The sequence below is a fragment of the Anabas testudineus genome, chromosome 3 (assembly GCF_900324465.2).
Source record: "Anabas testudineus chromosome 3, fAnaTes1.2, whole genome shotgun sequence".
Lineage (NCBI taxonomy): Eukaryota > Metazoa > Chordata > Actinopteri > Anabantiformes > Anabantidae > Anabas > Anabas testudineus.
The window spans coordinates 14,000,470-14,057,003 of record NC_046612.1 but is presented as its reverse complement, the minus strand read 5'-3'; the positions used below and the strand labels follow the sequence as shown (position 1 = coordinate 14,057,003).

Genomic DNA, 56,534 nt, shown 5'->3' with positions numbered 1-56,534 from the left:
GTATTATCAACCTAAGTTAAACAGTTTTTGAAGCAGAAACCCCAGAAACACTGACATACATTTCTGCCTGTCTACTTGACACCTCTGTTTGGATGACAGAAAGGCATCTTCAGCTCCATCTATCCAAGACAGAAGTTCTCGTCTTCCCAGCCAGACCTTCCTAACAACACAGCATGAGAATGAATTTGGGGTCTTCAGTGACTGTCACCACCGTCTGCTCAAAATTTGAGGGATATTATTGCTGATCACATCATCTTCATCAAAATTCCAACCTACTTTTCTGAAGATGATTCCCAAAACAGACAAAATTATGACTGTCTGTATGGAAGCTCATGGAGGACAAAAGTAAATCTATTTCTTCTTTTCAACATTAATTTATTTTTGTTGTATGTTTTCTTAAGATTGTAACTATTTTTGCTTAAGACAAAACAGAAATTTGGACAAATGTATTCATTCGTTTTGTTTTAGAAAGCAAGGAATGAATTGCTGCTGTTGAATGGCAGCTGTTTAAAGAACCCATAGACTTTGTTTAGTGAAATGCTAATATCATGTTTACCAGACAACCTTTATTGCTCTTTGTTCATTTAGTTGTGAATGACACTCATTGGTAGAAGTATAACAAACCCTAGTGATGATAATATTAATACTAATAAAAAAACACAGCTCATTAACATCAATTTTAACATTTAGCGTCTGTGTAATTCAACTTATTACTTCACACAAATCATGCAACTAAACAAAAAGTCAAACATTTTTAAATGTTTTTTTATTTGGCAAACCAACCGTCCTAATTGTGAGAATAATTTACTCTGAACATAAACTGTCGATCAGCAAATACAGTATATTATGATTCTTCTTCTGGAGAACCTTAACAAAATGTCCCAGCAATCCATTTAGTTATTATTGATCATTTTAATCTGTGCCTTAGCTTTTCTTAAAACAGACTTTGCCTGTTTCCGTGTATCAACATAAAACAGGAAAGGAAAAATCTGGAAAAGGCAGAATAGAGCACATTCAATGTGAGAGAGAGAGAAAAACAACAGAATCCTGCTGAGGATCATAATATCGTTGTTTTAACCATTTTCCAGAGGTTAATGCACAAACGAGCAACTATGAATAAGGCCAATGTTAATTAAAGGTTGACTATGATTAATTATGAAATGCAAATTGTAACTGAACTTATGATGGCAAGGTGCTTATAGGTTTGGGTCATTTTATGTCAAGAAATGAAAATGTCAACGTATTAATGAAGAGACCTTCATTTTTCTATATACTTTAGGCCCCGTCCTAAAGGTAGTTCATGTCTTATTATAATTTGAATTTAAACACCATCAAGCTGGCTGCATGTACTTCACATTAAGCTAAAACTAAAGCTGTCCTGCAACAAATGTTCCCTTCATGAATGTGTAATCAATTGCCAAATATTTATCTTTCTATAATCTGAAAAAAGGAAATACTTGTTGTAAGTAACTGCAAACAGATTGTTTTCTATAGACATGAGACATGAGACATTTCTATAGACATGAGAACATGTTGCTAATCTACGCCTTTCTTGCCTAAACTATAAAGTGTCCATAGCATCTATACGACTCTATGGTGAATGTAGACACACACCAAGTATAGACGTGCACACTCCCTGAGTGGTCCATTCAAAGTTTGTGCTCGAAACGACGTATTGTCGAGTCTCAGGGACCCAATCCTTTTGCCGGAGTGGTCATCACACCAAAAGTGTTTTCAGCATGACGGTGTACACGTTTCGGGGAATTCAATCAAGGACTTGTTTTTAAAGACACAAAAGGAGCATAATATGTGAATTTGAAAGTTCTCAAATTAAAGCTGAAACATGAATTGAGCAGCAGAATAAATGTGAGATGGTAATATCTGACTACTACTACAATATCCTCTTACATACTGCATTCTTGAATATACTAAATTATGATTATGAGTGAAGAGCAAAAGTCTTATTCTCTTTAAATACATTTTATTTGTGCATTACAGTTAGAATATGTGCCAACACGGAGGTGGTGTTAATCAGCCAAAAACACCACAGCTCTACTTTTAATGCTGATTATTTATGCTCATAATTTAATGCTTTGTGGTTCAGGAAAAAAACAAACAAAACAAAAACACAAAAAATAAATGTATATATAAACACAGTATTTCACATCAACAAGTGTTCATGAGCAGCCATGCACCCTTATTACACAAATTTCTTTTTAGCTTCTGCTTCATTTAAGACCAATTTAATGTCATGTGTATGTCTCATAGAAGTAATTACATGATGCTAGGATTGCCACCAAATTGATAGTATAATCACAATACTACTGCGTCTGAAAAATGATAATTTAATGTAAAAAAAAAAAGTAAAAATAAAGTTACATTTTAAGTAATTTAAAGTTAAATAAGTTAATTCAAAAAGGGAAACTCTCATATCTTCTAGAATAATTACGGGTTAAGTGAAATATTTACCCACTGTGCTGTGCTTGATCTATGGGATATCATGAAGAGAAGATGAAAAACATCCAACCCAATAATACACTTACTGGGGTAAGTATCCTGAGCAGGTATATAAATGTACTTTTCATTACTTGGTTTGACATTTCTGATAAAATAAAGTGTATTACATGTACATGTAATAACATGATGGAGCAATGTGGATAAAAACAACAACTGGGTTCTCATTTTCACATGAGTTTTATTAAAGGCCAGTGATTATTTTAACCATAACAGAAAGTAAAACCACCACAAGCTGTACTGGGAAAAAAACTGCACATCAGTGTATAATAAACTGGTGCTTTGGGTCTTGGCATTACATTTCACACTGTAGGCTGCTTTTACGTTGCCTTTGTGGCAGTAACTGTATTTAAATGCACTTGAACACTATACATTTCTTCAGCTGCACATAAAGAGCTTGTCAAAGTAATTCATTTTAGTCACTTAACCCATTATCTTTGCCTTAGTCATGAAAATGCCATAAAATTCACCATTTGGTTTAATGGTGTTTGGTGTTAGAAGCACTGCATAAATGTTTGCCTCTCTATTCATTAGACAATCCAATAATAGCATAATAATACAATAATAACATAATTTATACATGGAAAGTAACATAGAGTCAATATGATGCTGACTTGTGACAATGTAGATAAAACAATAACTTAAAATGAAGAAAAGCATTAGTTTATAATGGGAAAAAGACATATGGTGATTATGAAGGTTTTGGTCTGATTTTTTTAAATTCTACAAAAATAAATCAAAACAGAATTAAAGGGGAAATCTGCTTCTGTACATTTTCCTCTCCAAGAGCATCATCGACCACATGTCTCTGCAGAATGAAATTAAAGATATTTAACCAAGTTAAGAGCCGAATCCTGATGAGTGTGAACAATTTATTGTTTGGTCAGTGAGGTTGTGTCAATATTTTCTTCAGTCTCACTGGTGGTTCTGGTTTGTTGTTATCCATAAAGTTAATATCCAATCAAATGATTTCTAAACTCTGTGAGGGAATCACAAAGTTTCGAAATAATTTGATCCAAATAGTCTAGTCCACAGGTACATTTTTGAGGATAAATCTTGCAACGACATGCAACAACCAACAAGTTTGCTGAGGTAATAAATGACATCAGTGGATAAACAGGCACACATATGGGCAGTTAGTAGCAAACAAAAAAAACAACAACAATAAAAAAAAACATGAACAGTGAAGCAGAAGACAGTTATTTGAGATGCCATCCTACAAAAGGAGCACAAATCTGTCACTGTACTGCAGCCTTATGCTTTCAAGTTCGTTGTAAACAGATTCTTCAAATCGGGAACATTTATCTCCATTCCTCAGTCTGTGCTGCTCAATGCATTTCTGTACACTCCTGAAAAAGGACGAAGCTGTTGAGTGGAGACATAGCTGGCTGCAGGGACTGATCCTCAGTTCAAAGGATGTAAGCTCTTCACACAGTGCACAAGTGTAGCTGAATCAAGAATTACTGCCAAAAAGTATTGAACATCTAGTGATTTTTGTCCGTTTACATAAAGTCACTTGTACGGTGCATATGGACGTATTTTACCCTGACGCCGAAGTGTCCAAGGTTTGGGATCAAATATCCTGGTCCATCACAGGTGTACGTCAGATGCGTCCCTGAGCCTGCTGAGCTCGCCTCTCCTCGAGACAGCGACAAACCCACATCGACACCACCTCTGCATTTCCATCATTATACTGTGTGATGAAGGAATGATCCTAAAAAAAGGAGAGGAGAACACAAGAGTTCAATCATTTTTTTACTTCTGTCTGTTTGGGTTTTATATACCATAAATTAACATCTTTAGAAAAATGTTTTGTTTGAAAAATGTGAACTTGCAATACAGATGTATGACAAATACATAAGAAACATTTTATAGCTTGTTGAAGTGAAGGTTTGTTGTTGTTAATTTATCATTTTTTATTTTGTTATTTTGTATATGCAGAGAATGTGGCCTTAAATGCATCGAGTAAATACACTTTAAAGACAAAACCTAGGCATTAACATCTTCCCTTATGAATCTTTGCAAATGTGCTGAAAAAATGTTTTTTTACTTCAGTATTCTTTTACACAAAAATGTCATATTTCAATAATTTACAATCAATATCTGCTGCCTCCAATGTCTGTACAAGCACAGAAAATGAGCTTTCCCATGAAAACAATCTTCTGACAGCTATCAAAGTTACATTTTTATACCTGTTGTGCAATATTATTTTTATTATCAGACAGATTGGAGCCACAGATGTTATTACACCATTATGTGAAACTTATTGTTTAGTTCTATTTGAACAATTATTCTAAACGACGATTCATGAAATAATAGTAAAACACAAATAAACAGGAACATCAATCCTCTTAAATATTAATGTCCAACAGATTTAGTTTTAAATGCTAAATGTTTAAGTAAGGGCGTGTTCCAAATATCTTTGGACTTTAATGGTCAACATGAGTTATAACCAGCTGTAAAACGAGCTTTGTCATAAAATGTAGCAGTGGCAGTAATAAATCCATATCTGTCCATTAAAAAATGACAGAAGAAATACGTATAAGGAATAAGGTTTAACTTTCCAATTTTCTTCAACAATGACATTCAAAGAAATCTAGAAAACAACAACAAACATGACAAGTCTGTTGACTGGCAGCTCATCAAGTTTGTTAACCGCTGGCACTGTTCACTCGATACTGCTGCAGGACTGAAACAGAGATGTCACAAGTGATCTCTCAATGACAACCGTCCCAATCACCAGCCTCATCTGGGAGACTCACCAGACCAGAGCCAGGGGTCAGAGAGGGTACAGAAGGATCAGAGGTGAGAGGGGAAGAGGTTGTAAATGAGACAAGTCAACTGAGGCCATGAATTTTATTTGCGGTGTCTAGGTATCCAATTAGATAAACAACGCTGTGGCCTGCCTGCTTAAATGAACTTGTCAACACTGATTTCAATGATAGCTGTCCTTAACAACAAGAGACTGTCACTGTTGTACACTGTTAATAGGAGTTCAGGTCTAAGTAAGAAGATCAGTCTCAACAAGGGATTTGTGGATAAAGACTTGCTTGGCTATTTAAGGTCACAATTGGAACTCGACCAATAAATCATCCAGGCTTATGCAGTGTGTAACCCACTATCAGGTCAACCACAGATGTATGAATGTGGTTTTATATTTCAGCAGATAAGTAACAAAAACCTGCAGTGAGAAATGTCAGAAAATATGTGAAGTAATTTAGAAAGTGTCAGAGAACACTTCCCATTAAAGTTTTAGCCATGCTAGCAGCATGTCTCTATAGAAAACAATACGAGTTAGTCAGTCCACCACTTTGGTCCACACTAAAATATTTCTACAACTACTGGATGGATTGCTATAATTTTTGTTTCAGACATTCATGATCCTCAGAGGATGAAGCCTACTGACTTTGGTGACCTCCTGGTATTCAACTGTAGGGCTGATGTGGTTAACATCTGTAGTTCTGGGTGAAACATCTCTGCAGCTCAACAGGGTTACAGAGTATATCCACATTCGTGGCCCCTCTGGATGAATCATAAAAACTTTGTTGTTCTTTCTCTCTTTCTAAATGATGATAATGACATAATGATAATAAATACTTTATTGATCCTCTTAGGGAAATTGTTATTAGACAGCTGCAGTAGATGACGGCTCTACTGTAGGGTGTCGATGTTCGGTCTTGTCCAAGGACACCTCGACATGTCGTCCCCACTTGCACTGCTATGCCTATTTTAATATGATGCAGCATCTCCGTCCATCTGTAACCAACTTTTCACTGCACTTTCATAACCAGGTGTCAGGGATAAGCCCATCTTCTAACATATGATCATAAAACAGTTTTTTTTTCTGTTGACCTAAACATCCTCAAACTACTTTTACACATTTTATTCACTGTAGAGCTGTAAATTAAAATCAAACAAGCAAATTAAACCAATATGAAAATCACATCCCACTCTAACAGCTACTTTCCTAGTTCGACTCAGATTTGATGCTTAAAGTGACTCCAAGGTGAGAAGCGTTGTTGTTGGCTTTTTCTTCTCGGCTGTGCGTTGCAACGCTGAAAACCCCCAAGCAACACTCAAACTGGTCCAGACAATGTAAGATTAGCTACAAAGTAGGACATTCTGGCATGATGGTCCACTTTTTCCCTCCTGAGATCCTTCTCATCTATTTGTGGTTACACAGGAAATATGTTAAACAATAAAAACACACTGAGGGTCAATGTACACTGTTTCTATGGTATTGTGAATCCATAATAACACGTTTGCTTACTACTTCATTACCTTCTACTGTGAGCATTCAATCACCACGTTAAGTCTGGTGTTTTATATTTTAAAGGAAAATGGTAACACTTTCTAGTTTGCACTAATCCTGCACAAATTGTAGAGATTTTGAAGGACTGGGGGGAGCCCCATCAATCCTGTTGTCCTTCTAATGGGCAGCTGGGGTTAACACAGTCTGAGGTTAATTACTCTCATATCAGTGCGAACGTGTATGTGTGTGTGTCGGTATGAGACGGGCCGAGTGGACGCTCCTGGGTGCCCCTATGTACTGAATACCCATCTCATCCATCATTCTTCCTTGCCTCAGCAGAGAGGGAGTGATACAGAAATAAATAAGGAAGTCCTGAGTGATGTTTTTAAAAATCCAGTTCTCCACCTCTGCTCCAGAAATTAACCCTGACAGCCCAAAGACATCTGCTGGAATTTGACCTGGATGAAGCTACATGGTTTATCATCACACAAGCCAAAGACACAGTGCAAACACAATATTAACTCAGGCCTTTCTCTAAAATGTAGTGTTCCATCGGCAACCTGGAATGACAGTTAACACTAACTGGCCCATCATGGGCCACATGAAATTAAAACACCTTTGAGCCCATTTCAAACTTTCTATTTGCACAATCATCACCACATCATCATTTTTGACAGACATTGAATACATTCTTGAACATACATCCTCTGTCTCTCTCTCTCTCTCTCTCTCTGTCTCACACACACACAAACATTTAATAATTAAATTTCCTAAACCTTAAATTAGGTATGAAACCTGTAAGGGAAAAGTTATTAATACAGAGTGAATAACAACTCTGTAGTTAGGTCATTGAAGGTGTTCTGACTTTCTGCTGTAGCAGCAGGCGGACAGAGGAAGGACTCATTTACAAGTTACATTAATCACCGTCTGGCCACATCAAAATGGGATAATCACCTGCAACTGCTCTGCTCAAATAAAAATGGCCTAAATCCAGGGGGAATTCTACCTAACTCTGTAATTGTTTGAAGCTTTTGAAGGGTCTGTTTAATCTAAGATTAATTTATGCGATTTTAAATAACTCTACGTATGATTAATACCCTCAGAAGAAATTAAAAGGAGTTTGAGGCAATTAAAACAAGAGAATGGTCATCACCTCATTATTAAAGTGTTAGAGGAAACATAGCGTGTGTGAGACAGAGAGAAGGGTGAAGAGGTAGATAGAATAACTAGGTCTTTACAGATTTACATGCTAATCACTAGCTCCCTCTGGAAACTGGCAGGCATTGGTTTGTGTGTGTATGAATGAAAAGTGTGAGTGTGCTGCGCTAGGTAGCTTAGGAGTGTTATCGTGCTGTTTCCCCTCTAAACGTAATGATCAAATCATCTAGCGCTACTTTGCAAACCATCTAGTGCTAATGTAACATTTAAACCCACTCCAGCTGATTGTGCAGCCAAGGATTTTCTTGACACTGTCTGAGAATGTGCACAATTATTCACGTAGAGCCAGCTTTTTTTTAACTCCACGCGACCAAAATGTCTAACAAGCTAGTTCGGACAGACCATAAAGTGGCCTTGAGAGCACCATCATGGTCACAGCCTAGTGGGATTACCTAACCAACAAAATAGCAAAAAGTCTTCTGTAGCAGTTTAAGGCTTCACTCTCATTGGTGAGGAGCTAGCATGTGTTCACAATCAAATGCAAGTGGCAGATAAAACTGAAGAGAGATTATAGCTTTTTGCTGAACTAACAAATCCTACTGTCTGGTCAAGAAAAGAATCGCAGACAGGAGCGGGAAAACATGCAGAATTTTCTTAGGAGAGGCTCATGTCAGGCAGACCAACAGAGGTAGTTAGCCATGACCATGATTATAGCATAATTATGCAATAATGTGATCGGTCATGTTAAGTGGAAGAAAAATGAAATGTATGAGAAAAGTAGTATGACATTAATAACTATCTTAGCGTTACCCATGTTTTCTGTGTAAAGTAACACTGTGAGAAAACAATCCCTTGCTGTCTAACATCACTGTCAAAATGAACAGATGAACAGATTTTTTAACTTCACAGAAAACCTATATAATTTATTGTCCTATATCTAAACAAAAAAAAAAAAAAGTTAGACATGGATTTAAGAATAAGTTGGTAAAACTATTTATTAGTGACATTTTCTAAATTATTTCAAACATATATTTTTTAAATTTTTCACTTAACTTTAACACCCAAGACTGAAAGATGGTGGTGCAGACAAAAACGTTTTAGGAAGACATACCTGTAATTTTAGAGACAGAAAGACCCCAAAGAGGTGCAATGATAAATAAACAAGCTTGTGAAAAGCTTTTTTGCACATGTACTGATGTAAACATTAGGAACAGCTAAATAGAAGTCATGCAAAACATCACCCACATAAAGCTCATGTAAAGACAAATGTTCTTGACATTGATGTCTTTACATGAGCTTTATGAAAACAAGCTCCATCACAGCTGAAGAATTCAAGCTCATAAACAGGAAATGAGGCTAAATGATTGGCTCGACCTGCTACTTTTATTCCAGTTCAGTGAGTCAGGGACATCAGGATTTCTTTACTTAATTTGGCTGCTGAGCAAATAACTAACTGAACAAATAAATCAGAACATTTCTATGAAAAAGACAGAAATTCTCTGCAGTAAGTAGGCATGATCATAATAGTCTGAATGTCTAATAACAACAAAAACCAACAAAACAAACAAAACAGACAGTATGAGTCAGAGGTTATCATGCTGCCCTGGTTGTTGGTCTATATATGAAGCAATTGATTTAAACTAAGTATTATTAATAGTAATAGTAGTAGTAAAGTTTGTTTCAAAAATCATCAGTTTTCAATACTGGTGCTATATGTCGTTAAAACTTGACGCTTCTATGTCTGTGTTTATCTAAGCCAAGACCAGACTCAGGAACAGTCAGAGACTGGAGGGGTTCTTTTGTGAAAAAGCGCGGGGCTCATCTGGTGTCTCCAGGGTTGAAAGGGGGCGATGAAATTTGTGTGTGTGTGAGCACGTCTATGAATAGAAAAGCAGAATAAGGGGGCAGCATTGACAAGGGTGCTAAAAGGCTGTGTGAAGGCTGTTGGCTGGGGAATGAGGGATGATGAAGAAGATGGGGGGTAGGGAGATGTCAGTCAAATGACAAAGAATATAAGGGTATGGGGATCATCACTCTTGTTTTGTGTTCTCTCTAAAAGACAAAAATTAACGTACATAAAACAAGCACACATCAACACAAAATAATGCTACACCTTTTGCATTTGGTTCTACAATAAATAATATAATTTGCCAAATGTAATGAGACATAAACACTAGATTTTCTGTCTTTTTTTTGTCCTTCTCCTTAATACATTTAAAATTCTAAAAATAAAACAACAGGTGCTGCACATAGGTAAGGTCCCGTATTTAAGGAGAAGTGTGAGGAGACAGGCTGTTTCAAACCAAAAGCAAGAAACCTCAGACAGGACAGGTCATCACCAAATACCTGCGGCTAATGTCCTGGGAGCAGGCCAGTGGAAAGTCTCCTCAACTGACTCCATTAGTTTATGATGACAGGATAGGGTGTCGTCAATGAAAGATGCATTAGTATAAGGAGAGAAAAACACACTCACTTTCCTCTCTGATGGCTCATCATGTGTCTTTACAAACAAAAGAACGTAGAAGAAATGGGAAGAAAGGTGACAGAAATCTTACTGATACAAGTGTTGAGTGTGACACAGCCAGACAAAGCTTCTTGATTCATTAGTGACCAGCAAAACGACAAACACACTATGAGTCATGGTGTAAGCCATCTGGGCTCAGATCAACTCAACATTTCCACTGGTGCTGAGGTTTTATGGTAAAGTATCAAATCACAAGCCACTGATTTACTTGTTACACACTGTTCATTGTTATAAACTCACAACACAACAATGTAAAGTTCATAAAGATAAAAAGTAAATACTGAAAAAAAGGTGAAGTGCTCAGTCAAGCTTCTTCTGCTCTCATTAACTTCATTTCTGCTGTCACTATTTCATGTTTTATTCATATGTATTATAATACCAACAAATTTAAAGTGAACAGAACAAAATATTATTGGAATGCAGTATTCCAGTTGTTTCAGACAAGCTTCAGGGACCGAACCCATCAAGAGCAGGGATGCAATCAAATAGCAACCCTTTAAAGAACGTCTAATAGGATAAAATCCCAGTGACAATAATGACGTCAATAAAAGCTATACCAGTGATTAGAGAAACCACATGCCGAAACCTGATGAGCAAACCAGAGCTACTAGGTGAGCTTGTATGGTCATAAAACAACATTATTTGCTCAGTGTCTACACCATTGTGTGATTGTCCACATTACCTTCCAGGAGAAAGTAGTTGCATAGATAACAACTAAGAGCAAATGGCTGCACTTCTGTACAGCAGGGGGAGAGGAGAAAAGGGAAGCTGTGGCTAGGTGCATTAACATACAGATAGAATAGGTAAAGAGTTTTAATGTACTCAGGAGGCTGGGGGAATGGGGAGGTAAAGTGAGAGGTGGGGAGAAAGAAGGGAATGAAAAAGACAATCAGCAGTGGTGCCACAAAGGCAGGCATCCATGACCTTATATCTCAGTTCACCATGGGCAGAGGAAGAAATGAAAGGCCTACAGGAGGACGAAAATATAGGTAAAGGAAACAAGGGAGGGATGGAGGGAACTATGAAATTTTGAACAAGAGCACAGAGGCATTACAATGAATATGAAAAAAGTGGGGCAGAGGAAAATGAGGAGGCAAATTCAAATGCCACAAGGGACGGTGATGTTAAAGTAACATGGTGTTTCACTGCAAATAATAATTATCAACAATAAATATAAAAAATCCATATATGTAGAAGACATTTTCTTAAAGAAAGCAACAAATATGCTTTCTAGTTATCAAAGATAGACTGTACAGATGCTGCACATAACGCAACAACTGCAGTCACTTTCTAAGCGATTCTGTTTCGTTTAATACTGGTTACATCCACTTATTGGTGCATTACCATCAGCTGTGCCCACACAGTGTAAGTGTGTATGTACGTCTAGCAAAATACAAATAAAACTGAAGCCCACAGATGGAAACGTTGCTCCTTAACAATACATTACAACATCCTTTACGCCTGGTGCTTCTGACTGAAAGCTCACGTTCTCTAGGTCTTTTTATTCATCTGTCTATTGATAATCTCTAATGCCTAACTATGGGAAACATACTGTGTAGGAATACTTACAGTGTAGACATCACTGATAAGAAGTACTGGATTTTTTTTTTTACTAATTGTGTTTAAAGAGCTTCCAGATCAAGTGTTTTCATCTATTGAGGGACATACTGCCTATTCACTGGCAAGTATTGCTATCTGATATTGGTTATACCCCTTATTCTTTAGGTACATTAAAGCCGAGACATGGAGGACACACAAGTCATTCTCATCAAGTACAGTGCATCCAGAAAGTATTTACAGCACCTAACTTTATGTTACAGCCTTGTTTCAAAATTAATGAAATTATTTTTTTGCATTAAAATTTTTGTCAAAGTGATTTTTTATTTTTGCATTTATTTATGTACATGTGTAAATAAGTATAAGATGAACGGTTTTCCTAAGAAGTAAAAACCATATCCTCTCCCCTGGAGCACTTCTACAAACAGACTTAGACACACACACACACACACACACACACACACACACACACACACACACACACACACACAAACAGTTATTAATTATTGGAGTTAAAGGTGACGCTCAACACAAATGATGTAAGTTGTGTTCAGAGGTGAACAAGTCATACAAGCTGCAGCATACAGCAAACAACAAGCTGAACTTCCTCCAAAGAAGACGTACATGGTACGTGGTACATCTCCCCTTAAAGAAAACCACTTTGTTCTGGGGGCAAGAATTCCCATGGAGCGTCTAGACAACATTTCCCTCTAACCCTCCTTTCTGGTGTGAGACTGTGAACATACAAACTGTTAGCAGCTCTGCATTTACACCCTCCAGCCCTTCACCCCCCTCTCTCTGTGGACCTCACTGTCACTGTCCTTGGTCCTAACACAGCAACCAGAGCGTGTTGCAACTCTTAAAAGGCAGTTTGTACAAACTTGTGTGCTAATGTCAGAACAGCAAAAACCATGAAGTCCACATGGGGAGAGATTCCAGTACTAACAGGAATTACTGGAAATGACTGGTGTCTACTCCATTATTCATAAAACCCAACTACAGCAGAGTCAGATATTTACTGATTTTGGCCAATTACGATGTCTTATCTTTGTTAGACCTATAATTGACAGCATACACAATCTTTTCTTTAATAAATATTGTAACTGTACTTTAAAGATTCAACTATTAAATTACTTAAATAATGTTTTCAGGGTCTCTTTCACGCGCCTTATTGTGACTTTACAGGTATTTCTAAAATACAAGCCTCCTCTCTTCACGCAGTAAATAACTTCCTTGCAGACGACATGCTGTGTATCGGTGATGTTACTTTTTGTCTAATTGTGTGCATGTGCGCAGGCGGTATTTGGACAAAGCTCCTTTTTACAAAAAGCAAGTAGCATCACCGCACTATGTCCTGTTCTTATTTCCCTCCAGTACCTCTCACACAGCGAGCCTGAAGATGGCTAAGCCCAACCCAGAGTGACGACTTTGAGCTGGGGAGCGAAGCGGACAAACAGCTCCATGAACGACGAGTGGAAATATTCACCACACTCTAGTGCATGATGTGAACCATAATTCTTGTAAATGTAATCAGAACATCTTAGACCATTCGGCAGGTCACGGCTGATCAAGCTCAAAACCAGCCCGTTCTGATCTCTAGACGTTCAATTGGTGCATCTCTATCTAATGTTCTAGTATATAGTAAAATGTTCTCTAGAGGAAACAGGTGCATGGACTGTTGAACCATCCAAATTCTTCCTTGACTCACCCAGTGAACTGATATAGTGAGTTATATTTTTGAATGCCATAAAGTAGTCATGGTGTATCCAATTATAATTTTCAGTTGGGACTTCAGGTCATTTTCATAACCACATACATTTAAGATTTTGAGAATTAATTATGTTTTGTATAGTTCATTCTAAATGGTATTAGGGACACTTTTTTGGTGATGCAGGCATATGCGATCCTTTTGTGCTTTGCTCAAATTTCATTAGGCTATATAACTTAGTTTTGTAAACCAGAATTAATTCACTCTTGTACAGCTGCTAGGCCTTATTCATTCAGGTTAGATCCAATGCACTGAATTGAATGAATAATTACTGAAGAAGGTCTTAATCCTATCTCAAGGTTTTTCCCTGAACTCTCTGTGACGTCTTTCATTGGTAGCAAAGAGTTCATTACTGTTGTTTCTACAGAGCAATGCCAACTTCAAGGGTCCTTGACCCAAAACATCTCAATCTTCCAAAAGGTACAGATATAATGAAATTATGCTTAATTGAAATTTTATTGTAATGCATTAATATGATCACACTTAGTCATTTAAAACATATATTTTGTGGTCCTTGGAGATGTTTAATGGAACGCTGGGTTAACTTACCATGAGCTTATTAGGGGCAGGTCTCTCTTTGGGTTGCCGCCTCATACTGACAATGAAATAAAAAAAATACAAATAGTTAATATTCACTATTCAAAATGTGGTTGCAAGAACACAAATGCTGGTTCTAATTTTCATTTCAACAGCATAATTTTCATTTATAAACAAATATTCAAGAGGAGCAACAGGAACTTAAAGACAAGGTTTCAAGAAACCCAATAAACACAGCAGATTTATTTATTTATTTATTTTTCTAATTTTAATTAGTGATATTATATCTTAATATTTCCTAGAGCACAAAAAATGAAGCAGTTCATACATCAATTCAATGTAAATGTGTGTGTCTCTCTCCAGTGACAGTTTGAATGAAGTGGTAATAAGCAGATAGTGTCTGAAAGCCACTGATCATAAAATCAGGTCTTTCAGGTCTAGCATGTTTGACATCGTCCTCAATATTAACATTTTATTATTGTTGATTAGTCAAACATTTCTGTCTTCTTCTGCTTCAGGCCTATTGGACATTTCTAAAAACTAATACAACTGTCTTACATAGAAAAGTCTGAGGGGTTTACAAAGTACTGTTGTTAAAGTACATCTATATCACGGATTTTGAGTTGAATTAGTGCAAGGAGCTCACTGCAGTTAGTCATGAATGAGCTATAACCCTCTAAGAACAGCCTGGGAGAAGACAGTGCTAGCTCTGCACCAAAGCAGGGCAGGACATCGCTCCTCAGCCCGTCCTGAGAGAGAGGTGCCCTGTTTGAGTAAATAAAGCCGACATGGGGGATAAACAACAGCTATTAGAGGCAGCTAATGAGTGCTAAACACACACACACCGCCTGCGTGTGGTTTGGGTTTATATTTGTGCAACTGTAAAGGTTATAAGAGGCTAATGAATCAGAGACAAATGGAGGTTAAACATCTTTGTCCTGTGGCATCAGATAAATCAATCATTCCTTGTAAAAAACAGAGCAGCTTTTTATTCTACACTGGCTGTACTGAATATTATAGCTAAAACCATTAGAACCACAAAGCAAGAACACACACAAGCAAATGCAAATGCACTTTAATCCCATTGTATACCTTTAATGCTTTGAATCATCTACAATAATTTGGCGCAGTTTGCGCCCTTTGTAATTGTTCACTGTGACTGTGTGGGGCTCTGTTGGTTGACCTTGCCAAACATATTAAGCTAGTGCAAACAAGAATCAAATGCACTACACATTGAACAACCACTGAAAACAGACAAGACCATCTAATTAATTAAAATTATTTTAGCGTCTAAGTGCATTAAATAGAAACAGCAACTGACTCACCACTGGGTGATAAAGTGAACAAACTTCTCACTGAACTGGCTGACGGGAAGAACTGGAGGATCCTGTGAAAAAGAGCAAAACAATTTAGAATAAATAAATTTAACATTTTAAGCGATGATAAATTGCTGCCCTGACTTAAATTACTGAGTATAACAAAAGTGGAATGTATCCACAGGGTTTTATTTAAACTAGGATAGTTTAGATTATCTTAAAATTATTAAACCAGTTCACAATAAGAAACCTATATAACTATAACTATATTTAGGATAGCACAAAAATAATATCTAAATACAACAATCAATCTGATATCCTTGAGCTGTTTACAGTTAAACACCTTTGGACTATGTGAGATGAAAGTTGAGGTGAGGAATGAGGTAAAATCTTTTCTCATTTCTCAATAGAGATGTCCTGGCTCTCAGCATAGTAAGTCTGCAATAACAACAGATCTGGCTGCAACACTTTTTTAAGGACTGTATATAGACTGGAAAACGTGGCCTGTAAAGAGAAACCCACTTATAGTACAAGAGCCAAACCCTGTTTTCCAGGACTGAACTGGTGCTGATCTGCTCTCTGATCATATAGTCAGTTTTACTGCAACTTCCTCAGGTTGTCCTTTTGCCAGCTCCATATTCACATATAACCGATGGCTAAAGCCATTCACAGTCCACAGCTCCTTTATGTGTGTCACAGAGCAAGAAGTGAACACCTCAGGAAAGTGTTGTTCATTTTTGTATGGTTCAGTGGTTGCTACGGAAACAGCAATAACTATAGGTAAAGACACTGCAGTAGCCACAAGTCAAATCAACAGTGTTCACTAGTAAAGCTGGTTATACTGTATGTCCCTGTACCAGCTCTAAAACCAAATGGACTCTGAGCAGAGGTGCAAATAAAACCAACAAATCCAACCCCATACTAGAAGATTGGCATTTGACCTTAAAGCTATACACTATTACCTGTAGTGTCATGGCTGAAAGAACATGAAAACTTGAAAGAACAATTACTACAGTTACAGTAACTAAAAGGAACACAATTAGCACATACAATATACTATTAATAATTCCTATTCATACATATAAATGGCACTGAAGTCTCTTAGTCTGTTAGGGCCAGATATCCTGGTTCTGCTCAGAGAATCTTGTGTCTCGTCAGGTGTTAAAACTAGAAGACAATGTCCAAGATTCTCTTCATAATTAACAAGAGACTAAAATTGATGCAAAATAGGATGGATAAAGTTGGATAAATGTAATGAAAATTTGTGGATCTATCAACTCACCAACAGACTAAATCTGAAAATAGCTGCCAAATGAACAATAATAAGAAAAGTGTGTGTGTGTGTGTGTGTGTGTGTGTGTGTGTGTGTGTAAGGCTTGCTACAAGTTGTCAATGGAGGGTCTATGAACCATGTCATGTAGAACAGCTGTGTCAGACTGACCCTCTGTTAATGCCCGACACCTAATTACTCTATTCATTTCCCTACTCCCATACTAGTTATTTCCCTACCTTTCACTGTCAGCAGGAAATCTCTTAAAATGTACACTTATTTCACATCCACTGTCCTTGGAGAAAAAATGTTGAAGAGTGCAAAGTATTAGCAGTATTATGTTAACAATTGTATTCCCCTTCTGTACTTCTATGCCAGCAAATTTTAGCAGAGAGTAAAGTATAGGATAGCATGTGTAAATGAACAGGATTAGCATTTTACTATTTGTAGTGTCTGAAAGTTTCTAGTTCTCAAAGAAGTAAAAAAACAAACAACAACAGTAAAACAACACAAAGAAAAGAATATGGTTCTAAGAAAGCATATTTTTGTCTTTTATATATGTTTATGTATTTTTTTTATGCTGTGTGTAAAATTAAAATATCACTTGCTGAAACTAGCTGCATTCTGACACACCAATAAGTGCACAAAACAGAGACGTTTACCGCAGATGCAAGACAAACTATCTGAAAATATGAAAAGTAAGTTGACCAACAGGTAAATTAACAAAAACAGCTACTCAACTTTGCAAAAATTATAATGCCTGGGTCCACAACATTGCATTTATTTAAATGCAGGGACCTAAATCTCTTTACATCTGAAGCCCTGCTGTGACATTAAAACACCTCTGGGCAGTGTTCGCCATTCCTTAACGCTCTGATCGACAGTCTCCTGCAAAGCATGATGCATGAACCCATTTAAATTAACAAAGGAATGGGTTTCTTCTAATCTTGCTGCACTTCACGCTGCTGCTGCCGGTCGGATGAGCAATATGTCATAGCGAATACACACACACACACACACACACACACACACACACACACACACACACACACACACAAACAAATGCCCTTGAGCACTGCACACCCCAAGACGTTTAGAGGGAAAGTACCAAATAATTTGCAACCACTGTACTATGGTGCGCATGCACGCACACACAAACACGATCAATCGGACCCACAGTTTGTGCAAAGTGTTGACTACACAAATTATTTATGTGTTGTGTAGGCTAAATCTGATACAACAAATGTCCCTCTGCACTTTCCCCACATATTTGCATGCACATGCACCTTTCTGCAAACACAAATACCCACATTTATGCATGTATTCATGTCTCCAGCTAAGAGGAACACCGCTGCAGCTTTGATGTGGCAGCAGGCGATAGCACAAAAGACAAGCAGGCTGATGAAAGTGGCTAGTCTGAGTGAATTATTCCTCTGGTTGTCAAAGTGTTCCACTATGAGACAGAACACACACTATGAGGGTACAAGGGTACAAGTAAATATACATGTCATTGCCGTGAAGCAATTATTAGGCAAAATTAGATCAGTAATTACAGGCTTGAAAATAAAGTAGGAGTTCTTTATTAGTGGAGCCACTTGCTATTCAACAAACAGAAGAGAGAGGCACATTAATGAGGGGGGACAGATTGTTGTTCAAGACCAGGGCTGAAAAGACTGAGTATGTTACTCTGCCATACAATGACACCAACTAACATTAAAAACATGCATATGATAATTTTGTTGCAGTGTAAATGTACTTACATATGTTAAAATGGATGACGAGCATTGGCACCACTGTCTTTGGTATCAACAACTTTACTTTTGAACTGTTTTTGTGAAATATAATTATTTCAGAATCTTTGACCGACTACTGTTCCTCTAAGTTGCTCATTTGTATTTGAGATTCACTCGGGGGAAATCTGTCGACCTTTTTAGTTGTTGAAATTCATGTTCATCTCTGCATTTATTTTGGTCTTTCTCAGCCAAGCCTCAATGTGTGTTTGTGTGTGACAGAAAAACAAACAAACAAACAAATAAATAAATAAATAAATACTGTCACACTCCACCACCCCAGCCCCCGACCTCCACCACATATACCTCTAGCTACAGTAATATTAATGACCCACTCACAGGAGCTTATTACTCATTCAGCCATTGAAGCAACTTTCAAACCCCCAGTGGATAAATCACACACAATATCACACACACACACAAACACACACACACGCACACATATCATATAAGTGTTTGGTTCACATGTACAGTACATGCTAATGGACAACACTTACTAAATGTCAGTGACTGAGCTGTAATTTATCAATTTATCCTGCCATGGTGGTGAGGTAAAATACCTCAGCATTAAATTACAACTACGTTGGACCAGTTTTGACATTTTATGTGGGTATTTTTTTTAAAAAGAAAACATAAATACATAAGCTCAAATGGCTTCATAATGCCCCATGCAGTTCTACAAGTTGTAAAAGGTCCTGAACTAGTGAGAAACTAGGAAGAGTGGGATCACTTGTCTTGGTTTTCTACTGAATATATAACTTCCTCACTCAGGTGCAGTACTAAACCTTTTCATTTTCTATGATCATCTTTCTAAAGAGTGCTCATCTTCATGTCTATTCCTCCAAAACACTGCATTAGCTGGGACAGCAAGGCGGTGCTGGCTCGCTAGAGACAAAAGACAGTGTTCTCTCGCCTCAAGGGGAGACGGCAAAGGGCACAGGAAAAATAGTTTGAGTGATGTCTACGTCTAGGTGACTAATGAACAGTTCAGGCTGGGTCAATCCATTACAACCAAAAGCATTTAATTATTAATTACGGCCAATCTATAGGCAGTTAAGGACAAGTGGCATTGTATGTTTAATGTGTGATGGGAGCGTTGGGAGGCTGGTTTAGGCTGGCTGTTATAGAATTTTTACTATTAGCGTTTGTCAGCAAAGAACTCGGGCAAAAGAAGGAAAAAAAAAAAAAGGGTGAAGGGAAAGGTTGTGATTGTTGCTTTTGAAGAAAATTAAAGCAGAGAGTCACAATAAAATAGGTTGTCCATAGATCAAGAATTAAAAAGCTTCCTAGGGTAAGGCTCAGATTGTGTAGCATGGCCTTTGCACATGAATCCTATGAGTGTGTTAAAGACAGAAGATGTGGGTACTTAAGAATAATTTTACCTAAATTCATCATAAGCTGTAATACGCAGCTGCTCTGTGTTTGTGTGAGTGTTTATTTCCTTTTTATACAGACATCCAGAGCAGATCAGATCAGAATAGTCCCGGTTAAACAAATGTTGTCTGCTTTGGGATTGGCTCTGTAATATGCAGATTTTAGAGCTGTGTTCTGAGTGTGCGTCACTCATGACAGGTCCAACCTCTACAGTAATGTGAGTATGCATATGTGTATTGCCTGAGGCAGTTGCATAGGGTGAAGGGTTGAGTGAATGGGGAGCAAAGCCGCCTGAGTGGTTTGCTTCATTAGGAAACAAAATATAAGCTTTCCGGGCCATTAGGACTGACTTTAGATGCAAAAGCACATAAGACGACGACTCACCTCATCAACGATGCATTGCAGTAACTGGAGAGGCTGGAATTGAAGACACACAGGGAGAAAACATGTGAGCCTACATGGAATTCTGTGGCAATAGGGACAATAAATAGCATTATAAAAAAAGTATCTACTTGAATTAATCAAATGCAGCAAGCTAAGGCAAAGCTATCCTTCAGCTGCTGCATGTTTTTATTATCCCATAATGGCACATAATGTAATACCAGCAGTTTAAGCATGATCTCATATTTCACTGCAAAATGCAATTTGAGGGTTGTTTTTTTTTTAAATGAAAGAGCCAACCAAGAGTAACAGAGTATAGTGTGGGAGACCTCTATTTTCTTTCCCCCTATTCTAATGCAATAAAACTTACCATTAAAGATCCTTGGTTTTTCTGAATCTGTAGGGCAAGACAGAGAAGAAGAGACGAGGCGATATGTAATTAGCGTGTCATAATCAACACGATGCACTTGGACACATTATGATCACTAGAAGAAAATTATTGCTTTCCTGTTGGCAATTTGTGAGTATGCGTTAACACCATTTACATAATGAAAACACACAAATGTTAATGGCCTTGCTCTCATTTGTGTAGAATGGGGGTAAAAGATTCACTAATGCTAATTTTCAGAGTAGTACTTTCTTCCTGCCCTCCAGGTTATATGCAAAGATGTAGAATTACTGCCACAAACAGTATGAGTAAGGATTGTAATGAGCATGCTCAATGTGTCTATTGTACAGGTGCAACACTCAAAAAGACTGGGACTTTGTAATCTGCATAAACACATGATGACAACAGGGTTAGAGCTATCACGTTTTGGATGGGAAAAATAAAATGTATCTTTGATAAAGATTCCTGTGGGTGTAAAAAATACCTGCTCGACTGTGGACCAGGCGAAGCAAAACACAAAGTACGAAATGTCATGTAAGACATTCAACACTTAAAACTGAGTTAAAAACAATGTGCTTCTCATAAAGTAAAAAGTCAAAACAAATGAATGGACTGAAGACAGAATATTATCAATCAGAAGATGTAGAAACTGCTTCTAACATAATGTCTGCAGATGTATGACGCTGTACTGAAACTACAGAAAGCTTTTAGTTTTCATATTTAAAATCCCACTGCTCAAATTTATGAGGACAATCTGCTTTAATATCTAAAAACACAATTTTATACCTTCTGACAGACTGATATAAGGTGAAAACCCATTCTCAGCTAAATGTCTTAAAATGTTTGGTAAATAAATTCTCCATTTCTCTTTTGACAGTGCATTAGAGCACTTATTGATTCATTCAATTAAATACAGGTTTTCACACTCTGTAAGTACCAAGAGACTCCTAAACTGCCTCTACATCCACTTTTGCCTGATTCAGACACATTAAAGGCAACTATAGAAAACTAATTTGTTCAGAAATAATTACGAGGACAAAATTGCATGCTGCTCCAGAGGTTGAAATTGGATAGCGGGAGACTAACTTATTCAAGCATAATTGAGCACTTATTCTTCTATTAGGTAGCTTGACCACATATTAAAAAGGAGGTTTACTAATCCTGCTCTCTTTGGTGTGTGTACAACTGTGTGCAATAACTGTGCGTGTTAGTGCATCACAAAAGTGTAAAAACATCAACTTCTTGCTCCTCTGAGCTGGAGAACCCTGTTACAACCCATTGTCTGATAATATCAGAGTGTGCTCTGTGTGAAAATAATTCAGAAAATCCATTTTTAGATATCAAATAATTTCTCTTTCTCTTTTTTTCAAGCACAACTCAATAAACACTTCTGAAAGATCAGATGACTTTTTCTCCTCCTTAAAGATTTTAAAGACTTCTTCAAGTGTAAGGAATATTAAAAAAAAAAAAACAAAAAACAAAACAAAAACCTTTTTGATTGAAACCGTCTATTTTAACAAAGGCTAATGTTTTGTTTTTGGGCAAAGGTAGTCCCATGTAACAGACCCTATTTTTTATGTTTTTCTTTTTTCTTGATGTTTCATCTTCAGTCAAAAGCTCCAACAAAGACTCACTAAGTAGTAAATTCAGATTTGCTCTACCAAATATTAGCTTAAAAACACAAAGTCTAATATGATGAAATTATATTTTAACCAATTTTGTTAAAGGATGTGATCAAAAAAAGTGTGAAAAGAAACTTTACAACATAGATAAAATACACAGTACTGCTGAACAATTCCATTTCATTTGAAATGAAAAAAATGTAATAACAAAGGGAAAGCATGTAAGCCGTTTGATGGATGCAGTGATGTGTAATGGAAGCTCCTGAAACCTACTCACAAAAAACTGACATTTCATCCAGAAATTCATTCAAATTTGAGGAAATATGACAATATGGAGAGAAACAAAAACAGCCATAGAGCAAACAAAAAGACAACAAATCAATCAGAAGAAATAGTGCTGGCGGCTGTATACACATCACATCAGGTCTGGTGTCTTCAAAGACTTTCAGAGCGAGCCGTGAAAAAACTCCATTAACTCCTGACAAAGAATGCAAATGAATCCCGACATGTGGTGAAGTGGAATTAAAGAGACCATTTCTAATCATGACAAACATGAGGTGATGACTCCACTGTGTGTGCGCATGCACTTGTGTGTGCGTACATGCACACACACAAAAAGAATGAATGAGAGATGATGCATCAACTAAACTACATCCACAAATGAAAGCAACTGGCAGACAGACTCACTTCCTCAGAATTTAAAGAGTGAACAAAAGACCCCAAACAATGCTAAAATTGGCTTCGGAGAAGACCAAAAAAACTAACACAAAATATACGCCCCAAAGCCAAATTTAACTTTAACAACTTGTCCCGTATTGTCTACTGGTGTACATTGGAAACTCAGAAGACACTGAATCTCTTCCAACCTCTCTCTCATCTTCTCCCAAACTAAAATGTTCTCTGTGAAGTGTAGCAGGGGTTTTGCACAGACAGCTGTGCCAGCGTCTGCAAAAATGACAGCTTAGGCCTGAGGACTTTGGCTGGCTGCGCCTCACAAGCTGGATCCAAGCGCTCACGCCACACTACTCTGTTACAGCCTGCAGGTGAACTGTGCAGTACCATATGGAGTTAGGGGAAAATTAACACTGAGATAAGAAAAGCTGCGCTAAAGTGAAGAGTCTAAACTACACAGTGAAAGGTGTTTCTGATATTTTGTACACTCCATTTACAGTTTATAAACTACCATATACTACCAATAAAAAAAAAACAACAAAGATGGTTGTATGAAACCAGGTGCTGAATTCATTAATGAATTCTTATAGTATTAATTCTTATCACTTCATATATTTGCATTTCTCTGAGGTAAAGTTAACAGAAGAACATCTTAATTTCCAATGGAGGCAGCTGACATAACATCCCAAACACCTGATGCCCAAACAAATGCATAGATGCTGAGATTTTTAAAGTGTCACATGACATCCAACTCCAGCGTTAACTAAAACTGGTTCTCTCTTTACCAGGACAGATAACTGACATAGTGAATGGAAACAGGCTTTTAGGCAATCCCCGGGCAGACACTACTGTGGTTACATCACACTCTGCTTCTTTAATCAACTGCAATGAAGTGTTGCTTTCGGACATACAGCCCACAGGAAAATGATCCAATTTAACTATACACAACACTGTGAAGTGTTAATAATTTACCTTATGAATCAAAACCTTGTTAGAAACTTCATACACGCTGTCCATGGCTGACATTCATAACTTTTCTATGACATAATTAGGGTTGCATGTTATGTCAAGTGTCATTTTCACACGGACAAAAAGTGGTTTTAAAAACAAAACCACTTTAATCTGTTTCTCCACATTTCGTGATGGCGGGTAGCCAGGAGGTAACCTGAGGTAACCAGATTCAGATTGCTCAACTAGGGATTAGTGAGATAAGTCCATCTTAAACGCTAATTAAGGCTTGATGAGATTGGGAAGCCAGTTCTGTAGTCGGCAATTACATTTGAGCAGGATTTAACGTAGTGCAAGGAAAGAAAAAAAACTCGAATGAACCATTTATATGTTAAAATTAACAATAGTAACTAATGAAAAAAAAAAAAAACAGTACTGATGACAATATGTACATGTCAAAGTTCCCACAAAATTACTAGTGAACTTGTGAGAATGTTTAAATGGTATATTATATATACCATTACTGTTTCTCAATATCTTGCCTGATAAAAAAAAAGAATAATATTCAATTTTGTTGGAAAAACCACACCACTATAGGTTTAATGTAATTTAATGTCATATTTAAACAAATCTGCTCTTTTCATCATATTTTTATAGTTTGTCGAGGAGATTAATAAAAACTCACAACCATTTTTGAACACGAATACATAAAACATCAAAAATAACATAACTCACCTGTGGATAGGGGAACATGCCTAGTGCCAACTGAGGAAAGAAAGAGGTAATTAGTGCTTTTTGTCTTTTTGAGACATGAAACAATAGAAAATACTGGTTGAGTTTGTGTGGGGCCTATGGTGATGTCACTAACAACACTTAACACACTAATTCAATCAAGCAACCCTTCCATGATGAGTACAGCTTTATATATTAGATTATACCTAGTATTTTACCCACCCTCTAACAGGCATTTGTGGTGGTGTGTGTAGTACATAGTATATATACAATATATAAAAAGCAGTGCACAACATAAAACAAAGAGTCAGTACAAATAATCCGTTTGACAAAAGGCAACGTCTCTTTTATGGCTACGGGACTGGATGTGACACAGGTGCTTGTGATAACGTAACCACCACTTTATGGAGTATTCTCATATACACATGCATTAATGAATACTGTACATGCCTTTCCATTACCAGTGTCTTTATGGCATGGAATTGCCTGATAAAGCCACTTGAGCGTGCAGAACTCGAGACTTTCAGTCTCTGAGGTAAGCTTAGTGTCCACCCGCTGATACCACTAGCTCATCAAACAACATCAGCTATTAGTTAATAACCCCCCACGACTACCACCTGCAGAGAACAAAATAAAGAGATAAAGGGAAGGAGGATGGCACTGAGGGATGGTTGTACATTGTGTGTATGTGTCTCATTCTGACTTGGGGGGTTGGGTGACAGCTCTCCCTGACATTTGGCAGTTCACTTAAGAGTGGGCATTTTTCATCTTGGTCAAGGGCAGCTTATTGGCAACATTATGTTATTAAAGCATCAAATGCTCACAGTCTTTCCTTGAACATAAATAGACCAACTAGTAGGCTAAAGATCAATCCGCACTACAAGCCATTTCATTTAATGTAATGCAATTACATACACAGCTAGAAATAAAGTGGTCCACTGCTATAAAACTCTGTCTTTATCACATATAAACCATGTCAATAATTTTGACAGGGCTCCTTCCATGTGGACTCATTCATTATTGTTATAACTGTAAAGATATTAAGAATTATTGACAAAGGTGCTGAAGAAGCCCAATCATTTGTTATAGCTTAACAGTGGATGGAAACAGACGGAGAATCAATAGTGTCAGTGGGACCACAAAAGACCAGGGTGAATAATTCTGAAATTAAAATGATTTTTGAAAACAGACTGTCAGTCAAACACTCAATCAACCCTATGGGGAGAGACGAACAGTGATACTGCTGAACAAACACGTGTGTCTTGTGCTGCTCAATCAAAGAGCTCATTGCAGTGTTAATGCAATACAATTTCATCCATTACAGCTGAACTATGGGAGTGCAATACTGTCATTTTAACACAATTAATGTAGTTTAGTGTCCTCTCCATAAATGTTCCACACTTCTCTCCGTCTACAAATGCAAGCTATAACATCAAGCCATTAAAACATACCTCCATGAAAGAGATTCCCACACTCCAGACATCTGCATGGATACCATATTGTTCCCCTGATATCCTTTCTGGCTGTAGAGCATAGACAAATATCAAAGACTGTAGGGGCACTGTTGGAGGCTCTGAGCCTCCTGTGCTAAACATTATATTATCTTATTATACTTTACATAATCGTATATCTTCACTTACATAATATAACAAAAATGATTGGACATTACACAAATTAAGGGTTCACTCACCGCCATATATGCATTAGTTCCCACATACGTTTTGGCAATAGAATTCACCAGCTGCAGGTGCAAGTAACAGTAGATAAGAAAATACTTAAGGTGCATATAAAAATAAATTCTGATAAATTCAGATTCTGCAGAGACCACGGTAAATAACCTTAACTGTTCCAAATAACTTATCAGAGTCTTTACTTTATTGTGCTATTTTAGTGTGCAAAAAAGAACCAGATCTAATTAACATTATCTAAATCTACCGACATGTCACATTGATAATTTTGGGCTGCTCAAATGTCGCACAAGGGAAAAGGATAAAAACAAGGAGACATTAGTGAGTCTGTGTGTGTGGATACAGTGGAACATGCCATCAGTGACAGGTCTGTGATAATGAGTGTCTGTTCCCTTAAGGTTTTTTTATTTATTTTTTTTATAAAGAATGCCCTACAGAGTGAGAGAGGGAGGGAGAGTGTGAAACAGAAATAAACAGAAAAATAGAGTTAAAAAGACAGAGGACAAGTGAATACTGCTAGTGTTACACATACACACGGTGTAAAATTCACCTTGGAGCTTCCATGGAAGTGGAGGTTAAAAATGAATAACAATTTGCCACAGAAAGGACAGCATATGTGTGTGTATGTGTGTGTGAAAAGGGAGACAGGGTCCTCAGTGCTGATGTTTTTGGGAACATTGAAGGTCTGTCCCTGATGATTACATTACACACACACACACACACACACACACACACACACACACACACACACACACACACACACACACACACACACACACACACACACACAAACACAAACACACAAACACACACACACACACACACACACCTATTGTCTGCCAGCCATGCCTTCCTCACATCTAGTGAATACATATCAATGAGGCTTCCCCGTTGTGTGTATGGGTCATAATTATAACAAGTGATTTTTTTGGAGGCTGCAGAACAATAGAGGCTGGGGGAGTTAATGTGAGAGGGAGACCCTTGGGATAACAGTGATGTTTTGAGTTGAAAATGAATGCTGTGATTGACAGGTTGACCATATGCATGCTGATCTGTGTGCACATGCACACACACACTGCACAGGACTGTGGTTATGCAGTTTTAGACAATAGTTTCTTATTCTTTTTTCTTATTCTTTTTTTTTTAATTAATTTTCCATCTTTTTTCTTTTTATTTACTCTCTCACTTGCTCAAACAAACAAATCAGTGTACCTGTGTGCTGACACCAAAGTCACAGAGCTTGACTTGTCCTCGGGTGTTCACCAGCATATTGGAAGGCTTGACATCTGTGGAGACAAACTGCTTGATAGAACTGCAACATCAGCACTCTGCACCTCGTCTTTATCAACTCTGCTCTTTTCTAATAACACACAGCTCTCACAATACCTTACTCACCTCTGTGAAGTATCTTCAGGCTCCATAGATATGTCAGGCCTTTGACTACCTAGACACACAGGTGACAGAAAAAAATAATTATTTCAACAGTCAACATTTCACACATGGCAGAAAATAGATAGGTTATCTCCACTCATAATGCAGTTCAATTCTACACAATAGAAGATTATAAAATGGACCTAATCAGATTAGATAGATGTATGATACTTGCTATACTATACTAATACTACTAATATGAGTATACTGCTTCTGCAACTACAGAGATTTATCTAGCTGATACTCCCATGCCCAATGATGACAGGTCGGTTTTTGATTCTCATGCGAGACACATCTATTTGACATAACATTTTTGAATGGTAGAACAGGTTTTCTCTTGAAACACACTGTGGCCAATTGTATTTTACACAAATTGGAGGAACAGTGTGAATTATGTCCTGGGTGGTTGTTGCAATTTTTTTTGCAGACTTGCATGATCATAAAGCGTGTGTCAGTTGCTTTATGTTCATTACTCAGTAGAAGCCAAGAGTCCATTTTTGTGACCTTAGGGTTGCATCTCTGCCATTTGTGCATGGTGTGTGACCATGGTTATTACGTGAATGCCTTACCCTCCAAATTTGAGACAATCACCTTTTCTCATCTAGCAATACTCATTTAGCAATTTTACTCGCTGCGTAAGTCAGGTGTCCCAAGTAGAGCTGTCAGTGTTAGTAACAGGAGATAGTATCATGAAATCTTCTGTAGTTTAGATCTGTCAGCTGCACAACTGCAGACTTTGTCTTGGACTTTGATAGCTGCAGGAGATCCGATTGCTACATTAAACTTCACATGTTTGTTTATAGTACTGTACTGGTCTATAGTATATAGTGAGAAGCTAGGTGCTGGAGATGGCCTCTTGCTACTTTACATTTGAAGGCATTGATAGAGATTGTTGGGGAACCCATTAAGGAAGCCTCCTTCTTGCTTTTCCTATGAGGTATTACAAATAACTAGCTGTTTCAAATATGCACCTCAGAAAATGTGTGGAGAATTGGGTTCAGACATAGTGGTTGAGTGCTGTGCACAACAGGACATAGTCTGGCTGCTCACTTGGCGAAATAGTCTGTTTTCTGTGAGGGATGGTTACTGGGTAGATACATACAAAACGCATGGCGTAACACAAAAGGTACATTGTGGAAATCAATTTGTTTTTGTTTGTCAATTTGGTTTCAACATTTTGTATGGTCTTAAACCTTAAGCACAGTAAAGTGCCTTGAGATGACATCTGTTGTAATCTGGCACTATACAAATAAAACAGAAATGAATGGTTTTACTTACTGCACAATGAAGTAGAGCCACACGATTAGAAACAATTTATTATGTACAGTATACACTATCACCCTATTTTCATGAAGGAGAGTCCAATACACCAGAAAGCTTTGCTATACCTTCTGGTGTTGTGCTGTGGACTGAAAGGGAACATCCACATTCTCTCTGTAAATTCTTCTTACAATTACCTGCTGTGTTCACACATGAGCGGACACTACACAGACTTTGTACTAGGGGGCTCACAGGATAAAGTCCATTTATTTCAAGCCTACTGACTCGGACATTTGCATTCTCATATCCAACCAACCCAGGTAAGGTCTAAAGGAGTTCAGGGTTCCAGTGGATTTATAAAAGCACTTTAGAAAGAGACACTGGTAAAAGACACTACACAAGCAAGATTTTGCTTTTTAGCACCTGCTTTGTGCAGCCCATTCAAATGTCCTGTTGACCACACTCATAACTCTACAAGCCTGGCTAAATTCCAACAACAGCCATAAATTCATTTATTTCTATTTAAGTATTACTGATTTCCCAAAGTGTAATGCTTCTCTGTGGTGTTTTTCCATTTACTGGATGTGAGAACTGAACTAGCCTCCAGGCCCTTGTCATTCATCCCTGATGCTCAACAACATCCGAGAGAAATCAAGAAAGTACAAAAGCTCTCTGAAGTCCCTCTGCCTCAAAGGGTGTAAGTGCAACAACTGGCGTGTGCAGTTTCATTCACACCCTCTTGGGTGGTTATCCTTCTGTGATAATTAACAACTGTGACAGTGGAGAGGAGGAAAAGCTGTGAATTACAATTAACACTGGCTAAATAGCTGTCATTGTTTGATTATGGACAAAGTTAAAGTGGGCAGACGGAAAGAGGAGGTGAAGATGGAATAAGGGTAATAAAGTGTGTAAAAGGGACATTCATTTATCAACATCAAGGACATTTCTATCAAAATGCTAGTTCTAAGACTTCAAAATGAGAGAGAAAGAAAGAGATGAGAGGATGAGGGGAAAACAACAGCGACTTTGTTCAACACTTCATTCAATAACCAGTAATTGAAAAATAAAATAAGTGAGGTTAGACAATTACACTATAATAGATTATGTACTCAAAAGTTTCTGAAAAGTTCAGAAAACACTGCTTGATTCAAAGGTTTTTCTGTCAGTAATCAAACTATTTTAAGTGGATTTTGCGTATTTTGGGAACACTTACTGAAACTGCAATCCTCCCAAGGACATGCTCTGGAATTCTTTTGTACACATCCAGAGAACCACCTGCAAAAAACAAACTATTCATTATAACACATTTTGTACAGTTTTTAATGGTGCTATTAAATCATGAGGTTAGTGATTTACACACTTTTAAAAGTGCAGGTTTTTCAATTGTAGTTTTACTGTATGAACCAAATTATTACATATGGTAATTACTCATAACATTACTAAAATTCCCATATTTTTACTAGGAAAATATTATTAATTAGGGGATTGGGACAATTTAGTCTTTGTATAAAATGTATTGGGGAAAAAAAAAGATATAGAAAACCACCAGCCATTTCTTTTAATGCCTCTTAGCAAAACTGAGCCAAATTAATGTTGGCCATGCAGGTCATACCACTCCACACAGACAGTTTTGTCTGCATCCAGCTCTACTTTATGTCCACCAACATTTTCTAAAATGTTTTGTGGCCCAAACCAGCTCAAACCGCTACCTTTGGGAAGAAAGAATCCATTTCATAGTGAGGCATAAAGGGAAGCGCTTCTGATGGCAGCAGCAAAACTCCCAATCCGAGAAGCAAAAACTTTCAAAGCTCAACTTCCACACTGAAACATTCATATATGACCACAAAAGAGAAGAAAAAGACCTAACATCTACATTAGTGTGAAGGTCACAGAGCACACAATTATGGTATGTTTCAAAATGTACATGAACATTTAAAGAGTCTACACAATTATATTCAACTTTTTTTTTTTTTTTGCTGAAATTTTAAAGTTATGTTGCATCCTTAGAACAAGGTGATTTCTTGTCAGAAATAATCAAGTATAGCTGGAAATTACTGACTACATAAAAGTTCCATAAATTTAGTGAGTGCTCAGAGGTTAGACAGCTTTTGCTGACAAACTGGCAAATGTGTGAAACAAGGGAATCACTGCATTAACACATACACCTAAAACCATAGACAGCCTCCAATCTCACACCAGTTTAGATGTGCGAGCGCACACACACACGCACCAATGAATGCACTTAAGTCAAGATTTATCACACCCTTGTAGCTTTTAGCACACAGGCATGCTAACCAGCTCACAGCGATAAGACGCGCTCTTTATCTGCAGAAGTGTAAATGGATACACAGTAGAGACACAGAGGACAGTTCCCTAATGTCTCTTCTACACAGCTGTGGTTTCCAAAGAAAAAGGAACAGAGTAATGGTCTAATACACAGAAAAACTCACCATCCATAAATTCTGTACATATGGATATCCTGTTCTCAACAAAAAAGGCACCGAAGAAAGTGATGATGTAGGGTGAATCACACTGCAATCAACAGAAGAGACCACGTAATCATTAAAGGGCATGGCAAAAATATTTATGTCATACAGATGAATTTCTTTATGTATTATGCTGATTGTGAATTTGAGTGGAACGGATTATGTCATCAGGAGTAAAGAAGGACAACAGTTGCAGTGATTAATCTTCTTCACTTCTGCTGCAGTGACTTTAGCTGTTCAAATCATCACTCTGGAGCATTTATCAGTTTATCTATCAACTGTCTTTATTGGGAAATAAACTATTATGTAGAATTACACACAGACAGAGCTAGGTGAAAAACTGGAACAGAAAAAAAACATAAATTTATGTTCAAGTAATGTGATGTTGCCATAATTCCACTGTAAACACAACTTCAGAAAATGTTATATTCATACAGATAGTCATCAAACTCACAGGAGGGCTATGTGTAAGTTGTGCATGTTCGTGCATTGCTGCTTACAATGTAAGACCAGAGATGATAAACCCTTTTTAAACTGAAAAATGTAGAAGACGATTCTGTGAAGATTCTCAGGCACTCAGACCATGTTTATACTCGACAGCATTTTTTGGGATAACAATGTAGATCTGATAGGACGGCAACAATCATTGTAGAAGAGCAAACTGTTCTAGTAAAGAGAAACACAAGAAAGCAAAACTAACCTTGTAGAGAATTTCTAATTCTGACATGATCTGCTTCTGTAGTTCCACTGTGATATCCAGAGGAATGACCTATAATTAAAAATACATTTTAAAAGTACAGCCTTTAACAAACATTAACAAGTGCTGTTGATGATTTGATGGGGTAGACTAAGATCAAGGGTCACTCAAGAGTAAGGAACGTCATCAAGATGAAAGGAGAGCTCACCTTGACAGCTAAAACCCGCTTTCCAAGAACATGCTTCGCTCTAGAGAAATGAAACAGATAAGACAATAAAACAAATCTGTAAAGAATAACTGTGGAATTCAATATAGACAAATGAAGGACAGTGCATTTTTAAAATAAAAGTACAGGTTTGAGCATACTTTTAGAGTAAAACTAATGAAAACAGAGAAAATAGCTAAAATGCAGGAACCGTTAAAAAATTCCAGTGACAGGTAATGACAGAACAGAAATGACAATGCAGTAATACCTTCACAGATCTGTAAGTTTCTGAGCAACAAGTTTATAATGACAAAATGCCATGTCATTTCTCCTAAAGGTCAGAGAGCACCAAAACCAGATCCAGTCAGCCAGATCAAAACTAGCTTTTCCAGACAGAGTTTTGAATTGCAGGTAAAGGAGCAGCCACAGACTGCCCTCGTAATGATTTAATTATCAAACTCCTTAATGCCAAACATCGGCTTTAGTTACAACCCTTGGAGGTTAGTTTACAACACCAGTGGCAATACCTTAAGACCTCTCAACATACAATCCTCAAGGACGAATACTGTCCAACAGCTGTCAGGTGATTAGGATGAGGTGGGGGCTGTGTACGTCACATAGAATGGCTACCTTGCAAGCAGGCTTAGTAAATGTGATACCTGGCTACTCACCTGTCAGTGGCTATTTCAGAGAGAACATGTATGGTACAAGGTGTGATTACTGCATCTTATTGTGGTATTGTGGTATCACATTGCTCTTCGGCCAGTTGCTTCTAAACTGGCCCAGGCCTTTAATTAATGACACCTATTAAAGCCATGTCAGGTATTTACCCACAGTCAGAACAAACGTTGGTCTCTGACTATAGCTATGCCATGTGAACTGTAGATGAAACATCTTTAGTAACAGTCTCATGACTGTTGTAGTCAAAAAGAAAAAGCACAGACATTTTAGAGACTGTTTAGTATGATACCTACACTTCAAGCTGTGCTTAGTGAGAGTTCATAACTGTTAAAACAGAAAAGGTGTTTGCTTACAGAGTGTACCCAAATCCAGTTTGGTACAAGTCACATGACTTGCACACTCATTTTTTCCTATAAAAGAGTTTGATGCACATAAGGCTGATGGCCTTGTTTCCATTGTGATGTCTCTATCTTCCTTTAAGCTGCAATCAATATCAGTTAAGCATGACTGCTGCCTCTTAATTAGGATGAAGATGTTAATTGAGGCAAGATCGCAGGGGTAGACATGTTAAATACTGACTGGGCAGGCTGTGTGTGTGTGGCAGCCTGATTAGAGATTATACAAGGTCTTTGCTATACTAAACATGTATTTCGCAATGACGTCTACACATGTTGAAAGACATATCCAGCCTATGGACTAACTGCTTTTCACAACACATGGGAATTATAGCTTTAAGCTTGTGGGACAATATGTGCACAAAGAAGTTTCATCTGATTTTTAATTGTGTGCATACAATTTATTACCTACTTATTAGCCCCCCTCCCAAAAAAACACACCTTTTTTCTGATGTCTGCAATTCATGTATATCAAGGTAAACACACATTAATACTATAATTGTGTTTTATGAGCAGGTGTGTTAAGCAGACATAATGTGACTACTGCTTTTGTTAAAGCTCAGACTGTCCTTGACCATCCCAGGGCCGAGCATCCCTGTATGAGTTACAGTGACAGGCTCGTGACAGCAGTAGACATGGGGACAAGGTTACATAGCCACCCCCCCGTCACTTCCCCCTGATCTGACCCCAGTAAACGTGCCCCATTGCCTGGATCTTATTTACACTCCAGCTTGCTCTGTAATAAAAGCTCCATCATGCAGTATTCATAGGGCCTCTCTCTATGTCTCTGAAGCTCGGGCTGTTGGTTAGAGAGACTGGCCTCCTGGATCAGGGCTAACACGGTACATTTACACTGCCACATGGATTATGGGCTGATGGGCTTCTCTTTCCCTGGCTGTCTTACCCGATATTGCAATAGTGACTCTTCTATAGTAACTGACATGAACAGAAACCTCAATGTACATACATGTACACACAAACATGCACCAAAATGTTTGCAAAAATAACCAGCACATTAGAAGTACCATGGTTGAAATAAAGTAAGCTCAAACAAAGTAAGCTCAAACTAAGTAGAACAACTTGTTTTGTTTATATTCTTTCGTACAGAAAAAAAGTAAAATCCACTGTTTCTCAATTCCATCAATGGACCTTGGCATCACTTTTTAAAAAAAGGCCTCTAGTGGCTGAGAAATAAATTGCAACAACATAATCATTGTTGGTTTGCAGTAGAATTTGCCTGCTACAATGCTAGCCTTCTCCAAGATGAATCGAAGAGCAGTGCTTTTTGTTGTGATGACTTACAGGCAGATAGCTTGCATTTTGAAGATGTTAATAAAGAAGAATAGTGCTGTATGGTTAGTGCTATAACATTGACTCATTGGCAGAATAGTTCTACACAGAGTCAACTCTAGGAAAGTAAGAAATGTTGCTCCCCCCCCCCCCCCCCCCCCCCAATTTCCCCCAAAAAGTCAATCCTCTTTCTGAAATCCAATGAAAAATGTAATAAAATCTAAACTTGGTGAAATGCGAATTCCCTTGAACCTTTATCTTTCTGTACAAATAATATATTTTTCAGTGATTTCACTGGCCAGCTACAGGAAATACAAATAATGTACAAGTAATTTTAAGTTTGATGCCTCTAACACTAGTGGAATATTTGCAGTGTAACATGCTATTGCAAAATGTGCAGAATGAGGCCTGGCTGAAATATACACCAACTTCCCAGGAAAAGACGTTGCCTTGATAGCAGCATATTGTATGTCTCTCTATAATCCCAATATAGACCCCTGCTTCAGTGGTACCTTCACACATTTGCAAGCCCATGCTGTGGGAAATGATGCATCCCCCTACCAACCTACCCCTACCAGATGCTGGCTTTTGCACCTTTCACGGATTATAGTCTGCATGGTCTTTTTGTCTTATGGATAACCTAATCTTCCAGAAAACAAGCTGAAACATTGACTTGTCAGACCACAAAATGCTTTTCCACAGTCTATCAGTCCATTTGACATAATCTTGGGCTCAGTGAACTCTGCAGCATTTCTTCACAGAATTGACTTATGGCTTCCTCCCTGCATAAAAGACTTTCAACTGGCATTTCTGTATGCAGTGGCAGACTATGCACATTCACAACAGTAGTTTCTACCCCTGGGCTTTACACACTGAGATTTCCCTGCTGATGAAGGCTTAGTGAAGGGTTTAGGACTGTATTGTCTCCTAAATTTAACCAAATGCTTCAAAACTCAATGGACGGCAAAGTGCAGATATGGCCTTAAAGTGGCCTGAAAGCACAGAAAGTTAGCCAAGACTTTTTTTTATGGCATAACGGTTTTATGTTCTGCAATGGCAATATCAGTCACCTCACTTGCATCTGCCAAATGAGCATACATTTCACTTGCTGAAGGCAAAAGTAAACTGCCGATGCGCAAAATATGCAGGAACTAAGAGGGCATCTGGTGATATCAATGGATTTGCATCAAAGAGTCACTATAAATGTGTTTATATGAATAAAAATAGTACTAATTCTTACAAATTTCATCCAATGTTTTCAACACTTGAGTTAAAGCTGACAGTCAACACTGCACCTCTGTGGTGGCAAAAAAGAACAAAAATGATCAGAAACGTATCACTATCCAAATATATATACACACTCGACAGTAATGCATACATTTGACTACTATATGATTTCTCAGAAGTTTGTCAGAAGTTCAAAAGTCTTTTTTCAGAGTTTATTTAACAAAATGAAATCAAATGTAATAACCATTTGAATTAGTTCACTTGAGGTACATTAGGGGGTACTGTGACACCAGGTATAAACTATTATCCAGCAAAGTGGTTCTTAACACAACCTGCAAATATCTGGATTTAAGATACTGCGTTACCACCAATTATCCAAAGAGGCTTCTCTTTAATCAATGAGATGAACAACTAAAATCAATGGAGAAAATGGACTGAGAGACTGCAATGGGTGTCTAAGTAGATGTCACCACAATCACAGCCAAGCAAATGTGCTTGTTTTAACTGGACCGTTTGTTCTATGAGTCACGAAAACAGCCTGGGTGTCCTTGTTATTGTATTTATAAGCTATAGACTCAGTTAGATTGGTGGACCTCTGAGAGAGTGTGTAATAAAAAATAAAGGCTGACAGTGATGGATGGCTAGGTCAGCGTGCAGCTATGGAGAGTTGAGGTGCTGGTAACATCCAATTGAGTCTAAATGGCCCTGGGTAATAAATGGGCTAAGAGGTTAAAAGGCGGGGACCCTTAGGTAGTGCTTTCCAAACATGATAAGCTTAATATAATCTGGACCATGGGGTAGAGGCTTCAGAGGACAGAACTGGTTTCAAATACAAGCAAGAAATGTATCCAGACCCTTGGTACATACAAAAGATGCATACAGTATTTTAAATAATATGCAATATGAGTGGAGTTTGGACAGTCCATTCACTTTAATTGAAATAAAAGATCTAATCCCCTCTTTCATTTTCTCAGAAATCTTGTTTATTCTCTAGTTTTTTTGTCTATTTATTGTGAGTTAAAAACTGTTCATTCAAGCACCAAAAATGATTAAAGAGAGAACATTAACAATGGATAATGGTTTTCCAAAGTTTCATGAGATTGTCATTGCCTGAATGGTCCTGTATATTAAGTTACCAAGAACATCACTTGACCTGAACCCTCCAAAATCAAGGCCAAAATGCTTGGAAAATGCTGATCAAGAAGATGATTAAGGCAATAAATGAAGTGCTTGGCAAGTCGAAAATCATGATTGTTTAGAAAAAGTGTTAAAAATTTATAAAATCTATGCTATGCTAATACTAAACTTCAAGTCAAGGGTTAGGGTTAGGGTCTACAATTATAGTAAATTAATGCATCAAACACTTGAACTGATGAAGTATCTAGACAGTTAAGTGGGGTGTGGACTTCTGAAAGCCTTGGACTATGAATAAGAATAGAATAAGCAAAGATATAAGAAAAGGCCATCATAATAGATGTTCTCAATAGAGAACAGAAATGTTGACTTCAACTGAGACATGTCAGAAATCTAAGGGCCTGGATACACAAAGACTAGACAAGAGTTCTAAAAACTGAACCGTTCACACTTAACACACACTAGACTGTTTACACCAGATATCACAGACTTCTATTCTTTGAGAGTCTGGAAGCAGCACACTTGATGATTGAGTCGCATGTGGGAAACACACCAACAAACCAGACTGACATTTTATTTTTCCCAGTTTTAAGTACCTTTTCTATTTAAACACTGTATTGGAGAGAATTTCTTTTATCACATAAGGGAAAAGCACTAGTGTACCTGAGTAACAGATGCTGTACTATACATTCAAAACTACAGATCTATTAGTTTTAATTAGTGTGGACTATAAATTTAGGAAACAGCATGCCTTCAAGGATACACTCAGTTTTACAATTTTATATAGTTTAAATGTAAGTTTGGGCTTCTCTGTTTGCTCTGATTATTGTGATTTTAAAAAGCATATATATATATATATATATATAGAAACATTTATGAAATTATATACCTGAATGGGCATGAAATAAAAAACCTACATCAGTAGCTTATAGGATTGGACTGATTTATATCTATATATTTTATCTTCATCCATAAGAAATTCAGCACCAAAGTATATGGATTTTTTGCTCAGCTAAATTGGTAGAAGTTGTTATTCTAGCAATATTGGCCTTCCCGAGTGTAGTGTAACAATTTCTATTGCCAAATTGATCAGCAATCTTATTCTCCCAGAACTATGGCAGTGTAAGATAGTTTCAATACAAGCCCAAGTCATAAATAGTAAGAGGTGGCTGGAAAAAAGGGGTAGAAAAAAAAAAGATTGTCATGTGGATTTGCTAGAAAGAAAATATATGGGATTTGCTGGGGACTGCTTGAAGCGATCCAATCTGTCAAGTCAAGGTTAGCCTGAGCAGTGATCAATACTTCAATCTCAATAAAACAGCTCAATAGCTAAGGAGTGATGGGAAAGAGGAAACACAAGGTGGGGAAAGAAGGATAGAAGGAGCAGCTCAAATGGCAACCTTGTCATAACGTTAGCACAGCAGTAACACATTTGTCTAGCAAGAAAGGACGAAGCTCTATCGTGGCAGGTAACGTGCTGTACTATAGACCGATTAAGTCATTCTGCCATCATATCTTACAGCTAAAAATCAATATAACATATGTTTGCAACCTTCAAACCAGAATAAATAAGTTAAGGCACAGACACAAACCAGCCTGATAGATGTCAGAAGAAAGAAAGGGAGGGTGGTGAAGAATGAACCCAACTGTAAAGGGATGTGTGTAAGTTTGTCAAAAACTGAGCAGAAAAAAAGATGAAAAGTCTCATTCATCAGTCTAAAACTGGCCACTAACTGAAACATACATCCTTACTATATGTTTGCTATATGGAGGCTTCAACATCACAAAATACATCAGACCATCGTGCTTAAATGGCATCACTTCGATGTCACTATCTGTTTTCGTGGTGTGGTCTAGTAAAGTTGTCTCCTCTGGGAAACAGAAAATACTTACTTGTAAACTGTGCCTCCGTTTCCATGACCCAGCTGCTCTTGATAGTGGATATCTTGTGCATTAATCTGCAGAACAACAAACACACACATATACACTAGGGGTACTTGCGATGTAATAACATGAAAAAACATGCAACCAGTGGATGATATGTGTAACTAAACAGGTGAGAGAGACAGGAAGAGAGAGGGGACTACATTGTCACTGGAGGCTATAAACAAGACAAGCATTCAGGTCACTCTAAGTTCACAACATAAGGAGTGAAAACAGAGGGACAGAGGCAGCAGAAGAGATCAATACAACATTTACTGTCCAATTTATAAAAGGACATTGTGCTAGGGTTAGCGGAGGGGTGACTGATGTAGAGTTTAATGACGATTTGTTCGCTGTCGTCGCTCCCTAAACTGCCTGAGCCAACGTGGCTGGCATGTGCAAAAGTTTCCTCTCCTTGCTTGTTTTGCAACTGTGCAATATTTTATAGCCAAACTTGCTATTTCACTATAAATTCATTTTATCAATATATTTTCACACATTTTTTTGACAATGGTCTTTGGTGTCAGAGAGCGATTTTATCTATTATAAAAATAACTAGCAAAAACACTGTATGTTTGATTCTCTTCCATTAAGAGTACAATTGGAAAAAAAGAATCTGTAAATCTAACTTATGCATAAGAGACAAATATTAAAAAATTAAACCTTTTAAAGACCTGTATGAACTATGTGTGTGGCTCTCACTGGGATTGCATGATAACACTGCCCTGTCAACAAGACAGTGAGGAGAATGTGGGGCTGCCAAAGTAATTTTATACAGACATAAAGAGACAGGCATCACAACATACTGTCCATGGAAGCAAACACACACACACACACACACACACCCTCCCCTCAATTCACCTCAATTGATTTGATAACATGGTGAGAGGAGGGAGGTGAAGACAATGAAAAGAGATGGATGAATGGGTGGAGGAAAAGGGAGAGAACAGCTCTATTAGTTCACTGTGTCACAGCAGAAACCTGAGAGACCACTGGCTTAATTGTCTCCCTGACACACTAGCTACTATGTGTGTGTGTGTGTGTGTGTGTAGGAGAAAGTGTGTTTTTATAAAAAAAAGGAGAGAGACATGTCTGCACCAGGCTTGTTCATGAACTCACAAATGCCCTATTCGTAGAATGGCACAGTTAAAATAAAAAAACAAAAGACACACTCTATGCAACACGTCTACAGTATACATCAGAAAAAAATCAGTAGAGGAGCCAACAACTAGTATGTGAGAGAATGTGGTCTGGTGGGTGGAAACTCAGACTCACCTGCCCATTTGACAAGATCCTCTTCAGCTCAGCAGAAGATTTCTTTAAGCTAGGGGAAAAAGCATGAAACTGATTCACCATCATATCCAAAACATCTTTCTGTGAGAAGTAATGTAACATGCTCTTAGTGCTCCTGACAGCTCACCTGTTGTTGGTCATCGAGTCCGGGACAACATGAGTGCAGTCATTGGCTGGGTTAGGTCTTGTATTAACCTGATAATGAGCAAATCCATACACACTAATGTGAGAAGACACAGACGTACACATGTGCACACATAGACTTAGTGGTCAAGGCCAAAGACAGACAAGCAGACAGACAGACATATGGGCAGACCACCTAATGAAAAAGAACAAAACACAGGCTCTCAGTTCAGCCTGAAGGTTAATTAGCTTTCGTAGGAGAGAAGGGAGGCAGGCAAAGAAATAAGAAAGAGGTGTCCACATAGAGGAGGGGAAAGGATGACAGGCAGCATAAGGAACAAGAGACGAGAGGAGAGTCAAATATATAACAAAAACAGATTTGGTGAAAGGAGGGAGGAAAACAAAGACATTAAAAATCCCATGCCTCACTAGGGACATTTTTCTTTACATCTATTTATCTGGAACTATGTTTACTCCAAAGACCTCTGTACCAAAGACCCAGATTTCAAACAAAGTGAAAGAGACAAGGCCCAGTAATGGCAATACTAAAAATAACTCAATTAATTGAGGTCAAAAGGCCGATGTGTTGGGTCTTCTAAAGCACAGGGATTCTCTCTTTAATTAGTGCCCAGGAAGACCTAATTTAAACAACACACAAGACTCCCCTCAGCCAATTACTTTTACATTAAAACTGAAGAAAAGAGGGGAAAGATTATTACAGGAGTATAGGCTTTTGGAGAACATCATCTTCTCAAAACAGACCCCTGACCTTAAAAAACTGACACAGTTCAGGAGCTGCTACCAAAGCTCCTCAGAGGATACGTTAAATAAAATAATTTTCAGCACTGGGGCTAGGAAATTGTATTACTGAAATGGAGATGGGGTGTAATATGGATCATCTGGAGAGATGGAAGAAGTGTCAATTCATTTAACCCATGGTAATTAGCAATAGGTTCCAATAGGCGCATATGCCTGAGATATAATGGGAAGCTGTGTGGAAGGCCATTTGTTACTGGGAGAAGGAGGCTTGTAATGACAATGTCATGGTTGAACATTGGCATCTGCTTAATGCATAACTTAGTTTTCGCTCTAACCATTACTGATGTTCTTGCTGTCAAATGGAACGAGAGGATCACATTTTGTAGAGAGGGATCAGAGTTTCACCATAACATTGCGCTCTTAAATGACTATCTTAGTACTACACGCTATGGAGAGGCAGGAAAGGACAGAGAGGAGCCCCACTAGAGCTGCAGCCAGCCATCTCCATACATGAGGGGAGCAAGAGAGTGAGTGAAAGAAAAGGAGAACCTTGACTTCAATTGACATTTCAAGAAGTGGAACACAGCGTTACCAATCCATTTGCCTCAGCTTCCCTCCCTCCCCTCCCCTCCGCTTGTTCTCTGTGTACGGCAGCTGAAACAATTATTGAGATAGGTACCTTCAGGCCATGTATGTTCCGGATCCCTGGAGTCTTGCCGGCTGAAACAGTAATTGACTAGATTGTAGAACACATCACTAGGCCATTTACAAATGTGCTGAAAAGGAATCAGTTCTTTATAAAGGAAAAAAAAAAGATGAAATGAAATGAGGGTTACTCTGAAATTAGTTGTAGACCAGAGAGTGATTGAGATGTTGGACTCCCGAGACAGCTGGTAGAAGGTAGGAAGGAAAAACAGAATCATAGAGATAAAGCAAAGAGAACGACAGAAAAAAAAAAGACTACAGAGTCAGATACAGTGTAAAATATAGATACAATAATGTCCTGTCACTTTGCCCTTGGGGCCTGTTAGCGATTATGTATGACTTCAAATGGTGAGACAACTATAGAGTATATAGATGTAGAAAAGGTATGTAAAAAGCAACACTAAAGAAAAAAATGACACAATCCCCAAAATCTGGGCAAGGCTGCCTCCTTGAAGGAAAAGAAATATAGAGTTACAGAATAACAGAATATAAACAGAATGATCATTTTATGTTGTCCACAGGCTGCATTGTTACTTCTATCCACCAAACGCTACCATTCTCTTATTGTCTGGAAACAGTAGAAATTATTTACTCAAATCTCAGTTCCAGACTAGGAAAGTGTGACTAATTTTATATATTTAACATTAGATTAATTCCAGAGTAATTAAAGCATGCCACTCTGTACCTCTTGGAAAAATCTGCAAAGGGTCCGGCAGCATTCCATTCATGCGTTGTTCATTCATTATGTTGAAGTACTATATGGATAAAAGAAAGTAGCAAATAGTTGAGAAAGGCAGTGGACTGAAGTGATTTTTACCCATCCTGTAACTTAAATATGCTTATTAAACAAATAAAAACATTTACCCTGTGCAAATATATTAACAGATTAAAACATAATTCAATCCTACTAAGAAAGGTCTTATTAAATTTACAATCTGACTTTGCACTAAAATGAAAGAATTTATACAGACAAAATGTTTATTTAAATGTCATCAGAATTGATCCACAGTGCTACCAAAAATGAGAGCATGCTGTGCTGAAATCTGTTGCCGATGAGGACCAATGCCCTGTGGGCTTGTTCTGAAGGAGTGTAGCATTAACCCTTTTCTCCTCCAGGTCAACAGCTCACCAAACACTCATATCCTACAGGACTAACACGTGCACACACACACACACACACACACTGGAGCCCCTCAGATGCTTGCCAAGGCAATGCAATAATTGATGTTTCAGTTAACCAAACCATCTGTTAAACTGCATGTGTATGTTTGTGTGCATGTGTTTTATGTAGGTCCCCTCCCTTTTTAGGTTTAAGACCAACACAAATGTATATTAAGACCTTACTGAAAACACAGCCGGACACTTTTGAAGATGTATGCCTTCCTGTACTCCCATTAATTTTATGACCCACTATGAAATACCAAGTCATCGCAGTGATATGTAAATTTGCTCTCTCATAGTGGGAGAGGGAGGGAGGATGATGGGAGTGGCTTGGATGGGAATGGATCAGAATGGCTACCCAAGTGGCACAGCTGTTATTAAAAGGCCTATTTATCACTGTCAGATCCCTCCTCGCTCCTAGCCCTCTGCTTTCGCCCTCCAGCATTCTCACTAGGCCACATCTGAACAATGGGCCTAATACCAAAAAACATGTGTGTGTGTTTGTGGGTGTTGGGGGGGACGGGCTTCATGTACCTTTAATTTTCCGCTCAGCTAGCTTATTGATTAAGGCTGCAATTACCACCTAATCTGTACTAGGTGTGTTATTAAAAGACATTCTCCATTGTTGGCCAATAACTAAACAGTGTCCGATCCCAAATACCATCGCTCAGCCTTAAGGGACAAGTGGGAGAGCGAGAGCAGAGACTGGGGCTCATCATCATTAGCAGACTAAGGGGAAATGGGAGTAAGAATAGTGGAATTAGAGCCACTACCTCCAGGGGGAGCTGAGCGAGGAACAGATGAGGTCACATGTTTTTTTTTTTTAGCACCTGACACAGGCCAGTCTTTAACTTTGAACAGGGGCGTCTTTCAAGGTGTCGAACAATGATTAGAGATGCCTGGAAGACTAGTGGGTCTCACAGGAGCATGTAGCAATCAATGTTCTCAGTGATGTGCGATACTTTTTACAATAAATGGCCTCAGTAGAATGATGTTAATTAAGTTTTGAATGTGAGCATTAATTTTAATAAGCAATAAGGACTGACTTTTACACTAGGTACTGTCAGAAGAAGAAAAAAACTGTAGTAAAAGCATACTTAAAACCCTGCTTTTATACACACATGCAAACACAAAGCAACTATAAGACACTAATGAATAATCTAACCTTTCACCTAACATGTTGGTCCCCCTAATTCCAATTAATTTCACATAATGGCTGTCTGCTCACCTGGAATTAATAACAGTGAGGCAAAAATCCACTGGGGTCTCTATGGAGGACAAATGGCAACCACAGCAAACAACCACAAAAAAAATCCTCTAAATACAAATGCAAATGACTGCTGAAACGCACAACCCTTGTATAAGACATTTAAAGTACTAGGCTAGTGAAAATTATGTTTTAGTGAGTCCAGTATTTTCCAGGTGATCAGCAGCTTTTTGTACACTTGGCTGTCCCATGAGGAGCAGAAATCCATTACAGGGCTCCTGGATTTGTTTGCCAAAAATTCATTGTACAAATGGCTTTTGAAATATGTGGACGAAGCAGTGCACGGTCGTGGATACTAAATATTTTGCTGGGTAATGTGAGGTGCAGGTCAGGGTCATAAATTAATATGCAGTTAAGACATTTCCAATGTGTTTGGACAAAAGGTTGCCATTACAAAATGAAACAAATAGACCGTATATGTTTATTTATATGATTATTGTCTTTTCTGACAAATAAATAGAATGTACTGTACATATATAGTATAATCTACTGATTGATGTGGAAAAAAATTATTTTGCTAGAGGTAACTGATGTCACAGGACCACTGATGGCTGCAGCTGGAGCTTGTAGTTCTGCAAATTCTACTTCATTAATAAATAAAATAAAAAAACACTAGATATTTGGTCAATCGTGAATGAAATTTTAGTATTACAATAAAATTAACACCGTCTTAAAAATACAAGAAAGAATGGAACAAGAGTACTGTCAATCTACTTCATAATTTTACTTAAACGTTAAAATTGGTAGTACCATTTCAATAGCTTTTATTTATCCAATAAGATCCATTAGGATTCCAAATCTCCTTTTCCAGAAAGTTTATAATACAATGCATAAAAGACAGAAAATTGCTCAAACTTGACTTTCTGAAAAGCTACTTCCATTCAAACAGGAAATACAACTCAGCAAGAAGAAAACTGCTAAAGAACCTCAAAACATTTTATTTGGATCTGTGACTAATAAAGCTGGCTGGGGTCAATGCTTTTTTATTTTGCTGTTATACAACACTCATCGGCAAAACTGCCTCTTTTTTTGCCTAATCACCCTGCTACCCTATGCTACTTAATGATTAAAAAGCAACCACAAGTGAATGCTTGATAAAAATGGACAAAAAACAAGAAGTGTAAATTGTGCCTGTGGCTCTAGCAGCATCATTGTGAGCTGATGGGGGGTAAAAGACATCCACAGATGAAAGTAGATTTTGAACAATTCTGCAGCCCAGGGGGGTTGTTCTTTAATGAGGCAAAACTTTAAGTACTGAATAATAAATAATAAAAATTGACAGTTCATTTAGCTTTCAGTGTACCTCGTACAGAAACCCATTACACGCCATTACTCTTACTGTCCATGGCATGAACAGTAAGTATGGTGGAAAACTAAAATGTGCTAGTGCTCGTGGCTAGTGGAAATATGTGCATTTTATGTGTGTGTGTTGCTGACAACAATCAATAAGCTATTTTTTATAACTTAGACGAGATAAAACTAGACGTGGGGGTATATCACTACAAAATTCTTTTTTTGTATATTTTATATATTTGTTTTTTTGGGGGTTTGAGCCTAAGTTACCTCCTACACCTCATTATATCACATGTTTTCTTTGAAAGACTGTTTTATGCGTAATGGTTTTGGGATGTCTATCTGTCTGACTTTTATACATGACATTTAAAACTATTTCCTTATTATTCTGTCCTGTACGGAGCCCCTAAAAAGTGACTTCCATAGATAGGGCTTTAACAGGCTGTGCACGCTCCTGTGGACGACAATCAGTTTCTGGTGGATAATTTCTTTTTGGCACGACACCAGTGCAAGGGATACATCAGTCCTGCCTTCATTTATGAACAAATATAATCATCTGGTCAACCGCATGGATATAGGTGGATGTACATAAAGAGAATGGATAACATGTCAGGAAAGAAGGCGTTCGCTTAATTATGAAACAACTGGTTTCTGGTTCTCATGAAAAACGATCAGGTGCTTAAGTGAAAGTTTGTGGTACGCAGCAGATAGTTTCTTGTGCTCACAAGAAAGTTTTGCGTGGTCACGAGAAATAAAACAAAACAAAACAAAACAAAACCCCAAACATGTCAGTTTAGGGGCTGCACAGTGTGTGAAAACCTCTATATTCATAAAGCACTAATTAGGATTGTAAAAGCTGGACAAAGTTGAGATAGAATTCCTCAAGGTGAAATGTTGAGACATGCAGTGGAAGTCATATAAACTACAGTCACACTGTAGACAGAAATGGCAAAAGCAAGATCTGACCACAGTGTCAACAGTTTTCATTAGAAACACATTCGAATAAAGGAAAAAAACTAAACTAAATAAACAGGAAGAGTGTTGCATCATTAAAAACACAACCAGAAAATACATTATATAAATTGTGGGGTGGATCTGTTATGTATTGATACACTCACATATGACAACATGGCTTTGAGTTCCTCATCACTTCTTACAGTGATTCTGTCTCCCACCTCATCTTCGTCTGAAAAACAAAAACAAATAAACACAGTAGACTGATGGTAAATGAATGACAGTAGTAAAATATTTAAACACAGTTTAAAAATATACAGCTATATTTACCATAAACATTTGTCAAAGCAGAATATTTCTGTTATTAAACGGGATCAACTTATGGGTGAGACATTAGCCTACTGTACTTATGGTAGAGAAAATATACTTTAAAAGCGACTGTTACAGAGTTACGCATGCGTCCAGTTGTGTGTACAAATCAACACCCGCATGACTTGGTACCAGAACTGACACATTGTCCGCAATCAATTCTTAATCAGATGCCAACAGGTCCCACAAGCTGACATTAGTTAAGCACATATTGTAGGTTATATAGACACTTTAAAACTTAACCAGATGTGCAAAACACTCTGTTGCACGCTGTTGTCGGTGTAACGTGACACAATGAGAACTGACTGCGCTAATCATCTGTTTACATTTCTAAACTTTTAGTTTCTCTGGTCCAGGGGTTTTAAACCTAGCCTGCAAAGCCTACATAGCTGGTTTTCCAACTATCGCTACCTTCCCTAATGCTGACTAGCTGGATTAGGTACAGACCTGACCAGGTTTGGGAATCTCTGCTCTAATCTATTGTTGCCATTAGTTGGAGCTGCAGTCTTAATATTAAAAAGTAATTAGACCTGATTGTTCCAGTTTAGATTTGCTTTTATTGTGATTTTTGTTATTTTTTTTATTCTCATGTTTACCATATCTGGGATTCAATATGAATAAATTTACCTATTATACATATTTTTTAAGTGTTATCTGTGGATCATTAGCAAAACTAGTGATGCAACTCACTCCAATTACGAAAACCTTCAAAGCAAAGTCATACTAAGTTACTCATTTTGAAAGTGGAGGAACAAAATGGTAGAAAAGCAACAACTCAGCTGCAGTAGTTTGGATCTCATGAATGCAAGGGAATAAGACAGTATTAACAGTAGTAGATGTATTTTAAAACATAATTTACCAATAGCTTCCATGATGTGCAATGTGTTTTTACAATGTTTTAGAAGTAAAACAGTCAATTCTGCATGCAATATAAGACCATTTACACAGTAAAGCACTGATATTTTCTCATTCATAAGCCGATGTTTTACTGTTTTTATGTAGTTCATGTTCCATACATAACCATGACATTGTAAATATACTGTAAGATAGGTTAGACCTTGTTTCGGTGTATAGTCCCTGTTTCCATTTGAAGCACATACTTACATTCAAAGGCTGTAACAGTGGCTTCAGGCATCACATCTCTGATTGCAACCTGAAATGTTTGGCATAGTGTATCATAAAGGGACAACAACAAAGCACATGATTTAAAAAGTAGTGCAGAGATTTAGAACAAAGAACTATGTAGGTTTATTAAAAGATAGGTTCACTCCCACCTGTGTCAGTAATGTGTTATGTTACTGGCCTTTAAGAGATCCCTTCCCTACATATTTCTAATGTAAGCGATTGGACACAAAATCCACAATCCCATCTCTGCTCACAGACAGTTAGATAGTTAAGCTTCAAACTTTCCAAATTAGTCACATAAAGTGGTTGTTTTCCAGAGTTGCAGCATTTTAATTCCCCACTGTAACCATTAAATAGCTTTGTATAAACTGTAAAAAACATTGTTTTTCGCATAACTGTGGATTTTGTCCTGCACTTTAGGAGCTGCAGGAAGGGATCCAGTTGAACAGGAGGTCACATCAAGCAACACAACCCCTCTTACAGTGTTCACATGAGCCCCTGACTATTATTTGAAGACAAACTTCAAGAATTGCGAATCTATCCTTTAATATGTGAGGTCAGTGTTGTAGAAACAGCAGCATTGGTTTAGAGAAGTTAGATGGACTAGCATACTTTTAACTCAAGAAGCTGGCTGCTCAGTTTAGAAACCGAAAGTCTCAGAAAATGTCGATGTGTCGTCTTACAGCCAACATTAAAAACTAAAACCTGCTGACACCAGGTGGCCTGAACAGTGACAGTTATCTACAGCTAGCTGTGTAGCATTTAGGACTTACCAGCAGGTCATTGAAGTTTAGAAGAGATGGACAGTCGACGGACGAGTCCATGTCCCCTGTCGGCGTTTTTATACGGATCACTATAGCCTCGGTGTCCATTAGCGTAGATGTTTTATAATCGAATATCAGCATAAAATGGAACAATTAAGCATCATAATAGGACTTATCTGGCTGTCTAAGCTAGCTAAACGAGCTAATTTCCTGCACTGGTTTGCTAACGACACATGCTAGCATCCTGTTTAACAGCGCTGTGACGTTAAGAGATGCGGAGATTTTAAAACGTTAATATTTGAGCTCAGTTACTGCCAACACTAAAGTTACACCATAGCCTCATGACCGATTGACCTTTAACTTAAATCTGTGCTCTCTCGCTCTCTAAGGTAAAGTTTTACACAGTTTTAGCAGAGAAATTTAGCCATGCAGCTAGTTTTAAGAAAACAGCGTTTCCGAATCAACATCCGCAATTGGCTTTTCAAAATAAAAGACCATCTCTGCATCCGTTTAAAACACGGGTTTTCAGGTTTTGGTGGCCTGTAACATCCAGAGGAGACCAGTGATCAGTGTTGTGCAGCAAAAGATCTTATCTGCAAGCCATAAATAATTTAATAAAAAGAAATTATATGCATTCAGACGCTTTTTATTACATATTCGCATGACATGTTAAACAACACTTTAATGTACCACTAACAGGTTGTGGTTTTGCTTTCCCCAGACAGGGAATTGGCTCAGGTTTCCAGTCATGTCAAGGCCAATAGCTACATTTTTTAATGTCTTAATTTAACTTACTGTAATTGAAATATACTGTATAGTGAATAATGTGCACTGAATTATGTCATTCATATATTTAAAGTGCATGTTATGTGAAATTGTTGTCATTATTCACTCCTGACAAAACCATGATGTAATACATTTAAAAGCTTTAAAGGGAAAAAAAGGAAAGACAAGTGCACAGAGGCTCAACACTGGGTGTCACACAAAGCACGTGTTTAACTCAGTTTTCTATATTGAATTTGAATTATTGAGCTCTCAATCAAAAGAGAGCGTAGCCTTGGACTACAGTACGCTGTAACATCACTGTGAGATCAAGTATGATAATTAAGTACAATATTGAACATGCAATAATTTATGTAGTATAGTTTTTAGGAAGAACAAGCACTTTTTAAACTGACCATAGATCAATATTTTAAATGTTGAATCATATAGTATGGATGACGCTCACAAAGAAATGCATTGGTATAAGGATGAAAAAGCAAAATGTCTTTAAAAAGTAGGAAGTATACCAGGAATATGTTTATGACTGTGGCTTTTCAAGCATTCAAAGATGTTTGCGCCACTTTCACTCCACATTAACACAGCATTAGTATTTAAAGGTTTCCACTTGGTATGAGTCATTAGGGTATAATTGAATGTAAAACAAAGGAGCAACTGTTGTTGATTACAGCCTTATGATTGAGGAGCTGCATCAGTCTCTCTGCCTGCTCACCAAGGAGCTCTGATTGCAGTTCCAAGAACAAGACATTGATCCCACAAAGTGAAGTCTCTTTTTCTGTTAATTTATAGCATTGTGCTCACAGATCTGATATCCAAGACTGCTGGCCGGGGTTCTGTGTAATGATAAGAACTTGTTAAAGGTTGTTCTGATCTGGCTGGACGTGACGTGCGCCGTGCCAGCCATTGAAGTAGGTTGGATTTCACTGGCTGCTAAAACAAAAGTCTCCACTTCTGATCGGCCTAATGCTGAACTTCTCTTTCAGTTGTTAACATCTCATTTAAAAGGTAATGCATCTGTCTGTCTGTCTGTCTATTACAAAGGTTACAAGTTCATTGCATCGACCTGCTGTGAAGTTATCTCATCCCTTACATCTAAACCAACAGCTGTGTTAAACACTCATTGGTTTCCATGTGAAGCCTGAAATTATTAGTTTGCCTAATTGTTACAGGAGAGTAAAGGGGAAAAAGCAAAGCCGGGCTATCAAGCGCTCTGATTAATGCCTCCTCCAGCAGTGTCTTCTGATGAAAAGCAGAGGATCTATATGGCACTTTGTCAAACATACTCTCCCAGGACTTGATGTTAGGTCCTTCTGCTTTAGGGGCAACAAGGATGAAGCCCAGTCAGCAATCCACATTATCAGAAATCAAACTCCTGACTTAGCTGGGAGGAGAAAGTGGAAAAGGAAGGCCAGCATTCACTGTCTGGTAATTAAAAGCCATTTTATCAGACTTCCTCTCCTGCACCGCGCCTCTTTTCTTGCTATTGACAAGCTGCTTAGCACAAAGTGAGCTCAGTTTGACTCTAAATATATGAGGCACACTTATTTAACTTTCTCAGCAAAGAGGGAAAAGCAAGAAAACAAGACAGCAACAAAACTGTCCAGGAGGATTGTCCACATAGTTTTATTTTCATTTACAGCTGTTTTATGTGTAAATAAGTGACCAAATGCAGCCTGCGTTTGCTTCCTCTTCCTCCTGCTCCTCTGATGATTATTATTTCATTAGTCTATGTCAAATATATTGGCTGGGTTGTTTATTGATTAATGAGCCAAAGTCAGCACCGTCCTACGTCACTCGAATGTGGATGTAAAAACTATTTATCTGCTGGTTAAGCGTTAATTGCTCTTGCAGATGTTGAATGTTAGTTGGTAGGTTCCTATTTACTATGCCCTTTAACATCATTGTAATTATTTAAAGGAAAGTGTGAGCTTGTGGTTTTAAAGTGTTATTTAATGTGAATGAAACAGCAGCAGGGAAGGTATCACCGGCTTTGATCTCACAGAGGAGCTGGACCTGCAGTGATTTCAGCAGGAAAAACACGTCCCACCATCTGTCCAGGGCCACACCCCAGCGCAGGTATCCAGATGCAGACCCTCCAGCTGAAATAGAGATGAGTCTCCTCAGCCTTGAAGCCTGAAGCCCGTTGTTTATTGACGCTGCCAGAGCCCCTGCTCAGATCGATACCATCTCCCTCAGATGGGCCTTCAACACGCAGACTCCAGATTGAGGTCAGGATATGTAGAGGGTTATGGCATTTTAGCAGATATGAATTACCTGGGAGACTGCAATCATTTGTTACATCTCCCTTTAAAGTTCCTTTCCAAGTTGACCTGTGATGAAGCACAGGGAGTTTGTGACTCACTGGCGCGAGAGTTGTGAGAAAATGCACCAATATGAGCCGACAAGCACATTGTGTGGCTACTTCTCAGCTCTCCGAGCAGCCTGCTTTCTCTGCCATTCCCTGTGTTTCAGATTCACCTCTGAGGCCCCCTTTATGGCAGCATGTTGTTTCAGTTGTTTCCAATAAAGAGGAAATATTGGTGCTTTTCTGACCTGCTTATGGGGCCAGAGAAAAATTTATGGGGTGTGTCTTCTTCATAGAGGCTGCTTTTAAACTGAGCCTGACATAAATAACACATCAGCAGCTCAACACAACTCTATTGGCTCCTCTTTCATGTTGTGGCTGAGTGACTTTATTGAATCCAAGATGTGACTGCATGGTGTTGTCAGAGCAAGATAGGATTCGAAATGTTCCTCAAGTATAAGTACAGAAGTACTGCAAAAGTACTTATTTTTCAGCAAAATGGACCCTACCATTGTATTTGACCTCACATGAGCATAAAAATACAACTAGCTTAGAATTATACCTAAATATAGTAGTTAAGTAAATTAACATTTCTATTCTACTCAATCGTTATAGGGTTTATGAGCTGTTTAGTCTTTAAATTGTGTATTATTATAAGTTAAACACTGACAAACTGACTGAGTGTTTTGTCACTTACTGAAAACATAGTATTTAGACCAGAATAGTAACAACAACAACAACATTGTAACTGTATATACGTACATGTGCATGCATACGTGCATGACTGTGGGGAAATGAGCGACCTCTCTCTAACCACACATTGCTTTGGTGCAGAGTGTCAGGTGGCCAGTTTGTCAGCTGAAATATTCATCAAACAGATCAACGGAAAGTCTGGCTGCCTTTTCATCTGACAACTGCATGTCAATAATTGATAGGGAATGAGGTAAATGACTTAGTGAGTGTTTGGGGGGGGGGTCCTTCTTGTTCTGTAAGTGATGCCACTGACCTTTGGCGTGTGAAAGAACTCCTCATGGTCAGTGCTCACATGTCATATATAGCCCAAAGTAATGAACTGAACAGTCAAAGAAATAAAGGAAGGAAATGATGTGATGCGTAACTCATAGGGCTTAGCACTCATGCTAAATACAATATATTCATTTTCTTTACTTTTCTAAAAATCTGTGTTTTCAATGACACTTTTCAAACTACACTTTATTGTGTGTGATGTGTGTGTGTTCATAAGGATGTTAAATTAGCAGCAGTAGCTCAAAGAAATTGTCTGAATACCTGGTCTATTATAGAAGAGACAGATAATTGTGCTTAGTAAGTTATTCCATCCCAATATTTTTAGTTACGTTTTATCAATACATGTAATTAAAGCGTCAATACATTATTGAATGATTGCATTCATTAAATTATTACAGATGGTCCTCTGGCCAGGACAGGTTGCTGTTAATAAAGTCCAACATTGGCACTTGCTTAAGCACATTTTGGTCTAATTTATGGCAGACAACATACCTGATACTGTGTGAGTCAGTGGAAAGTTGTGGTGGGGTTGGTTCCTTCGTGTCAGATGAGATTCTCCATCTTGCCAACAAATTTAAATCTTTATCCCTCTGCCTTGTCTGACCTTCTGCTCACAACGACCAATAGTGACTGAACAGCGTTTTTATGGTTCGACCTTCCTTTGCAGCATCTGCAGAACTGAGTGTATTTAAACTTTACAGTGAGCATGAAGTGATGCACTTTTCTGGGCAGATCTCTTTACATTGTAGAGCAGAATTAATAAGATTAACATGTGACATTATTCAAAAAGCTGTTTATAGGATAAAGGAAAATGATAAATTGTGTAAAATGCCACAAATGTCTTAAAACCCACATCTAGACCATTGTGCCTGGTTATCAACGGACCATGAACTGAGATATGTGATCATTTTTAAAAGCACATGTCTGGCAGGTTTTTGCTTTTGGACTCCAGTCCAGTCAGTCATCCCTTTACTTTCTCACGCCTGTCTAGTAAAAGAGGAAATGATCCCACTTACCAAGAACACAGTCAGTGTAACTGCGTGAAGTTAAGACTGCCTCCTCTTTTGTGAGTCTTTTTTGAAATGTACGGTGTCACTCTCTACAGGTTAAGGAGTGTTGCCAGTCTGCCGTCTTGATGGCAGGTTGAGCTGTAAGCCTTTTTACACGCCACAGGCTTACAATTACATTTATAAAATAATTATATGATTGTATTAGTATGATTTGATTAACGTCTGTAGCAATTTGTTCCCTGTACCATGATGTTAATGAATTGAGTACCATGCTTTCTCATGACAAATCTCGTTGGTATTATTTCATCTAAGTTTGAGATCTGAGTTTGTCAACACCTAGTTGGAGACACCAGCACAAATTTGACCTACAACAGCTACACTTTAGTAGTTGTAGCCTACAGTTTTAACATTTCTTAGTATGGTATTTCAAACTGTCAGGACTAGGTGGCCCTGCAATGTTTATACCGAGCAAAGAATTTCAGCCTAGGAGGGAAAGATTTCCTATTTTAGGATTGATGTGTGATTGGAAATTATTAGGTGAAATGCTGTTGGTCATTATGACTGATGAGTGGCATCTGTAGTGCAGTGTTAAAGAGTTCAGTGGTTGTGGAACACTATTACTGACCCTTTAGAGGTAAAATTGAATTCCTCTGAACATATACAAACAGAATAAGCAGCATCCTGTGTATGGCCAGCTGCTGTAAGAAAAGTAGAAAAGTATATTGATTTATTTTTTGTACACATTTCTTATAAAATCCTATAAATCTAGTAGAATGTGAATGAAATATGTCATCACTCACCTCTGTTGTGGGCAAATGAGAAAACCCCCCGTCATTAGCAGTGTTCATTTATATAACATTTCAAGCTATTTCAAGTAATAGCAATGAAAATAAATATATTGAACACTAACATTTCTATCTATTTGCGAAGTTGATCAGTTAATCAGCAGATGTTTCCTGATGGGACTAAGTATCTAATGGCCATTTTTTTTTACAGCCAACATTTGCTTTTTACAGGGAAAAACGTGTGTATTATCATGCACGGTTGATGTTATCATTGTCAGGTTAAATCTGTGTATGTGTGTGTGTGTGTGTGTGTCCACACTGCCATATTGTGGGATGTAACAAAGCCCTGGAAATACAACCTCCAGGGGTCTTACCTGGATGTGGTGGCCCCCACTTTTTCATTAAAAACTGCAATCCTGCAGCTGAGGCTCTGTTACACCACAATGTAACAGAACTATGCAAGGGCAAACATATGCGACCTGGACCCAACCTTCAAATCTGCCCAAACAGATAGATCTGCTGCTCTCTTCTCTATTTTGCAACAAGTCTGAATGCAAATTGATGCAGGCTATTTTCAAAGAATATGTTTCGGGCGATGTTGTTGGCCTTGCTGCGCTGTTTTCACAAGCTTCCCTTGTTTAAGTATTGAAATGTCTGCATATTGAAATGGGAATAGCCTTCCAGTGTTATTTTTTCTCTATGACAAATCATGGTTATTATTGAGCATGCAAATAGTACTTTAATAACTCCTTAGGAAAATATTCAGATTAATCTATTTTGTTTCCTGTAACGGTTTTCCACTGGTAACAGCTGCTGTGGTACATGTAGTAACATTTTAACGGTCCGTTCCCTGGACTATCATTATGATTTTGCTGGGCATGTGAGAGCAACAGAGGTATTGAAGTGAGGTAATTGAAGTGTCCAAGACCAACCTGCTCCAGTGAGATGTGGGAGCAAAGTAGCAGTGTAATTACAGGTCATGTGTTGACCACCTCAGAACCACAGCAGGTACAGGGAGAGCAGAGCCTGTCAAACTCTCTGACATGTACACACACACACACACACACACACACACACACACACACACACACACACACACACACACACACACACACACACACACACACACACACGCCATCATTTTTGCAAAGAGTCAACTGTCATTGCAAATGAAGGTTAACACTGTATCATCATTCTTGAATTGGTGACTGTAAGTGCCATAAAAGCCATTTTTGATAATAGCTGAATAGTCCTGTGCTTTTTGTCTGTCTATAAACAAGGAAGAAGTCTGTCCATATAATAGTACCCCCTACTGGTATAATGAGAAACTACTAAGGCAGGGCAGATCTAATACACTGCGCTGTATTGCAGTAAAAAGACGTTGTTCATCTGAGACCTCACATTAAATAATTAAAAAGAAAGATAGAAATATATATAAATAGAATTTAATGTTCAGATAAACTTTTGGATATGTATTTAACAATCTGTAGTTCTTTCAAATCTGATGATTTGTAATTGATTTGGAAACCTCCTCTACCTTGTGCAGTGGTATAACTGATCCAGAGTGTGTCACGCGTGGCACCCACTCCCACCCA

The 56,534-nt window shown here is 37.9% G+C and overlaps 1 protein-coding gene across 2 annotated transcripts; it reads right to left on the bottom strand.

Annotated features, from left to right (window-relative positions):
* Window positions 1-3,784: 3,784 nt before the first annotated feature.
* Window positions 3,785-49,492, bottom strand: map2k5 (mitogen-activated protein kinase kinase 5). Of its 2 annotated transcripts, XR_003299903.1 has the most exons (23): window positions 49,043-49,492; window positions 48,249-48,297; window positions 46,940-47,007; window positions 42,786-42,855; window positions 42,075-42,115; window positions 40,641-40,708; window positions 40,496-40,544; window positions 39,191-39,255; window positions 32,574-32,613; window positions 32,369-32,437; window positions 31,633-31,714; window positions 30,396-30,457; window positions 27,887-27,935; window positions 27,704-27,777; window positions 26,494-26,544; window positions 26,255-26,326; window positions 24,807-24,836; window positions 20,812-20,838; window positions 20,445-20,477; window positions 15,636-15,697; window positions 14,323-14,368; window positions 4,059-4,228; window positions 3,785-3,863 (listed from the first exon to the last, which is right to left on the bottom strand). XR_003299903.1 is itself a non-coding variant. In XM_026378356.1 (22 exons), the coding sequence occupies exons 1-22, from the start codon at window positions 49,172-49,174 to the stop codon at window positions 4,118-4,120; spliced, it is 1,350 nt and encodes a 449-aa protein (XP_026234141.1). In that variant the 5' UTR covers window positions 49,175-49,492; the 3' UTR covers window positions 3,785-4,117. The 2 variants fall into 2 exon arrangements, 1 of the variants encoding a protein (XP_026234141.1); XM_026378356.1 differs by having other exon boundaries at window positions 3,785-4,228.
* Between the last annotated feature and the right edge of the window lie 7,042 nt (window positions 49,493-56,534).

Coding starts and splice junctions, on each gene's coding strand:
- map2k5 (XM_026378356.1), bottom strand. CDS start 49,174: ATGCTGATATTCGATTATAAAACATCTACGCTAATGGACACCGAGGCT. Junction 42,856..46,939: donor TCAAAGCCATGTTGTCATAT/GTGAGTGTATCA, acceptor TTATCCATATAG/TACTTCAACATAATGAATGA. Junction 40,709..42,074: donor GGAACATACATGGCCTGAAG/GTACCTATCTCA, acceptor GCTCATTATCAG/GTTAATACAAGACCTAACCC.